Below are 71,886 nucleotides of genomic sequence, written 5' to 3' on the forward strand. Positions count from 1 at the left end.
AAAAATGTTAATAATATGGAATAGAATTATGCACTCTTGAACTCAATTTACCAACCTACAGGCACTGTCAGAGCAGAGCACAGATCCACTTAGAGGCCATCCTTGCTCAGATTAAGAATGATTTATTGGCTTGTACATTTTCTCTTTTGGTTGTTACTTCTTGCTAAAATTCTGAGACCAAAATCAAGAGAGAAATTTTCTTATTTATTATTTATGACAAAACAATAAATAATACCTTTTTGGTGTTAGCTCTTATTTGAAAGAATAGTAGAATTTTTCAGTGCATCCATCTAGTCCTGGATACACACACACACACACACACACACACACACACACACACACACACACGTAAATTTTTAATCTACTTCAATCCCATTGCTGCTGCTACCTCCTTCCTTCCTTCCTCCCTCCCTTCCTTTCTTCCTTCTTTCCTTTTCTTTCTGTCTTTCTTTCTTTTTCTTCCTTCTTGTTTTTTTCTTTTTATTTTAAGACAGGTTCTTTCTAACAGCCCTGGCTGTCCTGGAATCCATTCTGTAGACCAGGCTGGCCTCAAACTCATAGAGATCCCCCTGCCTCTGCCTCCCGAGTGCTGGGATGAAAAGTATGCGTTCCTGCCTGTCCAATCTCATTGCTTCTTATAGGTTTGTCTAGATGCTTTGTCTCTTCTTTGTTTAATTTTATTAGATTATAAAAATAGAAATGGCCGGGCGGTGGTGGCGCACGCCTTTAATCCCAGCACTCGGGAGGCAGAGCCAGGAGGATCTCTGTGAGTTCGAGGCCAGCCTGGGCTACCAAGTGAGTCCCAGGAAAGGCGCAAAGCTACACAGAGAAACCCTGTCTCGAAAAATCAAAAAAAAAAAAAATAGAAATGCCTCCATTTTGCTTTTCCAATTTGGCGGAACATAGTTTTTTTTAATATAATATTTTTACTGTTTGAGAATTTCATGCATGTATACAATGAATTTTGGTCATATTCATCTCTACTCAGTACCTCCTTCAACTCCCCATAGACCTCCCTACATATCTTCCTCACCAACTCCTGTCTTCATTTTGCTTTATAACCCACTGAACCTAATCAGTACTTCCTGTATGTGCATTGGTGTGAGGCCATCTAGTGGAGCCCAAGCAATTTACCAGGAGTTGCCCAGAGAAAACCGCCTAGCCCTCCCCTAGTAGCTGTCAACTTTCAATAGCTTCTCAGCTAGGAATGGGGCCTCATAGGCCCCTCCCTCGCCCATGCTGGACTCGCCAATGGCTTGATCTTGTGCACCTTTACTATGAGTACACAAGTATGATAGTCGTGTCATACCCCGAAGACAGAATTACTGCAGTCCTGTCTGTCCTCGGGCTCTTACATCTGTTCTTCTGCTTCCTCTGGAGATGGTCCCTGAATCTTGGGGGAGAGAATTGGTGTAGAAGTCCCATATAGGGCTGAGAACTCACAGTCACTTATTCTTAAGAATGAAATCAACTGGATTGTGTAATATGATCTTAAGGTATGCTTGAATTTGGTTTGCAAGTACTTTATTGAGATTGCCCATGTCTGTGTTCATCAGGGAAATGTGGTCTAGAGTTTTCTTCTTTGTGTCGTATTCTTATAGTTTTGGTATCATGGTAATGCTGACTTCATAGGCAGAGTTTGGTAATGTTCCTTCCCCTTCTGTGTTATGGAACAGTTTAAGGAGGGAACATTGGTATTAGCCCCTTTTAAATAATTTTGCCTATTTTTTAAAATATACATTGGTGTGTTGCCATGAAACTGGAGTGACAGACGGTTGTGAGCTGCCATGTGGGTGCTGGGAATTGAAGAGCAGTCAGTGCTCTTAACCGCTAAGCCATCTCTCCAGTCCATATTAGCCCTTCTTTAAAGGTTTGATAGACTTCCTTCAGCCTTGAGATTTTATTTTTGGACACACACACACACACACACACACACACACATCTATCTATCTATCTATCTATCTATCTATCTATCTATCTATCTATCCATCCATCCATCTACCCATCTATCTATTTATATCTGTTTCACTCTTGTTGCTTGTTATGGTTTGGTATAATCTGTCAATAGCCCCTTAATTTCTATACATCATATGTGCCTTGCAATTTATCCATTTTCTAGATTTTCCAGTTGTTTCCAATGTGTATGTTTTTCTCTTCATTTTCATTAGTTTTAAAAATTATCATACAAGTCGAGTGACAGTGGCATATGCCTTTAATCCCAGCACTTAGGAGGCAGAGCCAGACAGATCTCTGTGAATTCAAGGCCAGCCTGGTCTGCAGAGCAAGATCCAGGGCAAGCACTAAAACTACACAGAAAAACTGTCTCGAAAAAACAAACAAACAAACAAAAATTAGCATACAAAGTCGGTTCATCACAGCATTTTCAGGAACCCTTTGCTCATTAGTCCCCTTCCCTTCCCACACCGGGCCCTTGCCCTGCCCTCCCCTCCCCTTCATTAGTTACCCTTCTTCTTTCATCTTACATGTATTCTATTACTCTCTTCCCTCCTCCCACCAATGGTGCCTTAAAATTTCCTCCTTTCACCGTCCTTTCTAGCTTTATGAGACACACACACACACACACACACACACACACACACACACACACACACAGGATCTGCATATGAAAGAAAACATGCAGTATTTCTCTTTCTACAGCTGAGATAATTTGTTATATAATTTCTAGCTCCATCCATTTTACTGCAGATATAATGATTTTATTTCCCTTCATGGCTGAGTAAAATCCCATTGTTAGTAGGCACCGCACTTTCCTTACCCACTCACCTGTTGGTGGACATCTAGGCTGGTCCCATTTCTTATCTACTGTGAGTTGTGCAGCATGAATGTGGATATGCAAGTATGGCCAAGGTATGTTGACTAAGAGTCCTTCACACGCTTACCTAGACAGAACTGGGCGGTATTCGGTTTTGTTGAGAAACCTCCACATTGATTTCTACTAGTTTACACTCTCACAAGCAGTGAATAACAATTCCTTTCTCTCCATATCCTTGTGAGCACATTTTTGTTTGTTTTCTTGATGGCAGTCATTCTGACTGGGGTGAAATGGAATCTCAAAGCAGTTTGAACTTGCATTTCCCTGATAGCTAAGGATACCAAACCCTTTGACAGAATTATTGGCTATTTGTGTTTCTTTTTTTAAAAATTTATTTATTATGTATATATACAGTGTTCTGCCTGCATGTATGCCTGCACACCAGAAGAGGGCACCACATATCATTATAGATGGTTGTGTGTCACTCTGTGGTTGCTGGGAATTGAGCAGTTCCTGGGAATTTGAACTCAGGATTTCTGGAAGAGCAGCCAGTGAGTGCTCTTAACCTCTGAGCCACCTCTCTAGCCTCTTGTATATCTTCTTTTGAGAGCTGTCTTCAGTTTATTGGCTCATTCATTGAGTGGAAGATTTGTTTCCTTACTATTTGGAATAAATGATCTTTAATGCTCACTGAGAAGCCTGTGGATGTCAGTGGACACAGTTATAACCTCCCTTTTATCTTGAATTTCATTCATTCGTCTTCTTTTTCATTTGGTTAGCTTGGGCTGGGGCTTGTCACTCTTAATCTTTTCCAAAGACCCACACCTCTCCATTCATTCATTCAGTCTCCATTTCATTTCTGTGCCGAGATTTACTTTGTATTTCTTCCCATTTACTGCTTTGGGATTTGGATTGCTTTTGTTTCTCTGGATGCATCATGGGATCTCATTTTTCCCCATTTGTTTTTTTACTTTTTCTTTGTTTTTGAGAATTTCATACTGTGTACCTGTCTACAACGAAATATGATCATATCTCCTCTCCAACTCCCTCCATGCCCCCCAGCATGCTCCCCTTTCAACTTCGTGTCTTTAAAATTTTTTTTTTGATAACTTACTATGTCCAGTTAGTATTGTCTATGTAAATGTGGGGAGCCCACCAATGGCCACTTCTTCAAAAAGGAATGGTTCTTCCTCTCCCAACAACTATCCATTGCCAATAGCTTCTCAGTAAGGGCAGGGCAATAGGGCAGCCATCTCCTTTATGCTAGAATCTTGGCTAGCTTGATCTTGTATTGGTCTCTCTTATTTTATTATTTTAATTTTTTTATACAGGTTTTCTTTGAGTAGGCCTGACTGTTTTGGAAATCACTTTGTACGCCAGACTGGCTTTGAACTCTTGTAGATCCGCCTACCTCTGCCTTCCACTCATGCTCGGACTAAAGGTATATGCTACCACGCCATGTCAGAGTTCTCTAGAGTCACAGAATTTATGGAATGAATCTCTCTCTGTGTCTCTCTCTGTCTCTGTCTCTCTCTCTCTCTCTTGGAATGTCTTACAGGCTGCCGTCTAACAACGGCTAGCCGTGAATGGAAAGTCCAAGAATCTAGTAGGTGCTCAGTCTATGCTGGGACCCTGAAGAAGTCGGCTCCAAAGCCAGTGAAGGAATGGATGTGCTGACAAGATGAGGGCAAGCAGGCGAATAATGAAGAATCCCTTCCTTTTTCTATTGTCCTTACATAGGTTTCCAGCAGAAGGTGTGACCCAGATTAAAGGTGTGCCTTCCAATCTCAAGATCTGGATTAAAGGTGTGTCATTCTGCCTCAAGATCCAGATCAAAAGCCTGTGTCAGCTGGGCGGTGGTGGCACACGCCTTTAATCCCAGCACTTGGGAGGCAGAGGCAGGCGGATCTCTGTGAGTTCGAGGCCAGCCTGGGCTACCAAGTGAGTTCCAGGAAAAAAAAAAAAAGTCTGTGTCTTCCAGCCTCAAGATCTGGATCAAAGGTATGTTGTCTTTCTGCCTCAAGGTCTGGAACACAGGTGTGCTCTCCACTTCTGGATTGTAGCTCATTCCAGATGTAGTCAAGTTGACAACTGAGAATAGCCATCACAGTAGATATAAACTTTATTCTTAGAGCATCCTTAGTTTCCTCTCAAAGGTTCTAGCGTGCTGTGCTTTTATTTTCATCGAGTCTAGGAAATTTTAACTTCCTAATTTCTTCAATGACCCACTCAATTCAAGAGTGTATTGTTTAGTCTCTAAGTATTTAGGAAGTTCCTGTAGTTTCTCTTGTTACTGATTTCTAGTTTATTCTACTGGAATCTAATAAGATATAAGGAAATATTTTTATTCTTTCATATTTGTTAAAGCTTACTGTGTGGACTAGAATGTTGTCTATTCAAGAGAGAGTTCCCTGTGATTGTTATCCATATCTGTTGACTGTGTCCAGTCTCCTGTAGTATATGCTAAGGCCGCTTGATCTACACTGTAGTTTAGTGGAAGTTTCTTGGCTTTTAGTGTTTAGATGAGAGCAGAGTATTGAAATCACCTACTGTTATATTAGGACCTGTCTGGTCTTTATTAATGTTGACATAAATTGGAAGCCCCAACAGTGTATATATGCTTATAATTATTACATCTTCTTCACGAATTCCTTTTTATTAATGCCAACAGCCTTCTTTCTCTCTCCTCACTAATTCTCTGGACGTGTACTTTACCAGGTCTCAGAGTAGCCATGCCAGGTGGTTTTCAGTTTCTCTTCATGTGACAGATTGCTTTTCCATTCTTTGACACTCTGTCTGTGGGTGCCCTGGAGAAAATAGCTAGATCTAGTTTTCTTAATCGAATCAGCTCTTTTTGGTGATGAGTTGAGGCTACTTAAGTGTAAGGTTGTTACTGAGGGATGCTTGCTGATTTCTAACATTTTGCTGGCGATTGGGTTGCTCTCTCTCTCCTCTGTTAGGCTCAGGAGCTTGCTGGTTCTGTAACATCGTGGATTTTTCCTGTTCTCCTTTGCTAATCGATTTCTCTCCAGAAAGTTACTCTTCCCTGTGCTCTTGTGATTGCGGCCATCCTTCTTCCTCCTGTGTGCAGTATCTATCCCTTCACGGTCTTCTGCAGCCCTGGCTCGGTGTTCCCAAACAGTTTGGGCTTGCCTCACAGTGCTCTTATTTCTCCAGTTTTGAAAGATGGCTTCATTGTAGATGGCAATTCTGGTTGGCAGGCACTTATTTCAAAGGCTTGACATACGTCATTCCATGCCTTCCTGGCCTTGCAGAAGAGACATCTAATGTTTGCTCCTTTGTAAGTTCCCATCCCCCCCCCCCATCCTGCAGCTTTTACTGTTGTTTCTTCGCTGTGCTTTGACATCTTGTCTTTAATATGCCAAGATAGTCTTTTTTGGTCATGTCTGTTGAGGATTCTTAATGTGAATGCCAATTTCTTTTTCTAATTTTAGAAACTTTTCTGTCATAATTTCATTGAATAGATTCTCTTTTCCTTTATTTTTTATTTATTTTTATTTTTTTTAATTTTATTTATTTATTTATTTTTGTATCCCAAGGATTCTTAGGTCTGATAATATCCCAGGGTTCTTGAATATTGCAGACGTGTTTGTTTTTCTTTTTCTTTCTTTCTTTCTGGATGTTAGAACGTAGTATTCCATCCGCTGTGCCCTGTTTTTACTTGAATCATCGAGTCCTTGGACATTGGAGACTGTCTGCGGGCTGCACTGGGGGAGGGCAGTTGAACTTGGGAACTCACTGCATTCCTATGGTTTATGACGCCGGTGAGTCTGTTTTGAACAAGGCGTCTGACGTGCACCGGAGCTGTCTCTCTTTACGTGTTTATTGTCAGACTTTGCGCGGGAGCCGGGAGCCTCTGCTAGACACATTTAGCGTTGTAGTCTGTGCTGGACAAGTTCTCTACAAGACTTCCCAGATGGTACTCACTCTTGTGGCTAATTCTTTAGTAGGGTTAGCAGTGGAGGAGGGACGTCTCTCAAGTATGGTCTGCTGTCTTCGTACTCCCCAGATCTCCTGAGTAGTAATCATCCTGGTGGGAGGAAGCTGCTGCAGCAATGTTAAGAAAACCTCTGTAGCGCCGGGCGGTGGTGGCGCACGCCTTTAATCCCAGCACTCGGGAGGCAGAGGCAGGAGGATCTCTGTGAGTTCAAGGCCTGCCTAGGCTACCAAGTGAAACCCTGTCTCGAAAAAACAAAAAACAAAAAAGAAAGAGAGAGAGAGAGAAAAGAAAAGAGAAGAGAAGAGAAGAAAAGAAAAGAAAAGAAAAAAAAAGAAAAGAAAAGAAAAGAAAAGAAGAAAAGAAAAGAAAAGAAAAGAAAAGAAGAAAAGAAAAGAAAAGAAAAGAAAAGAAAAGAAAAGAAAAGAAAAGAAAAGAGAAAAGAAAAGAAAACCACTGCAGCTTCCGGGTCTGAGTGTTCCTCAACAGAGAGTTGGCTCCGGAGGTTGATTCAGGCTTAGGGATACCAAACTCCTAAGTCATTCTCAGTTGATGAGGCCTGTTCCCCGTCATCAAAGATGGGGCTGCCGTTCCCTACACACTTTATAGCCTGGGCTGAACATCCTGCTGCCTGTACATCTTGGCTTTTTCAGAGTTGAAGCCAGCCTGATCCACAAAACTGGCTTTCAAGGTTGTTTCTCACGCTGGGGCTCAGGAAGTCAGGTTCAGGCTCCCTGACTGAGAGTTGTCCCTGTTCTCAGGTCCCCGCGTAGGTTAGTTTCAAACAACTAGGCGCCCTTTCAGAGCGGTAACTGGCCCCGGCCCTCTGAGTCGGACCGGTGACAAAATGGGATTCCTCTGCACGGCTAACCCGTCCCCCAGGGGATTCGCTGCCTCACCCAAACTTGAAACTGGACTTGAGACTTTCGAAGGCTGCAGGCTGGCGTTGTGAGGAAGGGCCTCTGGCTTACCTTCTAGATAAAGCTTCTCCTCCGTCAAGGAAGCCCTTCTGACCTCTGAGAGGCAGCAGGCGCTTTGACCTTTTCTCTGTAGCCTGTTAGCTCCCTGCTGGTTTTAAGCTTCCTAGTGCAGTCTGGTTTGGGAAAGGAGCTGTTCAATGCTGGTTTTCCTGTTTTTTGTTTTTTTTTTAACTAGTGTTTAGCTTCTTCTACTCGGTGACCTTAACGCATTGCATCTCTGCCAAACCCTGAGTTGGGATCAGCACAGCCATCTGCTTTTGCCAGTCTGCTCCTGGACTGCCAAGAAATTCCCCGCAGTATTTATAGTGTGGGCTCAGCTGGTTGGCTCACCTACCTGTATCTCACAGTGGCTATGTCAGAAATTCACTCCTAACCTCCTGTCAGTACCCCAATTCCCCAATCCATCTTTCCTTTCCCCTCATGATGGAGGTTTTGATTTTTTATTTGTTTGTTTGTTTTTTCGAGACAGGGTTTCTCTGTGTAGTTTTGCGCCTTTCCTGGAACTCACACTGTAGCCCAGGCTGGCCTCGAACTCACAGAGATCCACCTGACTCTGCCTCCTGAGTGCTGGGATTAAAGGCATATGCCGCTACCACTCAGATTGATTTTGTTTTTCCAGCCAAAGTTGATGTCTGAACTTGTTATTAAAGGCTTCCTATTTACCCTACATTGGCCATCTTTTCCTTCCATTTCAGAGTATGCCTGCCTTAGGTTTTCCAAAATCATTCCTTCCATCTACGGATTTGATATGGGATTTTGATATACACTGCTTCTCCTCTTCAAATTTCTCTTTACTTACTCTTCCTCTAAAAGTATGCTGACAGTTCTGAGCTGCCATGTGGGTGCCAGGAATTGAACTCAGGACCTCTAAAAGAGCAGCCAGTGCTCTTAACCACTGAGCCATCTCTCCAGCCTCACATCTTTTAAGTCTGAAAGTATGGCCTTCCTAAAGGCTACAGATACTTTTTTATTTCTGCCTTGGCGCACGCCTTTAATCCCAGCACTTGGGAGGCAGAGGCAGGCAGATCTCTGTGAGTTCGAGGCCAGCCTGGTCTACAGAGTGAGTTCCAGGAAAGGCTCAAAGCTACACAGAGAAACCCTGTCTCAGGGGGAAAAAAAAAAGGTTTATTTATACTTACAAAAATTTCAAGTTTCCACTTAATTGTGAAGATAACTTGTCTTCCATAATTCTAGGAGACTTAATATTCACAGTGACCTACTAAACAGCAATACAAGTGTCCTTGTTTTCCCTTTCTCCTTCCTCTTTACTCCCTTTCTCTCTGTCTTTTTTTTAATGCTAAACAGTGAACTCAGGCTTTCCACATGCAAAGCAAACGCTGGACTGCTGAGCTTTACCCTTACCAGGGCTTTATCTTATTTTAACTCTCCAGTGGATTGGATATTTTTGGTCATTCTCTTGATATTGTCTTTTAGCCTTTTCTTAAATATTAGTCTGCCATTTCCTTTTGCTTTCTTTGTTTTTGTTTTGTTTTGTTTTTGTTTTTTGTTTTTTGAGACAGGGTTTCTCTTTGTAGTCCTGGCTGTCTTGGAACTCACTTTGTAAACCAGGCTGGCCTTGAACTCACAGAGATCTGCCTGTGTCTGCCTCCAGAGTGCTGAGGTTAAAGGTGTGCATCACCATGCCTGGCGAGTCCTCCATTTTTAACTCACATCTTCTGTATGTTTGTTTTTTTTCTAGCCCCAACAGGAGAGTTTTGATGGAGACATCCCATTTTGGACTGAATGTTCCAAAGTTCACTCTCCGCACACTGTCCAGTTGTGAGTCACTATGGTATTCCCATCACTGCAAGAAGAAGCTTCTTTTATATGGATTGAGCAAGTTACTGACATAGGCTATGTCGTCAGGAGTCAGTTCACTGCCACATTTCTTTTTTATTTTCCTTTTACTTTCTTTCTTTTTTCTGTTTTTTTGTTTGTTTGTTTTGTTTTTCGAGATAGCGTTTCTCTGTGTAACAGTCCTGGCTGTTCTGGAACTCGCTCTGTAGACCAGGCTGGCCTGGAACTCACAGAGATCCACCTGCCTCTGCCTCTTGAGTGCTGGGATTAAAGACGTGCGCCACCACCGCCCGGCTTACTGCTACGTTTCTTTACAAGAACAGTAGTAGTAGTATTAGGTTTTCCCTGAGGCCCACCTATCTAGTCTCAGGTTCTTGGCCACTTTAGCAATGTCAGGTATGGTTTCTATCTCACGGAGTGGGCCATAAATCCCCTGGTTGGTTACTTCCAAAACACTTGTACCTCTATTACACCAATATATCTTAAAGGCAAGTCACTGTTGTAGTCACAGGGATTGTATCTTGGAGATATTGATGATTACTTCTCTTCTTCGGTAGCATACAGAGTATCTTCTAGTACTATGGACACTTACCAGCAGGCACAGAGCTTCTGGTCAGGCACCAGCTCAACTTCTCCCTGTTCCACGGCATATATAAGTATTGACTTCAGCAACAGGGCCTCACCATCAGGTTGTGGAGGGCAACCAGTAGCCTTGGAAATAGCCAGTGATGTTTGGGGGTTTCCAAGGGACCCCTTTGGACAATGACTCAACAAATTGTAACCCATTCCTGGCACTGGAGGTTTTACTGGGTGGCATAAGATGTCTAGTTGGGGCATTCCCTCCCCTGTCATTTGGTGACTCCATTTAGATTCCTTTCACATATGTGTAGATTTTAGGAAGCATCTACAGTAGTAGGTAGGCCATTTGAAAAAACCATATGGAAACATCCCCTCTATTTTTTAAGACAGGTCGCTTGTTGGCCTGGAGCTTGCTGAGTCATGAATCCCATAGATCCACCTGTCTCCAGTTCTCCAGAGCTCCAATTACAAGGGCACCACCATGTCAAGATTTTTTTTTTTTTAAAAATGTGGGTTCTGGAGATAGATTCAAGTCCTTAAACACCTTATAGACTGAGCTATCTCCCCATCTTCCTGAGTAGTAATTTAAACAATATCCTGAAATTATATTGAGATTAAAATTAGGCCCTGACTTCCAGTGGAGAAAAAAAAACAACTATCCAATGAAAAGGTAGTTGAGGGTACAAAGTTTAATAATGACTTCAAGACTACCAGACATTATTATTTCTTCTCATTGTCTTGGTCTTATTCTCCTCCTCTTCTCCTTTTTAAAGACACAGTCTCACTACATAGCCATGGCTTAGCTCGTCTGGAACTTACTAGGTAGACCAGATTATCCTCCAGCTCACAGAGGTCCACCTGCTTCTGCCTCCCAAGTGCTGAGATTAACAGGGAAGGCAGCACCACATTCAGCCTGGGTATTTCATCTTTTACTTATAAACAGAACTTTAAAACTTGCTACGACTTCTGCTGAAACCTGGGGGAAAAAAGTCAGGGTTTTTGTGTGTTTGTTTTTAAACAGGAGGAAGAAGAGAATGATCTCATTAACAGTGGATGAGGAAAGCTGAGGAGCTGGCTCTTGTTGTAGGTCTGGCTTACATGAGCACTGAACTCCCGGGAAAACAGAGTTATGAATCACCAAGAGGCTGTGGGCAATGTCTGCAGCTCCTTCTGTGGCTCAGCCTTAAAATCCAAACAAACATTTACAAGTTACAAGTTATTTTGATGAGTTACTCACATTCTAGCTGAATTAAATGAACACAAATTTTAACATTTTTTTTTTAGTTCACTTGATTAAAGTTCAACTAACTCCAAATATAAACGATTCAGTTTTCATAATTTCCCGATCGTGTAAAGACTGAAAGGGATCATATAACGTATCAAGTACAATTCCCTTCTTGTTAGGATGAATTCTAGAGACATCAAGTAGCATAGAGTTTATAGGAAAGCTAAGACTCCAGAGTTAGAGACCTCTTGACTCTTGGCTCAGGGGTGGCACCCCAAATTCAATCAGTTTTCACATCTGGATCTGGTAAGGGTGACTGGTAGGGAGAACTAACTGTTCGAATGTAGATTCTGGGCCTGGCAGGGTGGGAAAGTAGGTGAAAGTGTTTGCCATCAAGCCTGACCACCTGAGTTCGATCCCTGGAACCCCCATGGTGAGAAGAGAGAACGCCTCCTGCCAGCTGCCTTCTGACCTCTACCCACACATCATAGCACACACATATCCTGCTCCCACGTAAATAAATACAGGTAAAAACCAATTTTAAAAAGGAAGACTTTAGGAGCTGGCGAGATGGCTCAGTGGTAGAGAGCTTTTTTCCCAATGTGTGTGAAGCCATTGGTTTAATTCCCAGCACTCAGTGAAACAAACAAAAAATGAATTCCTCCCCACTCTCAGAGGTCTAGGGTGAGACGTGGGAATTTGAATTTAATGTGTTTTTGAAGAACTTCCGATTCAGGTAATCTTCAGGTCGTACTTCGACAGAATACTGGGCAGCTGTACAAATCATGAGTTCCCTTAGACTGGCCTGTTCTTTTCACGGTCAGGATCACAGTGACCGTAAACTAACCTTACTTGGGGAGTGGAGGAACCATACGTCCTATTGACTAGCATTTGAAACTTTTGGGGGTTAGGGCGGTGTTCTTAGAGACGGGCCCAGAGCCCTGCTTGTGCCAGGCAAACCCCCACCACTGAGCAGTATTCCCAGGCTCTGCCACTTTGTGATTTTTCCGGACAAGTTCTAAGTTATCCAGACTGCCCTGCACTTGCCATCCTCATGCCTCAGCCTTCCCGGTAGCTAGGATTTTAGATCCATGCCACGGCTCAGCTGGGGGCTTTACAGATAGAAAGGCCCACCGAGGAGACAAGCTCTCCTACCAAGCGAGGGCACGGTGTCTGGTGAGTCTTTTAAAGGGCAGCCCAGGCAGCAGGCTCACACAGAGCTTGAGCCTCTGAGAACGGTTAGCACGTGCTGTACAGTCGGTTCCCACACCCCTACCATCTAGATTCTACAGTTAGCTCTTGCTATATTTGCTTCAACTAGCTCGTACTCATCTTTCCATCCCCAGAACAAGATGATCTTGCTGGCTGGGGTTTCAATCCCCCTCCATCTCTACAGCGCCGTTTTTAACCTTTCTTTAGGCACAGCTAGTTGCTCTGTATTCCTTGCTAGCTGTTCTGGCATCCCTGTGTTATAACCTTCTTGAGACTAAATCTGTGCCTCCGGTTTTACAGCGCATCTTTTACACCCGTCAGAGCGGGCAGTCGGTGACGACGGGGTGACTACATTTTGTCTTAGTTTCATCTGTCATTTTATAATTAACACTGCTTCACATTTCTATGTGGGTAAATTTTCAGCCACCTCAAGACCCAATGGATTAAAATATGAATTCATCTTTCCAGTAACACATACATTAAATTTTAGAGTGATTTTAAATCCCTTTTATATAGTCTCAATACCAACCAGCTGCCCTGAAGTATATTTTTCTTTGAAACATCAGTCACTACCGATTGATACTTTGTACTATGCTTACAGAAAGCCACCAGCCATTGTAAGTGAGTGCTAATCTCCTTGTCCCCCCTACTCTAAAGAGCAGGTCTGTTTGCCACTAAATTCTCTTTTCCTGGAATCCTGTGTACTGCAACCTGGGTAATCCCTCACGCTTTAGATTTTATTCATTTAGTGTACACGTGTACATGCACTCCCCCACGCGGGCACACGTGGAGGCTAGTGATACCCAGAGAGGGCAACAGCAAGACGTTATCCGCAGTTGTCTCTCTACCTTATTTTAAATCAGCGTCTCCCACGGACCCTGCAGCTGGCCTTTGGCTTATCTGGCAGCCCAGCAAGCCTCACAGGTCCATTTATCTCTGTCCCACTAGGTGCTAAGGTTATGAATGCTGGAACTGCTGGGTTTTATACGGGTACTGGGGATCTGAACTCAGGTCCTCAGACTTTCACAGCAAGAACCTAACTCCGAGCCAGCCCCTGACACCATTTCTACTCCTGTCATTTTTCTTTCAAAGCCTTCAGTGGCATCTTACAACCCATCAGTCCAAAGCTGGAAAGTCCTTCTCCATCCCTAGTCCCGATAGAAGGCCTTTTCATTCTTCAAAGGTTGGCCAGACTGTCACGATTTAAAATTTTCTTATTAGTGTGTGTGTGTGTGTGTGTGTGTGTGTGTGTGTGTGTGTGTGTGTGTGTGCGTGCATTCATGCTATAGCACACATGTGGAGATCTGAGGACAACTTTTCCAAGTTGGTTCTCCTCTCCTTCTACCTTTATGTGGGTCCCAGGGATCAAACTCAGGTCACCAGGCTTGTGTAGTAAATGCCTTTCTTTACCAGCAGGGCCATCTTGCTGGCCTGTATACCCTTTTAACATAGATTTCCCACCTGAGTGAGGAGTGTTATTGTACATTCCACAGATAGGCTTGTCCAGATGTCCCAGACCACATACTACCCCGTGTGTCTGCGTCTAACCTGCCCCAGTGACAGAAAGTCCTGGGGTTAAGAATCATGTCTGAAACCATGTCACACAGCCCTCGGCTCCTTTGCCGACTGGCAGATCCAGAACTGTGACTTGTAAGTAGAAAGAAACTGTTCATGATGTATTAATATGCACAAGCTGGAAGAACGTTTTTCAACACCTTGGGTTACCAAAGGCAAACACGTGCAATTTCCAGTTATAAAAGCCCCGAGGACAGTTATCTGATTATAATTAGGCACTGAGGGAATTAAGCTTTGAAGATGATCATATTTTCTCACAAACAGGCTTACATTAGACTTCAAAGTATTTCAAAAGACTGCCAGAAATAGGAAATGAGCCTCGGTTTATCCACAGTCATACTAAGCTCAAATTAACAGTACCTCAAATCTGGGTCCAAGAATTACATTTTGTTAGTATGGTCAGACACAGCCTTTAAATGAAACTTCTCAAAACAAACAAACAAAAATCTCAAAAAAAAAAAAAAACCCTAAAAAACAAAAACCCAATAAACTTCACAATTACTTTCCCAACCCCAAATATAACAACAGGCATGATTCTCAAGTTTTGTTACATAGGATGCAATAAATAAATTCTTTTTGTTTTCAGGTAAAAGGCTAATAGGCCAAATTTTATTAAATTTCTTCAGGGTAAAATATTGGCTAACACAGTGCAAATAATTAATCCATATTGAAAAATCTAGTGAAGGGTAGATGGGTCCACAGCACCAGTACCGTGCCCATGACACCGGATTACTGGGACATTTGGGGGTCTACCTCAGCACACCCCTGGAACATAGACTCAAGCTATGAGAAGAGATGCACCCTGGGGAGGGAGAGTGTTCCTGATAGCAACGGAAGCCCGTGGCTGACAGGCAAGTTCAAGCTGGGCCTGGACCTTCCCAATCTGCCCTCCTGAACGGATGGGTCACATAAGGTCACCTAGAAGGATATCCTGATCTACGGCTAGCAAGCACAACCCATGTGGGGAGACAAAAAAAAAAAAAAAGATTTTGGGACACATTCGGAGAATCCCCGCTCTAGATGTCTCCAGTCATCTCGTCAGAGTGCGCTCCTTGGTTCCGGGGAAGCAGCCACGGTTTTTCAGTGGTATCACCTCTGTGGATTTTCTCACTTATCACATGGTTGACCTGTATTTAAGCCCACATAGCCCCCCCCCCCAACCTTTTTTCTTTGAGCCACCATCTCATTATGTAGTCCTGGTTTGCCTGGAACTCTGCAGACCAGGCAGACCTTGAACTCAGAGAGATCGGCACGCCTCTCCCTCCCAAGTGCTGAGACTAAAGACATGCACCACCATGACCTGCTCTAGGAGTCCATTCTGTGGTACCTGGGCGTTAGGGGACAGACTGACTTCCTATAGTCCTGTCGTCACTTTCTCCTTTTTCCGGTCCCCATCCTGACTCCAGTTACAGACCTCCCTTTTTTTTTTTTTTTTTTTTTTTTTGGTTTTTCGAGACAGGGTTTCTCTGTGTAGCTTTGCGCCTTTCCTGGGACTCGCTTTGTAGCCCAGGCTGGCCTTGAACTCACAGAGATCCGCCTGCCTCTGCCTCCCGAGTGCTGGGACTAAAGGCGTGCGCCACCACCGCCCGGCCTTTTCTTTTTCTTTTTTTTTTTTTTCTTTAAATCATTAAACCCCAGCCCACTCAGTCCCTCTGAAGCCAAGTGTCAGTCAGCACAACCCCTTTCTGACGCGACCGGTGTCCTGCACTAACACCCACCTGAAGATCGTGCCCGTTGGGTCTGTGCTACTTTCAAGAGCCCAGCTGGGACCCTCCCCATGGGGCTCAGCCTCTCACATAGACCTCAGATGCCTGGTGCTCTCCCAGCTGAGATCCCTGCCCACCCCGTCCCACCCTTATAAAGCCTGAACTGCACATGCTCTGGTTATTGCACTCACCAGCTTTTAGTGCTACCTTAAAGGACTACCTGGAGATTCCAGGTCATAGGCACTCACAGCAGCAGCCACAGGAGGCTGTGGCTCAGGGGCCTTTTGGGATCTTCGGGACCTTTGGGACCTCTTCTACGACAGTGTTACTGAGGCTTGTCATGCACATGTCAGGGGTGAGGCCCGCGCTAAGGCTCCTCAGAAGGGAGCCAGTATCCTCTCCACCTTCTAGATGTGTGGCTAGGTTAGATCTGGCAATCTCCAGGCTCCTGCATGGTTGGTCTTTGATGCCCTCAAGGTGTCTTGTCCTGGCTTGCTGCTCAGCTGGGATGGGGACCTCTTCCTTGGGGAATCCTTTCTCTCCCTGAGCCCAGGGATAAAACAAATTTATCCATGCTTCCATAACTTAAAATAAAATACAACCGTTAAAAGTAGGACTGTGTGGTTGTGGTGATGCACGTCTTTATTAATCACTTGAGAGACAGGGGCAGGAGTATATCTGTGAGTTCATGGGCAGCTTGATCTACAAAGTGAGCTCGAGGACAGCCAGGGCTGTCCAGTGAGACCCTGTCTAAAACAAAAAGAAGGATGATATTTATCTCAGCATCTGCTGTTTGTGTTGCACATCACAGAACTGCTTTATTCTGAGATCAGATGGGGAGTTGTCAATAAAGCTTGTTGCATCAAAATCCATATTTGTAAACACAATTCATACACTTTTGTTTCATAATTTTAAAGACTCAAATGTGTTTCCTTACATGGTATTTAACTTCTGTATTTTAAGGATATTTGCGTTTTGAACACTGCTGTGGATATCACTCTATATAAATAAAACACTGATGGCCAGTGACCAGGCAGGAAATATAGGCGGGACAAAGAGAGAGGATAATTGGGGAAACAGGAAGAAGGAGGAGAGACACTGCAGCCACCGCCAGGACAAGCAGCATGTAAAGACTCTGGTAAGCCACCAGCCACGTGGCAAGGTATAGATTTATAAAAATGGGCTAATTCAAGATAAAAGAACAGTTAGCAAGAAGCCTGCCATGGCCATACAGTTTATAAGTGATATAAGCGTCTGAGTGATTATTTTATACGTGGGTTGTGGGACTGCGGGGCTTGGGGAACCTGGAGAGAAGCCCTCCAACAACAGAACACTGCTTTATAGACAACACTTTTATACAAATACAGCTGGACTGTAGTAGAAAAAGACGCTACAGAGTGAACCTTGAGGCAACACACAGATCCTTTGCTCTTGTGGGATGGCGCTCTTCTGGTGCCATCTATTACAGGAAAGCAAGGTGCAGCTATTTTAAACTTGCTTCTTGTGGCTCCAACCTTTATAACTAAGAAATCCACTGTGAATTAACAATGTAATTAGCTCAAAATCAAGAGCATTCTGGCCACTGGCACATCTCCACCAATACCGCTGACAAAGCTCACTGAAAACAACCCACTGTGGTAACAGACAGACACAGCACTGTGGCAAAGCTGTAGGGGATAAAATATTTAGACTGTATGCTGTCTGCCCAGTATTACTCTGTCTCTCCATGTTGCTATACTCTTGTAGTCTAGAATAAAAAAAGCACAATCTCCTAACACGTCACAGGTTTCAGGAATGGTCCAGGTGTAAGATGAGGAATGACGGCAACAGGAATTACTGTGGGGCGGGAAGAGATGGCCTGAAGCTACAGAGCAAACGACGACGGATTTAAAGGGAAAAGTGGGCAGTGAGGTAAGGGTGTGACCTGAAAAATGAAGCTAGATTCATCATACTAAGGAAGCTCTGAGGTCAGTTGTGGAAGGAAAGTTTTGAAAGGTGAGCTGGAGCCAAGTTACAAAAGACCAGGGCAGGTGAGGCAGTTCAATGGGTAAAGGCACTCGCTTCCAGGCCCTAAGTTCAATGCCAGGACCCACATGATGGAAGGAAAGAACCAATTCCTGCAAGATGTCCTTTGACATCCACACTGACTTTGTGGCATGCATCCCCTCACTATAAATAACTGTGAAAAATCAAACAAACCACCTTGATACCTTAGAAGTATGGACTTGGTTCTGAGGGATGTGTCTGGGATTCTGGTGTATATAAGAATCACTTGGCAGGAAGACAGGCGACTAGACAGATTCTGACTCCTAAAATGATTTAGATCTGCATTTCAAGAGATTCCCTCAGTGAGTCCGGCACAAGCTGAGATGTTATCTTGTACAGAAATAAGAATCCCTACTGTTGCCAAGACTCTGTGATGGTTTGAATGCTTGATCCCCAGTTGGTGGAATTGTTTGGGAAGGATTAGGAGGTGTAGCCTTGTTGGTGGAGATAAGTACTAAGGGTGGCTTTGAGGTTTCAAAAGCCTATACATTCTAGTTCTCTCTCTCTCTCTCTCTCTCTCTCTCTCTCTCTCTCTCTCTCTCTCTCTCTCTCTCTCTCTCAATATGTGAGTCTCAGCTATTGCTCCAGCATGCTTGCCTGCTTGCTACCACTGCACCATCATGGTTAGGGAATAACCTCTGAAGCTGTAACAAAGCCCTCAATAAACTTTATTTTCTAAGTTCCCTTGGTGTCTCTTCACAGCAATAGAAAAGTAACTAAGACAGATTTCAATTGTCCTATAAGCTCTGAAAACTTTATTTTTTTTTAAGTTTTTTGAGACAGGGTTTCTGTGTGTAGCTCTAGCTGTCCTGGAACTCACTCTGTAGACCAGGCTGGCCCCAAACTCATAGAGATCCGCTTGCCTCTGCCTCTGGAGAGCTGGAATTAAAGGCATGCGCCACCACTGCCAATTCTGAAAACTTTTTAACTTTTAGGTTCACAGGTCTCTCCTCTGACTTTGTTATTTTTTATTTATTTATTTTTTTAGTATTTTCAATTGCTTTTCATATTTTATTTATTGACTGATTTCGTGTATGGATGCACAAGTGTCACAATGTGTGTGTGGAGACCAGGGGACAACTCGTGGGACTTGGTTCTCTCCTGCCACATGGGTCCCAGGAATTGAACTCAGATCATTAAGCTTGGTAGCAGGTACCTTTACTCCTGAACCATCTTGCTGGCCTCTTGTTTATTTATTGAAAAGTACCTTTGCTCAATGGTGTTTGTCTCTCAACCTCTTGACTGTCTTTAGGGCTATCTTTAGAGTTTCTGGCCCCTTGGACTTTGCTCTTTCTTTGCAAGTTATTACCCAAGGTTCTGGCTTAGGAATAGTGAATACATTAATGATCCGTTGGCTCCATGCTGACAGAATGAAAGTTACCAAATAGCATTATCAAATACTGCAGCATTCTTTGCCACTTGTCTTGGAGAATAACAACCACACTGTTACCACAAAAGAATGTCATGTTAATTTTTACTCTTGGTAATCAGAACTCACTACAGTTGATTGACTGTATCGGGAACCTTGATTCCAACCTCTGAGAGTGTGAACTTTGTCCTGCAGATAAAGTCATAACAGCTTCTAAGCCGCACAGTACCGTAAAGACGTAAAGACGTGTTCTAGAAACACTGCTGTGGGCGCCATGGGCCCTGGCCCCCGACTGGGAGTGGCTGCGGCCTTGCTTGCTTGACCTTGATCAGATGTCCTCCCTATTCAGATTCCCTATCGGTATCCACCCTTCTGAATGCTTAAGGGAAGTTCCTTGTGTCCTCCCTATTCAGATTCCCTGCCGGTATCCACCCTTCTGAATGCTTAAGGGAAGTTCCTTGTTGTGTATCCTGCATTTTGGGTGTTAACTACTTAGATGCTAGAATATAGAACATTGAGTCTGGAATGTAGACCATTGACAGCGAACTTCTGCCCTCCGGGGGTTCCTCCATTTGTGCTGTAAGCCTGTACGTATTTAAGGTTTCTTCCCTCTTTCAATAAATGGCATTCGACATCCAATCGTACGGATGACCCGCTGTCTTTTGTCTCTATTTTTTAATCCGCAGCCCTTCGCTTGGACATGGTGAACGGTTATTGGTAATGCGGGCGTTACCGCTACACACTGCCAAGAAGGTGGATGAGCTGTCAAAATGAACACTATTCAAAATCGGTCTCAAGGTGGGCGTTCAAAACGAAAAGGAAACTTTTCCAGTCTCCTCCTCTTCAGAAACTTTTTTTTTTTTTTTTTTCTCGAGACAGGGTTTCTCTGTGTAGCTTTGGAGCCTGTCTTGGACTAGCTCTGTAGACCAGGCTGGCCTCGAACTCAGAGATCCGCCTGGCTCTGCCTCCCGAGTGCTGGGATTAAAGGTGTGTGCCACCACCGCCCGGCCAGAAACTACTCTTATTTGTAGTTGTTTTTTATACTCTTTGTAGGCACCCTGCTCCCAAATAAATACCTGGAAACTTATTCTTACTTATGAATGCCCAGCCTTAGCTTGGCTTGTTTCTAGCCAGCTTTTCTTAAATTATCCCATCTACCTTTTGCCTCTGGGCTTTTACTTTTCTTGATTCTATATACCCTTTTCCCTTCTTATTCCGTGGCTGGCTGTGTGGTTGGGTGGTTGGCCCCTGGAGTTCTTCTCTCCTTTTTTCTCACTCCTCCCTCTTTTTGTTCTTCTATTTATTCTCTCTGCCTGCCAGCCCCACTTACTTCTCTCTCCTGCCTCGCTATTGGCTGTTTAGACAAATCAGATTTTTTTTTCTCCAGAGCTGAGAACCAAACCCAGGGCCTTGCACTTGCTAGGCAAGTGCTCTACCACTGAGCTAAATCTCCAACCCCAAAAGTAGGTAGTATCTTTTTTTTTGGGGGGGGGGTTGAGACTGGGTTTCTCTGTGTAGCTTTGGATCCTGTCCTGGATCTCACTCTGTACCCCAGGCTGGCCGCGAACTCACAGATATCTGCCTGGCTTTGCCTCCTGAGTGCTGGGATTAAAGGCGTGTGCCGCCGCCGCCGCCGCCGCCGCCGCCGCCGCGCCGCCGCGCCGCCGCCACCGCCGCCACCACCACTCTAATCAGGTGTTTTAGATAAGCAAAGTAACACAGCTTTACAGAGTTAAACAAATGCAACACATCTTTTTATCATTAAACAAATATTACACAGCATAAATGAATGTAACACATCTTAAAATGATACTTCAAAACATTTCAATCAACTAATAAGTTGTGGGGCTGCAGAGACGGCTCAGGGGTTAAGAGCACTGGCTGCTCTTCTAAAGGACCTAGGTTCATTTCCCAGCACCCACGTGGTGGCTGACAGCCAGGTAATAATCATCTGTAACTCTAATTCTCGAGGATCTGATGCTGTTTTATGGCCTGTACAGGTACTGCATGTGTGCCTCTGCCCTTCTTTTAAAAATCTGAAGTAATGATAAAGGTGTGCTTCATTTTGCTTTTGTTTTTTAAATGATGTGCGTGTGCGTGTGCGTGTGCATACATGCACTTGAGTGCAGGGCAGAGTCCTGGAGCTGGAGTTACAGGATGCTGTGCATTGCCCTGACATGGGTGCTGGGAGCTGAACTCTGGTCTTTGGAGAGTACATGTTCTTGATCACTAAGCCACCTCTCCAGTTCCCTCATTTTACTTTATATGCATGTGTCATAGACATTAACCACATCTGTTGCACCTTACATATCATATTTTCTACAAGTGGGTCCCAGATTCTAAACTGAAAGGTTAAAAACCCCTTAGGGGGTGCTTGGAGAGATGGCTCAGGAGTTAAGAGCATGCATTGCTCATCTTAGCACCCACATCGGGCACAGCCACCTGTAACTCCAGCTCCAGGGGAGCATCTAATCCCCAAGGGCCCCTGCACGCATGTGGACATACCTATAGACAGACAGACAGACACACATGCTTGAGATAACAAAAAATAAAACCAACTTTTGAAAAATATTTAGGAAGTATATTGTTTGAAACATTGTAAAATCTTAGAAAACTGAGCCATAAGGCATCTACATAAAGGACAATTCTACTTGTGCCTAGTTTAGTAAATAAACCAATGAACTGGCAACAAGTCCCACTCTAAAAGTTAGAGGATAGAGATGACTCTTCTGTATTGGATGACCACAGTGCTATCTTCATTATAGACATGAAAATAAAATGTGTATATCGATGGGCTTTTGAAACCCCTTGGACAAAAAAAGCTATCAAAAGCTAAGGCAAAGTCATTTCCAAGTTTATTATTTTTCCGGGTTTCCCCATCTGCCATCCTTTCTAATTAACAACCTTCCATGAACTTGGAGTACCTTTCTCCACAAGCATCTCAGGCAGTTTTTGTATGGAGAATTGCTTGAACTCCATCTAGGGCTATGAGTCAGCATTTTACCTGGGCATAAAGTCAAAATGATTTAAAGTAAATAATGTAATCTTTTTGAAAGACATGCACATGTCCTTGGAGAAAATTTAGGGAAAAGTGGGGTTTCTAAGCTTATGAATAGTTTATTACATTTCAACAACTGTATTGTGAATCAATAAAACAAAAGTTAAAGATAATGAGCTCAAGTTATTGATTCTTAAGTTCCAAAATAGAACAGTACAGGAAAGCCATAAAAAAGGGATTTTTGGGGTGTGTGTGCAATAGGAATTTAAAGTATCAGAACAGACCAAGGAAAGTCTGAGATGCCAGGAAGGTTCCAGCAGCTGCCTTAGACTTCTAATTCTGGTAATTAGAAATATTCATTTTTCACTTTACAAATACCTTGAAGTTTTTAATATTTATTTTTATTAATTTTATATGCTATGTGCATGTGGGAGCTCTCCAATCCCCTAGATCTCTAGGTACAGACTGTTAGGAGCTATCCATGCTGGGCACTGAATCCACCTCCTCTGGAAGGGCAGCAAGAACTCACTAGTCACCGCTACACCCTAGTTTTCACTCTTAAAAATGTATTTTAAAGTCAAGTAGAGGAGTTTGCAAAAACCAGTGTTGCCTTTGACAAGTTACTCACTTATGTTCCCAATTTCTTTCTTTTTTTGAGACAGGGTCTCTTGACAACCCTGGCTGTCCTTGAGCTCGCTTTGTAGAGCAGGCTGGCCTCAAGTGACAGAGATCTGCCTGTCTCTGCCTCCTGGGCACTGGGATGAAAGGAATGTGCCACTATACGCAGCTTGGATGCAGGGTTTTCTTGCGTAAACATGTTACAGATCTGTGTCTTCAAGATGAAGGGGAGAAAACCTAAGTAGAGTCCAGGCCCTTTATACGGGGCAGCAGCTGTGGAAACGGACCTTTCAGAACTCAATTAGGTGCGTGTACGGTCCATTGGTGTCCAGCTTCAACACCTGCCTGTTCCCGTAGGTGCCGTGCGCCACTACAACCCCGGCTTCGGCGCACTTGCTGTTGGCAGCTAGCGCTTTTTCACACAGACCCACGAACTGGGAGTACAGCTCTAGGCCTTCCTCCTTCCCGGAGTTGGAGTGGTACTGCATGCTTCTTCCTTTCACTCTGCCCCCGAGGGTGGCTTGAGGGATGATGAGAACGTCACCAGGCAGGTCCAGGATGGAGACGTGCTTGCCGGTTTCTATTTCACTTAACTTCACATTTAATATCGTATTCACTAGCAGGGAAGAAAGGGAACACGTTCTGAAGTGAAAACAAAGAAAACCACCAACCTTTTCACTGGTTATCAAGTTTCATATTTAAAACCCAGTCTCTTGATGTTAAAGGGGGGGGGGGCTTCACTAAATGACACAGCCCAAACACACACACACACACACACACACACACACACACACACACACACACCCCTGAGAAAATTCTGAATTTCATACAGAAAATCCAAGGTGCTTTGAATCTGATCCAACAATTAGGCTCTCCTATACGAAGTTCATCCAGAAAGGCCTAACATCCAAAGAATTAACTGTACATTAGAACCTCAAATATCATTGCCTCTGGGAACACATGGAGGTTTGTCTCTCTGCTCCTTTTACTTCATAAGCAAATACTCACTGGTTCAATTCCACTATAAACGATGATTTTGTAGTTTCACAATTTAAGGCAATATTAACATGGACTAACGTTTTATAAATCAGGCCTATTGGGGAAATGCAAAGGTGAAATTCATTATTACAAATGGAAAAGTAAACAAAAGATACAGAGCTACTGGCAGCATAAATGTCTATGTGTATGTATACACATATATGTATACGGTGGAGCCTGGAGAGAAGACTCGGTTGCTAAAAGTACTGGCTGCTCTCCCAGAGGACTGAGATTTGGTTCCCAGCATCCGCATGACAGCTAACAACTGTCTCTCACTCCTGTACCAGAGGCTCCAATGCGCTCTTCTGGCCCCTGCAGGCAAAGCATGCACATGGCACACAGACACATGTGCAGGCAAAAGAGCCATACACACAAAATAAAAACAAAACCTCAAAAACAAACAAGCAAAAAGCCAGCCCTCAAACAAAACACCCAGTGATGTTTTCATAGCATCGAGACTCTTTACCCAACCACCATGAACATCCATGTGTATTCAGAAACCTCAACTCAGAATTTCCCAACATTAACCACTTCGAAGTAATAAAAATGTGTATGTCTAGACTTAGGTTCTCTCTCCCTTTACAAAGGTAAACATGATTTCTTCTTATCAAGAACAGAACAAGTAGTAAAGAAAGTCTCTAAACCTTATGCTCCTATCCTCCAACCACGCTTTGAAAGGCATACTTCCACCACCAGACACGGTACAGCATGCCTTTCACCCCGGGCAGAGAGATCTCTGAGTTCCAGCCCAGGCTGGGATATACAGAGTCTTTTTTTTTTAAAAGACATGCTTTCTGGTCTGGTTGATTTCAATTACTACCCATTCTGTAGTAAACGTCAGTAAGGGCTTGGTCACTATCCTGCTCTACAAAACATGCACTCATCACGGTAACAATCAGTCGATTCCTAGCCTAGGCTGCAAGCCTCATCACCTTTCACTGAACTCACATCTCTCTTGAAACGCCTTTGTAATTCTCTGTTGTGAACAGGTCTCTGCCTGACAGCCAGCAGCCTACTGACTACATCTCAGGAAACAGGACTCTCCTGAACACTTCATTGCAATCAAAATCATTATTTAGCAAGCCAGGCCTCAGGCTTGGGACAGACTAAGTTAGCAATCTGGATTACGAGGCAATGAGCAGTAATAGCATTTTTATTATACTTCCACACACCTCCCTCTACTGGCTGTAACTGAGAACTCATGTGTCTGTACGTAGAAGTGGATACAGCACAAAGAGAAACAGAGGCAAGTTGAATTGAAATTAGACGATAATAGCATGTTAGAAACTTAAAGAATATAAGACAGGTTATTAAACACCAGTGACCCAGACAGGAAATCTAGCTTTGACAGATCCCTGATCTCGGTACTATTACATTGGAGATGAACTGAGGAAGATCTTATACATTTCTATGTTAGCTATGGTATTTCAGACTTCATGGACATAACTGGTTATAAAAGGCTTGGTTGGAAAGGTCTGATCCATGAGTAAGTAGGAGACGGGCTTTAAGAGAACCTCCTCATACTGGCTCACTCATGGAATAGAGAGGGAAGTACAAACTCATCTCTCAATCAACATTTGTTTGTTAAACTATACATTAAAAGACTCAAGGAAGGTGTCCTCTGTGTTTTCAATAGTCTTACCCATGTATTTAGAGTGAACTCATAAAGACAAAGACAGAAACATATAGATTCAGTCGCTATAAAGCAAACCGCAGCTTGGGCTTGGTGGGCTTATTTTACCTCGCTATGATTAAGACATCATAAGACAACTTTGCAAAGTCAATCTTTTTTGCTTTTGTTTGTTTTTTGTGGTTTTGTATTTTCAAGATAGGGTTTCTCTGTGTAGCCTTGGCTGTCCTGGAACTCACTCTGTAGACCAGGCTGGCCTCGAACCCAGAGATTTACCAGCCTCTGCCTTTCAAGTGCTGGGATTAAAGGTGTGCTCACAAATACCTCTAGAACAGAAGGAGCTTCACCTCACTTTCTTAGGCCTTCAAAGGCTCCTTATTCTCTAGATTCAAATTCCAAACTATTAGTTACTAGCTTTCCACCCTCCCCTGTCACAGGCCTCTCTCATGGAGTTTCCATGCCTTGACAAAGTTGTCAAGCAAGTTTGATATATTGGTGTAAAATTTCCTAAGTTTTGACTTTTGGGCTAAGGTGCTGTCAATGGGCTATCTGCCATGAGCTTCCTTTCCACTCATCGTGTCTAGGTTAACTTCTGTAAGCTTTAACTATCTGTATTGTTTTTTCTCTGGTGACAAGGCCAGCTCTCTTGTCCAGGCTGGCCTCCAACCCCAAAATCGAGGGACCCTCCTGCCTCAGCCCCCCCCCAGTAGCTATAACTATAGACACACACTACTGTGCTCAGCTTAAATCACTTATTACTCTCTATATTTCACCAATGCAGAGCATATAAACTTCCCCTAATTTAGGAATAGTTCCATTATTTCAGGTCTTTTTCTGAGCATAATTTTTGAACCAAATACTGCCTTGTACCAGTGTCACTCGATTCAGTACATCTGAGCCCACGGAATTATCTATCACAAGGGATGCGCAGGGCCATGGACTGTATAGGATACTGGAAAGCTGTTGCAGGTAAGTTTTTGTTTTGTGATCCCTGAACATTTACTCTGTTTTCTATATCCTCAGAGCAAGTGCGGCTGTGATAACACTAAGTTTGGTTCAAGAACCAGGAGAATTATATTTGCACATTTATAAAAAACCTACATAAATGGTTGCTATAAATTCCCCTCTATCAATGATAGAAGGCTGAGCTGTTTAGATTTGATTGGACACACATGCTGTACATACGCTGTCATCTACTGCCCTATTAGGGATGCTCTTATCTGATGGGGAGAGGGACGGGACCATGGAGAATGAGAGGGGACAAGAGAGGGTAATGGGAAATAAATAAGGTCAAAGTACGTGACATACTTCTATAAAACCTGTCATTTTGTAAAATGAATATTAACACACACACACACACACACATACACACACACACACACGCACGCACGCACGCATGCACGCATGCGCACGCACATGCACAAGCACACACACACACACACATAGAGTTGCGGGGCGTAGTAAAGAAAGCCAGGCAGCATCTGCTTGGACTCCGTGGCCCCCTTCTCTCACAACCTTCCATTCTCCAGGCAGAAGAAGGGCGTTATGTACATGGGCTTATGGGTCTATCTCCAAAATCAGTCTACAAACCACCTGCAATACGGCGACATTTTAAATGGTGCCATATTACATTCCTTAAATTTTACAATAAGCAATATAATTAATACACCAGAACAATTCAGGATCATGCTTCTTGGGGCTGCAGAGATGGCTCAGCAATTAAGAGCACCTGATGCTCTTCCAGGGAACTTGGGTTCTAGTCCCAGCAGCACATGCAGCTCACAAGCTCCTGTAACTTGGGTTCCAGGGGATCTGATGCCCTCTTCTGACCTCTGAGGGCACAGGGCATGCATGCAGGCAAAACACCAATACATATTTAAAAAAAAGGAGGAAGAACCAACCAACCAACTATCCTGTGTTCCTGCAGCTGGGCATGCCAGCCTAGCTACTCAACAGGCTGTAGTGAAAAGACTGCACACTCAAGTCCCCCCTGGGATGCAGAAGGAATTGAAGGTCAGCTGGGTAAATTGTCAAGACCTTGATTTAAGAGTTTTAGGCGGAAAATACCAGTTTACAAAGATTACATTAGGTCTCATTATGGCATTTTTTTTTTCATTCAAAATGTTTTTGTTTGGATGTTAATTGCTAAAAAGGGCTTAGGATATAGTGTAGTGGTGGAGCACTTCCTTAACATGCTCTAGGCCCGGGCTTCAATTCCCAGCACTACAGTGAAATCAAACAAAGTAAAAATAAGATAAATTATGCTTCTCAGAGGAGGTTACAGGTCAGTGGCAGAGCACTTGCTTAATACAAGGCCTAGGTTTAACCCCAAGCCCATCAAAAACAAAACAAAATCCACCAACACCAGCACAGTGGTGCTTGCACTGTTTGTTCATTTGCTCACTCGTGGTCCCATCTTTGCACCTTTACACTCCTACATCACAAGGAATCTCAACATGACGTCCCCATGCCCCTCTCCCTGTGAGAAGACAGAAAACACATACCCATTTTGGGAAGAAGTTCTTTGTCCGCTCCCTTGAAGAAGCACACATAGATCACTAATCCTCTCTGGATCTGTGAGAAATCACCACAGGAGTCTAGATTAGGAAGGAGTCTACAGAGAAACAGCTCAGTTCACAATGTTTTCAAGAACGGAGTTAAAAGCCAAGAGACAGAAACAAGAATAATTTTGAATTCTAAGTAAATTATGAGAAACCAAAATCTTCCGCAAGTCTTAATCACCATGATTATTTATTTCAAAACTTAAGATGACATTCAAGTCAAGAGCAGTGAAAATTGCACATCACACCTTCACTTATTTCTCCTAAGTCACAGAACTTTCTAGCAGCCTCACCCCACCAGGCAAGGCTGGCAGACTTAGAAACAGTCTGCTTGCAGGCTGATTTATCCCACACCAAATGAATTCCTGTTGGAGCACACAGGACTGTTGAATAAGCAACGGTGTCCCGGATGTCTTCTGATGCTCCTCTTTATTTTCCCCTCAGTCATTTATTTGAAGAGAGTAGTATTTCCTATTTCTACAAGCTCCAGGGAACTCTTCAGTTGCTTTTTCTGTTAGTGTGGCCAATGCTTTAAGTAAACCCAGTGATTAGGCTTTGAAAATCACATTTGTGCCAATAATTTAATATGAAAAGGTTGGCTGTTATCAGGAATATAGATTTATTCATCCTATATAATGACTTGGATTTTTTTTTTTTAACTAGTTCCTGTAAGACAGACCACAAGAAAACACACACGAGATAAATGACTACAAAGCTACTGTTGAAGGAATCCTTTGAGCTGTGAGTCTATGCTAATCTGTTTGACGCCAGGAGCCTCACTTGACTCAGGAGCAACCACAAATATGAAAGGCGTTAATAACTGCAAACTACTTAAAACAGTGCTGGGTTCACAGTAAGGACGACACAGGTGTTTATCAAATGCTATATAAATAAATTTAAAGGCTGAGGCATTGTGTATTTCACATTTTAGCTGCCAAGCAATTTTGCATGCTTTATACATGATTGGGACTCAATTTAACAGTTAGTGGCATTAACATTTAACTATATCTTTCTGGCTCTGTTTACCTAAATGGTATAAATATAGCTCTGCACTCATATTTGGATTACCTAAAAAAAACATTTAATTATGTGTATGTGTTTTCGTGTGTGCGTGCGTGCATGCATGTGTGTATGTACAATGGCAGGAGCCTATCAAGCCCGTGGATAGGGGGCCATCAGATCCCGTGGAGCTGGAGTTAAAGGTGGTTGTGAGTCAACGTGCTTGCTGAGAACTGAACTTTGGTCCTCTCTAGGAGCAGCACTTGCTCTTAACTGATGAGCCATTTCTACAGCCCAGTAGTCTTTTTTTTTTTCCCCTAAGGGCAATTGTACTTCTGTAGCCATAAACAAGAACCTCACATCTATGGTTGCAGGGCTGGCCAGTGAATCACAGATATCTATATTACTATAAGAAGAAGTCTCTCCACCAACAGAATTGTGAACTGCAGCCCAAATCTTCTACAGTCACATTTGGTACCTGGAGGCCAGAATTAAGTACCTAATTATTACCAGAAACACCCAACTTCCCAATCACAGCATTACTACCTACATATATTATTTTCTTTTAATTTCAATAATAGATCTTAACTTGTGACCTAAAAAATCCCTCTCTTCAAGTTAAAAAAATCATTTTTCTTAAAGCTTCTTTGGTATACATTACCAATACAAGGTAATTCTTACTGTAGCTTTGAAATGTTCAATTCTCAGGAAGGAAAATATTCCTTTGGGACAGCAAAGTCTACATGAACAAAACTAAGAAGCAAGGTAATTTTCAAACAAAACACTGTTTCATTAAAAAAATCAGCTTTGATAATAGAACAGAGTAAAGGATGACTAATTACTCGTCAGCTCTTTAAATGTGTGGGAGGAAAGGAGAAGCCTTCGAAACAGCTTTTAAATTTTATAAACACAAGGGGACAGTTTGGAAGGCTGCAATAAAATGTGCGATTCTGCATCAGGAAATATGGTGGGAAAAACAGAAATGACAAAGGGTGGATTCTAAATGATTAAGTTTGGAATTTATCCTACCAGACGGCAATTAAAATAGGTAATTTTTAAAGACATAAACAAAATTTCAAAACCTCAAGGAAAAGCCCTAACACAAATATGAAAGCAAGAAAAAATAATTTTGAGAAAAGAGATATAGTGAGGATACTGGAAGATTGACTGATGATTATGTATTTAAAGGAGGGTTTTCTCCACATAGCCCTGGCTGGCCTGAAACTCAGTACGTATATCTAGATGGCCTTGAACTGCTTCTGCCTCCCTAGCGCTGGGATTAAAGGCACCACATCTGGTGATATTAGAGCTTTTAATGCTTGGTTTAAGATCACCCACATACATGGTTGGTTCATGAGTGATCTTTACTATGACCACAAGGCTATATTCAGGACTGCTGGATATGACATCTTAATACAGTGGAGGTGAATGAAATTCTCTAAAAATTCTGAGTACAGTTCGGCGGGGTGGCTTAGGCTGTTACCCCAACACTTTAGGCAGAAGGACCGCCCGCAGGCTGAGGCTACCGACAGCCAGTGGGACACAGGCCACCAGAAGCCAAGTCCAAAGCGATCACTAGGCCGCCCACTAGGGTGAGCAGACGGAAAGGGACACGCTCTTCCTCCCACGAGAGACGAGAGAAAGACCAGCACGGCCGTGGGAGAAGAGCCGGGCATTACCTCCACCCACTGCGCCGCGGCGTCCCCGTCGGCCGGGCGCACTTGCAGGTGAGCGTGCAAACATTGCTGCAGGAGCGCGCGGGCCTGCACCGCGTTGCTACCGTCCGCCATGACTCGGGTCCGCGCTGCGCATGCTCAGCTTAGGCTCCGCCCATTCCCCCAGTGGGCCCGCCCACCACCCATGGCTCCGCCCTTAGAGGGCGGGGCCTCTGCCTGGCTCTCTGAGTCCCAGCTGCGCAGTTGATCCGGCAAAGGGTTTGTGTTTAGAGAGAAATTTTCTACTTAATCTGATCCTTGGATACTTTTTTGTTTTTGTTTTTGTTTTTGGAGGTAGGGTCTCATGGAACCGAGGTTGGTAAAGGTAGTCATATAGCTGAGGCTGACCTTGAACTCCTGCCTCCTCCTCCCAAAGGCAGGGATAGCAGGTGAGCATCACCCTCCACACCTCCCTCCGGCTCTGCTTCACATCTTATGAAGAAACGTTTTTCACTTCAGAAAGCTTAGGTTTCTAGATGTTGAAAAAAATGTAAGTCAGAGTTAAATCCATTCTACGCTCATTGTAAAGACAAGTAACTGGAATGAAATCAGTTGCTCTCGAAGCAGGCAGAGATGGAACTAAAACCGTGGGTCGAACGACCTTTTCAAAGGGGCCACCTAAGACTACCAGAAAACAGATATTTACATTATGGTTCATAGCAGCAAAAAAAATTACAGTTATGGCCGGGCGGTGGTGGCGCACGCCTTTAATCCCAGCACTCCGGAGGCAGAGCCAAGTGGATCTCTGTGAGTTCAAGGCCAGCCTGGGCTACCAAGTGAGTTCCAGGAAAGGCACAAAGCTACACAGAGAAACCCTGTCTTGAAAAAACAAAAACCGAACCAAACCAAAACAAAATTATAGTTATGAAGTAGCAATGAAAATAATTTTATGGTTGGGGTCACCACAACATGAGGACTTGTATTGAAGGGTTGCATCATTAGGAGGGTTGAGAATCACTGAACTAAAAGATAGAAATCTTCAATAATATTTTTTGCCTACTCAATAAAGCAATGCTGTCTCCTGTATCAGAAATGCTATAATTCTGGTTCCGTAGTTGCAGAAGTTGTTAATAAACTATGTGAAAGCACTTTTGGAGACCAATTCTTTACTATTACTTTCTAAATTTTCATATTTTTTTTTTTTTTTTTGGTTTTTCGAGACAGGGTTTCTCTGTGTAGTTTTGTGCCTTTCATATGTTTTAATTAAAATATAATTACATCACTTTCCTCTCCTTAGCCTCTCCCAAGTCCCTTCCCTCCAACTTCTTCCATACCCCCCACTTACACTAATAACCTCTTTTTCTTCAATTATTATAGTTACATATATATATGCACAATATATAAATACAGCCTGCTCTTCTGTGTTTGTTTTGTGTATATGGTTTCAGAGCTGATCCCTTTGTATTGGGTGATCAATTAGGGGGCTCATTCCTAGGAGAGGTTAATTCTCTCTCTGTATTCACTAACTCCCTGTAGTTCTTTGCCTAGGGGTGAGATCTGATAAGATGTCCATTGTCTTTGTCCAGGCTTCATTTATGCAGCCATTTCTATGAGAGAATGTCTGACAGCAGACATCCTGGTATTCTGACTCTTATAATCTTTCTGCTCCCTCTTCTGAGAAGTTCCTTGAGCTATAGATGCAGGAGCATCTCTGATACAGATGTGATGTGATATAGATGTAGCCACTGGGGCTGGGCTTCCCACAATCCTTTGAGCTCTGCATTGTGTCCACTTTTGGTTTTCTGTGATGATTCTCATTTTCTGTAGAGGATTCTATGATGAATGGTAATAGTTATACATACCTGTAAGTACAAGGTTAAGATTTAGAATATGATTAGGAATTATGTTGCTCTAGCAAAGTGGTATGTGTTAGATTCTCTTCTAAGACTCATGACCTCACTACTCCCTGGAAAGCTGGCTAAGTTCTAGTACCAGGAATGATTTCTGTCTTGTTGAGTGGGTCCTAAGTCAAATTAGACAGTTTTTGGTTACCACAGACTTGGGAGTGCCACTTATTGTACCTTTATGGATATCTTACCATGCTGGTCATTGTTGTGGTTCACAGGTGTCACTGCTGGATTGGACTGTTAATTGCTTCCCCCACCCCCTTTGGTAGCTTGCCTAGCATTTTCTGGTAGCATGGCAGCTAGATCACAGAAAGGCTTTCAAGTTAGCTGCAGCTTGAATAATCTGAGTCTTGTATCCTAAGTGTATGGCGTCTTCAGCAATAGGGACTTACCTTCGGCCTTTGTATCCACGGTCACAAGAGTTTATGTTGTTTCGAAATTCCTTAGACTACCCTGATCTTATTATTTTACATCTGCCTAAAATTATGCACAATACATATAAGTGTATATACATATATATTATATATATGTTTATATATCTTAAAGGAAGTTATACCATTTGGGCTGACAGTGTTCCCCAGGAGAACTACAGACTCACAAAACCCTCAGTACCAGGCACGAGGAATCTCCTTTTGAATGGAGGAGAGCAATTCTTTAGAAAATATCCTTGGTAAGAATATTCTTCTCTCTGAGGTGATTGCTCATACGTGATACTTATACAATCCTACAACGCATTCTGATGCACCATTCTGTCGGTACACAATGACATCAAATTCTGTGATCCATTTTCTTTAAGCACTTATTAGAATGTAAATAAAAGTAAACAGGGCTTGGTTTTCTTTCCCACGAAATCTATTCCTTGAGTGTGCATAGGATTAGCATTTGTTATTCACAGACGTGGAGGGTTTACCAGGGAAATAATGGTGTTACCCTGATTGCATTACTCAGGTCATTGATTTGGGCTCAGTTGGCACAATATATTCATGTCTGTTGTTTCAGAAGGTGACATCACTGACAGTACCGCTGTCCATACAAAGTAGTGTGACCAGAGAAAATAATCCATGCATAATCAGTAGTCTTTTGTACGTGAACTGAAGCTGCTGGTTGGCTGGTTATCTTGCAGCCTCCCTTACACTTTTAGTAAAAAGAAAATGAAAAAAAACCTCACATTTTCTCCGATGGCTGCGTCAAAGGGGCTCCCACGTTGTTGCCATGTGTCTGCAGAGCGTTCACAAGTTGAAGTGCTTACACCCTGCCCCTGTACGTCACGGTACCTATCGTGTCTGTATTCTGTCATTCAGAGCCCAATTTTTCCAAATTGAGAGGAACATCGCTATACCGACCTAAGCCGTGATCCGGGGTAAGGGAAGACTTTGATGTCCATTCGTGTGAGTGTAGGAGATATGGAGAGCTCTTGCCCATAGAATGCATGGTTCCCAGGAGTCTTTGCATAACAGGGAACAATAGGAAGCCTTTTCTGTGATTAGATAGTGTTTGGGTGTTAATGGGTGGTGTCTCAAAAAATCACCGATTACTTCCCATTGAGTGAGACTCTGGGGCTGGAATGTTAGTAGGAATCTATCCATGTAGTCTTTCCTCCTGCCTGCAGAGGGCAGTAAAGAGTAGACATTAAAGAAAAGCATCTTCTTTCTGTTTTATTTTATGAAAACTGTTCTCACAAAAAACTTGTGAAAGTAGGACATGCATGCAATAGGATAGTGAGATGTGAGTAAAGTTAAAAAGTAAGAGTAAAGAAAATTAAATTGCACCAGTAAATCACTAGTAGAGTACATTTGGTAATTTTTGATTGGAATTCTGATGCCGCATGTTAACACCATTTTAATTTTTTGGAGACAAGGTCTCACATCTCAAGCTGACCTCAGACTCACTATGTACTCGAGGATAGCCCTGAACTCTTGATCTTATTCCTGAATCTCTGGTCTCCACCTCCTGAGTGTTGAGATCACAGGTATGCACGGCCACACCTAGCTTATATGGTTCTGGGGACTGAATGCCCTGTGCATGCTAGACAAGCACTCTATTCACTGAGCTACAGCCCAGTTCTGTATTTTAGTTTCCAAAAGTCAAACAGTCGTGTACATCACATGTGGTGTCAAGGTGATTCAGGGATAAAGGGAAAATACAGCATTAGGCCCGCTTTAGAGGAAGGCTGTGGCATGCTGGCTTGTAGGCAGCCTTGCATTATGAGTATATAAGAAATGACTTTTGGGTGCTTGACAGACGTCTCGGTGGTTAAGAGCACTTGCTGCTCTTGGAGAGAACCCAGATTGTTTCTCAGCATCTACATGGTGGCTCACAACTGTCTGTAACAACAGTTCCTGGGAATCTAATGCCCTCTTTTGGCCTCCAGAGACACTGCACACATTTAGTGCACTCTATACATACATACATTTATGCAAACACAGGCATTGAATTTTTAAAAAATAAATACTTTTTTAAATAGGGAAGAAATTACTTCTGGGACACGAATGATTTTCCAACAGTTACAATCATAAAAGAGGCCATTAATTAACTTAATAACAGAGGTTAATTGTGTGTGAATTCTATAGCCCCTGTGATGGTGTGGTATTTGATTGAGACTTGTTTTTAGTTGCTTAATTCATTCAGTTTGGTTGTCCCATGTTCTACCATTCAAAAGCAGTTCACAACCATGAGAAGTCTGGGAAACCCTTCTACAAGATCTTGCGCAGGTGACTGACTAAGTTCCCTGATAAAGAAGGAAAGATGTGGACAGGAAACAGAATCTGCATCTGCTTCGTCCTTCCTGGGCTAGTGGAGGTTTTCCAGCGACTTGATTCCACAGTGAGACTCTTAGCTGAGACTTTAGAGAGGCCTGTGTTATAAGAATTGCGGTAAGAGGTAGACTTTCACCTCACAGAAAGCGGATGGAATCCCCGCCCCGCCCCCCACTTGAAAACCTAGAGACTTTTTCTTTCTTTCTCAGTGCTTATTAGGAAGGTGATCCGGTTATGAGAAATTGGTTCACATGAGCTAAAATAGAGAGAACAGTGGAGTCCAATCAGAATTCTAATTTAGTCGGTTATGAGAGAGACTGCTACAACATGGAGTGGGAAATCTCACATTGGCACATCTCGCCTCCCGAACACAGGATATTTGTAACTGTGTTAGCTTGCTGTGGGAAGCACTCAAAGGTCTGCGTCATGACGCATTCTTCCCACGCGGACAGAGTACACAGAAGCCACAAGGTTGCTTGCTGAAGGAAGAGTCAGGACAAAGGAAGGAGAAAAACCATATTTCTGTGGTGGATACATAAATACAACTCTAAGTACTAACAACGAGAAACAACAAGAAATCCACTGATCAGGGTCCTTACAGAAAATGTGGTATCCGATTGTTCAGGGGAACTTCTTAAATTGTCCCTCGATAAAACAAGAATGTCTCAATTCAACCCCAAAATGAAAACGAGTCCTCAGAGATAATATAGTTCCAAAATACTCACTGGACATTTGTACTCTGTTGAAGATTAGTGTGTGACCTTGGCACGCTTCACCTGAGCCTAATAAACTCTCTTACCTGGGCTTTGGAGAAGTGCGGATTGACAGGATAACTCCAGGGCTGGTCTCTGTCAAGGGATGTAGAGTAGGGTATTTTTTTTTTTTTTCCTGGAGCTGAGGACTGAACCCAGGGCCTTGTTCTTGCTAGGCAAGCACTCTACCACTGAGCTAAATCCCCAACCCCGAGTAGGGTATTCTATAGTATTAACCAAAGACGCTAATATTTAGAGATCAAAAGAGAAGAAAATAGTGAGGCCACTCTCTTCTTTCTTCTTCTTCTTCTTCTTCTTCTTCTTCTTCTTCTTCTTCTTCTTCTTCTTCTTCTTCTTCTTCTTCTTCTTCTTCTCCTTCTTCTCCTTCTTCTTGTTTTTGTTGTTCTTTAAAAAATGTGTATGAATATTTTGTCTGCCTGGGCACTGTGTGCATGCCTGACTCCTATGGAGGTCGGAAGAAGGTGCTAGATCCTTGGGCACTAGGAGTTGCAGACAGTTGTGAGTCACCCTGTGGGTGATGGGACTTGAACCAGGGTCCTCTGGACGAGCAGCCAGTGCTTTGTTAAATCACTGGGCCACCTCGGCAGCACCCAAGGTTATCTTCCCTTATGGAAAAGTGGAGGGCTAAATCAGGACTCTGCTTGGTTGAGTAGGAAGGTTCTACCACACGTGCAGGTGGCTCTAAGGACTTTGGAAGCAGCAGTTCCGTGTTCACTGTAAGCTATAAATGTAAAACCAGATTCCTAAAATGCTACTCAATGGCAGAAGAAATCTTGGCTTGGAAAAAAAAAAAATCTCAGAGCAGCTGTGTTGACAGAGACAGACGGCGCAGTTTAGAGGTGTGGCCGAAGAGGGGTGAAGGATGGAACTGGAAAGTTCTTAAGTGAGAGGTTAACTCAAAGCAGTGGGGAATGATGAGGGAGCCCTGCCGGCAACAGGAGGAAGCAGTCGCCGATGTGAAGGGATCAGAGGAAGGAACAATTTTCTCCAAGGCCCTGCAAGAGCTGTAGCTGGAGGAGAGACATTTGACAGGACCTGTGACCTTCCACATCAATGGACAGTCCCCTTCCCCTCTCCTTCTTTTTTTTTTTTTCCCCTATCATTTCTCCTGCTGACTGAACCCAGCTTGGAAGGCATTAAGATTTAATAGACCTGGTTTACAGAAAACTATGCAGCAAGAAGCAAGTGGGTCTGAAAGGGCAAATGGAGGAGATCCAGAGAGACAGCTGCCCCTGGCATATTTATTTCCACAGCATTTACCTTACATATTGCAAAATATACCCCTCCCTCCTAGATACCCAGATCTCTAATTACAAAACGGCTGTTTTGTAAAACAGTTTGGCTGGTACCTAAAAAGAGAAATCATTTTAATTTAGGAATACAGAACAATCATCCACTGAGGCCAATCAGATAACGCTAACAAAACTGTTACTTATAAAAGTGACAATTGCGTCCAGGCCTGGGCTGCTGCGGAGGGGCCATGTCTGGGTCCGTGGCCCCACTGCAACCAAGGTTCGAATGGATGGCCATGGCTCAGGTTACCACCGAAGGCAGTGCAGATTCCCCGGGGTCTGGGCCAACACCTGAGGTCATGTTGGTGCCCGAGGATCATGCTGCCATTGGGGCCACGCAGATAGGGGTGGCCTGCGCAGACATCTGGGGTCATGATGAAGTCTGGCTTGAGTTGTGGCCTGGGGCCATGTCTGGGTCCGTGGCGCTACCTACTGCAGCCAGGGTCTATGGCTCCTGTTGCCATTAGGGACCACAGAACTGCTCGGGGTCTACTGCCCCTGGGGACCATGTTGGAGAGTCCAGGGACCATGCTGCTGCTGGGCCCATGATGATCTGAGAGGCATATGCTGCCACCCAGGTCCATGGTGACACCTGGGCCCAAGCTGCTATTGATGGCCATGTCTGGGTCCATGGTCCTGCCGCAGCTGGGGTCTGTGTTGATGTCCGTTGACCCTGTTACCACAGGGCGGGGGGGGGGCATGCATACCATGTGTTGAACCATGTATTGAACCGTGAGTTGAAGTAGAGGGCTTCGCTGAGCTGGCCCTGCCCTTCACTGGACTGAGGAGAGCTGCCTTTCCCCTCCCTCAACCGGAGAGCCGATCCTGTCCCTTGCTGGCCCTGGAATAAGAGACCCCGATGACCCCAGCGTCATAGAGCTGGCCCCACCGCTGATAGGAGAGCTAGCCCTACACACTTGGGAACAATGACCTCACCCTTCACCTGAGGGGAGCCAACCAGGAAGGAGCCCAGACTGACCAACTCAGCAACCACCCAACCACACATCCAGGACTTTGAGCTGGCATACCCCAACATGTCCCATCTATGACCTGCTGGAGTGCATGAAGGGACTGGTCCTGCAGAGCTAAAGCCACATGGTCTACATGACTTGAGGCAACAGCGGGATGTTGGCGGAGTTTCTGAGGGGGTCCAGTGTTGATGGTGTACCGGAGGCCAGAGGCCTTGCACCTGACCAACAACACCCTACACAATGAACAGTTGCAAGGAAAGCTGGACAGAAGGGTCTACTGCATGATACACAGCAGCTCCCAGTGCCGCAAGGACGAATGAAGAGGCGATGGAGAGGCAAAGACAGAGGAGTGAAGTGCTTGCATTTTTTGTTTGTTTGCTTGTTTTTTTTTAATTAAAATTGATTTTCTTATTTGTATATTTTTTATTATTTTTTTATTTTTTAATCTTTACTTTATTTTTTATTACTTCTTTGTTAATTTTCCTTCTGTGGGGGTTACTAAAAGAATGAGGGGTAGATCTGGAGGGACTGGGGGATGGGTGGGATTGGGGTGCATGATGTGAAATTCCCAAAGTATTAATAAAAAAATGAAAGTGGCAATTGAAAGTTTCTGTCAATTATATATCACATCAGAGATGCTTTATAGAGCCTGATTTGGCCCACGCAAATGTCACCTCGGGAGATTCTTACTGAGGCATTGGTTGAAAGCAACCTGTGAAGGGCCTATGTGAATTCTGACCGCTAGACATTTGCCGTCCACACGAGGACTCCGAGGTAGAGGAAACAGATTTTTATTTGTTTGTATTTTCATTGCCAGGGATCCAACCCAGGCTTGGCCCTGGCTAAGCACGTCGGCACTGAGCCCCGCCCCCACCGGGCCACGCCCCGCACGGAGCCACGCCCCCATCTTGGAACAGAGTCATCGGTTTGTAAGCTAAGTCCAAGGGCAGCAGTCTGATCACAGCCGTCTATTTTGCCACAGGGCCACTTCGTACTCTAGGCAGAGACAGAGGCCTGGGGTGTCCAGTTAAAGCCCCTCCGCGTGGCAAGACGAGGTCTAGGAAAATGGCAGCTCCGACTTAAGAGCTGCAAGATTTTGTAAAACCAGGTAGGGCATGGATTTTAGTTTAGAGCTTGATGTTGATGATTTTGGGTTGTTGTTTAACTTCTGTTTTAAACTCCCATTTTATTACTGCATTTTAAAAAAAATAAAATAAATTTGCTATTGTGTTGCCTAGGAAGCATAATACAGCAAATGGTTTTAACTTTAAGGCAATGATGCATGTTTCTGGCAATCTGTAGGGGTCTCCCAAGGTGGACTGATAAATTATTACCTGTTTTTGGATTTTCAGTTTATAGTGTGACAACTTAGTGATACATGCCAGGATCTTTAGAGCATTTGGATGTGTCTGTTAGCCTTTTCCAAAATCAGGCTAGCCTGTTTTATAATCTTGAAGTCTGCATCTCTTTCAGAAATAAAATTATGATAGACTGTGAACTGGGCCAAAGAGATTTCTGGCTATGTTTCCAGTGGGTGCGGGAGCTCTCTCTGAGTAGTTCTTGATCTTACAAGGCTGTGTAGAATTTGTCTGTCACCAGAATACCTTCCAATTTGGTAGAGATAGCTAACGTCTATCTTAAAATTATTCCTATCTGCAAGAATCTAAAACTGTCTTTAATGCTACCCTGTGGATAGTGACTGGTATTTTCTTGTTTGTCTTTACTTCTGTTGGTTTTAGTCTATTTATAAACTAATTTCACCATTCTTTTCCTGACTACAGACGTGAAATAGTTCGTTTCTGTCTCTAATAATTTTTTAAAGGAATAGATTCAGATTTCAAAAGAAGTTGCAAAAATAGTACAAAGGCATTCCATGCGCCCCTTACTCAGTTTCTCAGTTGTGGACAAAATTTAGTATCTCAAATTACTACATTTGTCACAACTTAAGATTCAGTTCTTTGTGATTTCACTCTATAATTTATTGAGGTTTCTATGAGTGATGGAACCATCTTTTACTGGCATATCATCCAGCAGTCCACTTCACAGTCATTAGATTTCTCTAGGCGGTGGCAATTTCAGACCTTCTTTTAATTTTTTTTAAAACTATTTTCCATGTATGAGTGTTTTGTACCCTGTGCATACCTGGTCCCTGAGGAGGCCAGAAGATTGTGTCAGATTCCCTGGAACTGGAGTTACAGATGTCTGTGAGCTGTCAAAATGTGCCATGTGGATGCAGAGTATCGAACACAGGTCCTCTGGAAGAGCAGCAAGTGCTCTTAGCTACTGAACCATCTCTCTCTACCCCTAGACCTTCTTTTTAAATGCATGTTTGCATGTGTGGGTGAACATGTGTGTGGAGGTTTGCAGGTACATGGAGGCTGAAGGACTACTTCAGATATTCTCAGAAACACCACTCAACTTCTTTGAGACAAGGAGCTTGTCAATTGGGATAGACTGCTTTAACAGTGAGCTACCGGGACCCTTCTGTCTCTATGCTGGTTGTTTTTTGTCAAGTTGACACAAGCTTGGGTCATCTGAGAAGAGGGAACCTCAACTGAGAAAACGCCTCCATCCGTTGGCCTGTTGGCAAGTGTCTTCCCTGTTCTGAGTCAGTCTGGTCCCTGGTTCTATAACAGGAGAAAAGGAACAGCAAATGTTAGGAATATTAAAAACATTGCTCTTAAGAACAGAAGAGGCAAACAATTTCCAACAGAGGTTACCATGGTTTATCCCGTAGACAAAAATTGCCACACCAACTCCAGTGTCGTCCGTGTGACATGAACAATTATGTCAATAATACGAGGAGATACGTGTCCACGGGACTAAGCTCCCTGGAGGTCCCTGGCAGATACCCGTGTTATGTCTCGTTCTCGAAGGAGACGTGCTTCAGAGATCATGAGCTCCTGGCTATGGTTTGTATAACTGCTTTCTGATAATGTTCTAATTAATCTATAAAACACAGCCAAAATTAATGAATGCTTGGGTTGTGAACTGTGGAGGAAAGGGGAAGCTAGACATGGACCTTATTTAGATATAACAAAATGAACTATTCCTTAAAGACCTCAAGCCTCAAGCCGCTAGATAATAGAAAGTATAATACTTCAGGCACTTCTAGGGAATGAACACTCACTCACTAGGAATCCCAACTAAAGTGATTTATGGAAGAAAACATTATCTCATAGGAGGCAGATAGTGGGCCCCTCTGTTGAGGAAGTTCAGCATGGAAAACTTAAGGACTAGAACAGAACCCTTCCCCCTTACAGGTGTAAAAGTACAAATGTCCATATTCCAGCGGTAAAAAGACTTTATATTAGAAGAGATATATGGTAAAGAACTGAAGAAAGACTTAGGGAGGATCTGCAGCATCCAAATTGGCTAAATGGGTCATGAGAACCAGAAAAGTAGAAGTTCATAATAAACTAAAGAGCGGCTGAGATAAAGATGAAGGACACAGCCGCAACCGCAAAGAAGCCTTCACAAGTCTAGGGACTGTACTAAGTTTAAAAAAACACAGACTGCTCTTTGAGTCATAAAGTTCTTATGAGTGAAAGGATATGTCTAGCGCCGATTAATAACTGTGTGCTTGATGTTTTTAAAGATGATGTATTGAATTATTGCAAGCTCTTGTTGTTCCTGTATGACTTGATAGTTTTCTTTTCTGTATATAAACTACTGATTTGCAGAAGTAAAATTGCAGCAGACTCAAACACTTTTGAGTATGTTTTTTCTGTCTGTCAGTACCGAATCCTTGCCTCCTGACTACCCAAGGCCTGATTCTCCTACGGTCATGGTACTCCCGGTGGGCCAGTCCGTGGCAAAAATGTCTACAGGGGCTGGAGAGGTAGCTCAGAAGTTAAGAGCGCTTGCTGTTCTTGCAGAGGACCTGGGTTCACTTCCCAGCACCCACATGGTGGCTTGCAACCTTCCATGGCTTCAGTTCCGGGGGACCCAATGCCCTCTTGTGGCCTCTACAGGCACCAGGGGCACCCCGTGGTACACAAACAGACATGTAGGTAAGCATTCATATATAAAACAAAAGTAAGTCTTTTTTAAAAAGTGCCTGCAGCGAGAAGGTTTGATGATGTTGTTCGTATGCAGGAACGTGGCCTGTTATTTGTTCTTTTACTTTTGCTTGCTCTCTCGATCAGGCTACCTGAGTCCCTTCTGCAGGATGGTGTTGTAAGCGCCCAATCTGATGGTTTTCTCTCTCTATGTTTTTTATTTCTTAACCTTTGCTTTTGACATACTTAACAAACGCACACGTGCTTGAAACCCAAGGTATGGATACCACAGGTCATTCTCCATGTGGAACGCCCTTTCCCCCACTAGTCCCCCCCTGCTTTCCTTTTCTGATCTTTATGAACCACCGAGTATAATTAGGGCTCCTTTTACAACCACGAATGTAGGGATGTTTACTGGAGCATAGGCAATCTACCAGTGGCTACCTGTGGTGTAATTTACCAATTACACCAGCGAAGGACTCCTGTTCCCCAACAGGCATTTACTGTTAATAGTTTTACAGATATTAACTGTCTTGTGATTTTAGAATTAAACAGGAATCCAGACCAAAAATGTTCCAGAATGCCCTGCTCCGCCACATGGGCAAGTTATATTATAGCCAGAGGGCAGCCATAGCTCACACTTTTTCCTACTTGAACGTGGTTGGCACAGTCGGTCACTTGTCTACATCTTACAAGAGTGGTTTACAGCCTGTTTATACATCAAGCCGGATACACTTTGTTATGTACTAAGAAAAGTTTAAATCCAGACTTAAAGTATGTATAAAGGAAGATTAAACCAAACTTAAGGGACCATTCAGGGCATCCTCAATAATCAAATAATGTACTTTGTATTTACCACTCTGAGAAAGTTTATTCACAAAATATTTAATAGGAAATTCTTTTCAAATTGATGACTACCGTGTGTGTGTGTGTGTGTGTGTGTGTGTGTGTGTGTGTGTGTGTGTTTGTGCACCTGCCACAACACGCACATGGAGGTCAGAGAACAACTTCACAGAGTTGGTTCTCTTTCTGAGTTCATGTGAGTTTATATGGGTTCAGGTTGCCTGGCTTCCACCGCAAACACCCTTACCTACCCAGTTATGCTGCTATCCTCCGAGGATTATTTTTCAAGGTGACTGCCGAGGGGAGCTGCAGAGGGAGGCGTTGTATCCCCGAGCATGCTAGTAGCTGAGGTTGTTACACTTGCCTTAGCGTGATGGGACAACGTGAGGGAATCTGAAATCCAGAGGCGGACACTTGCATAGACCTTTCAGCACAAGCGTTGACGTTTCAGGGATAGACCTGACTGGGGCAGTGAGGGAAAAAAGAAAAGACAGACATACAGACACTCAGAAAAGCTTAGATTAAGTGGACTAGGCTTTCGGCTGGAGAAACTGCTGCACCCTGGAAGTTCAGTGTGTTTATTGTGCAGGGTTGAGCAGAGAGGAGGGGCTATACAGCTGGACAAGGAGGCGGGGTTACCGCTTACAGACAAACACGGAGGCGGGGTTACCGCTTACAGACAAACAAGGAGGCGGGACTATTGCATACAGCTGGACAAGGAGGTGGGATTATTGTTTACAGACAAACAAGAAGGCAAGGTTTATGGTGTACAGCTGAACAGATAGGCAGGTTTAGCTAATCTTGGGAGGAGCAACCTATGTCTTCAGGCTGTACATATCTGCTGCAGGGGAGGACGCTGTGGTGAACATTTTCTTCACACACTATCAGCGTGCACACTTGGACCAGAAGAAGGGTTTGCCATGCCTCTGAGCCTCACCCCTGGGCAGGGGTGTTGAATGGAAGGCTTTTCATTTTCCCTTAGATCTGCAGCTGTGGTCCTTGCAGTGGCTGTACCCATTCACTCAGAACTTCATTCTTCCAGGGTTTCCTCTGTTCCCCACAAAGCAAAGACAGCTCCAGATGACCCCTCTAGGAGACAGCAAAGGAAATACGTATTTGACTTATTCTGCGTCTTCCCTTCGTTTCCTGTCAGAGCCCTTCTTAGAAAAGCCTACAGAACGTAGAAACCATGGGGACTCCAAGAGGAGCCATAAGAGGTCAGTCTGTGAGGTGATGGATGCTTGTGTGACAATGTGGAAGACGGTTAAAATACGTCTGGTACACTGACTTTCATGGTCTTAAAGGCCACAATGGGCATTTTTGTTTGTTTGCTTTGTTATGTTTTTCAAGCCATGGTTTCTCTGTGTAGCCCTGGCTGTCCTGGAACTCACTCTGGAGACCAGTCTGTCCTCAAACTCACAGAGATCCACCTATCTCTGCATCCTGAGTGCTGGGATTAAAGGTGTGTGCTACCACCCACTGGCCACAATGCACATTTTTGATTTGTTAGTTTGGGAAGACAGAGATAACTGCTGTTAACACTTGCTTAGTTTCTCCAAGAGTTCAGGGAATTGAGGTTTGACTTAGTGAGTTGTCATGGTCAGATGAGTCAAAATTTGACTTTTCTTCTTGCTTCCTTCATTTTCCAACCACGGGGCTTACGGCAAGACATTCAAGGAGAATGGCTGCTGGAATCTGAGCCTATGGTTCGAGTCCCCTACACGGCCCAGTGAGCCATGACATGAACTGGTGGAGACTGCTGTCTTCAATAGATCATGAAGCCTTGAAGAGTCATCTTTTTTTTTTTTTTTTTTGAGACAGGGTTTCTCTGTGTAGCTTTGCACCTTTTCCTGGAACTCACTTGGTAGCCCAGGCTGGCCTCGAACTCACAGAGATCCGCCTGGCTCTGCCTCTCGAGTGCTGGGATTAAAGGCGTGCGCCACCACCGCCTGGCTTTGAAGAGTCGTCTTAGCAGGGTCCACTGAGAACCCCGAGCTTCAGGGATCTCCTGAATCCTCTGGATTGGGGGAGGGGACAGAGTTTAGAATTACATTTGATTTGACATGTAGAAAAAAATAAAATGGGCAATTCAAAAAATATATTTATTTATTTTATGTGTCTATGTGTGTGTGCCTGAGTGTGTGCGCACCACACACATGCAGGAGCCTGCAGAGATCAGAAGAGGGACGGGGGTCCCCACTGGAGTTACCAATGGTTGCGATCTACCATGTGGTCCCGGGATCTGAACCTGGATCCTTGCAAGAGCAGCCAGAGTGCTCTTAACCACCAAGCCATCTCTCCAGCCTCTAAAGAACAGTTGTTATCTTTGAGTCTTATAGTACACTTGTGACTTACTGAGTAAGAGAGATTGCAGTAGGGACTTGTTCACCCACGCCTAAATCACAGTGGCATTTGCCTGAGATGGAGCTTGAGAGCAGTCTCATCAGACGCCCTGCTTGTTTGGTCCCGTTTGGAAACGAAGCCAGAGGCTGACGGTAGGAATTTAATGTCACGATCAGGCCGCGTCCTGCTCTAAGTGGCGAATATGTCGTCGTGTAAACAGCGATTTTCCAGTGTACGCCTTGCCCTGAACGACTCTGTTCTATAAGCAGCTTTGACTCTGTTTTGAAGGTCAATGATTGCATTACCCGAGTAGGGACGTGAACTTGCACCACTCACGTAGCACAGATTGATAAGTGACTTATTCCCGGGAGTTGAAAGGGAGCCACTCTACATTGATTGGCATGAATTGGGACTGTAGAGGCACACCGGCATATTTAAAGTTATATCAGCAAAACTAGGGTGAAGAACCTGTAAGAAACAAAAGGCCAGGCAAAGTTTGAAACTCTCTCCCTCGGACTCCATGAAGGTGGACCCCTAATACTGCCATGGCACTGCCCTCCCCCCAATCTGTCATCTGACCACTTCGTGTATGGATCAAGGGACAGACAGGCAGAGAGCACCGACCGTCCCCGGGGTCTGACAGGGCCTACTCTAATACCCATCTGCTCACCCTGCTGTTTCTTCTTCTGGACCTGTTGTCCATCTGTACTATCATGTGTCTGTCTGTCCTTGCCCTGTCCTTGGAGTCCTGAAGCTGGCCTCAGCTCCAGCTCCTGTGTGACCCTGCAGCCCAGAACAGCAGCACTTGGGTCGGTGACCTCACGCCCCCTCCAGCTGACCCCTCCGCATTGTTCCCAGCTTCCACCTCTCCAGCTTCCTTGCCTTTTCAGCCATTTACAGCTATTCTGTCTCCCTGTCTCTGTCTCTCACTGTGACGTATGATATATGATATATGATTTGAGAGTAAAAATCAAAAATTCAAACTTTAATAAGGCAACTTCTACCAAACTATTTTTTTTAGGCCACCAACCAGCTTCCAAATCAAGACATGGAGACTTCTTATTAGTTTTTATTTTTAGCTTTTATTTCTTGCTAGCTCTTATAACTTAAATTATCCTGTTTCTCTTCATCTTCATTTTGCCTCGGGGCTTTTTACCTTTCTTTCCTTCTGTATATCTGATTTTCACTGCTTCGCCTGTCGTCTGTCTGTCTGTCTGGCAGCTGCCTGGCTTCTGGCCTTGGATCTGTCCTTCTCTCCCTCGCTCTCTTCCTATTCATTCTCTCTGCCACCAGCCCCCTATCCCCCTCCTGCCTAACTATTGACCCTTCAACTTTGTATTAGACCAATCAGGTGCCTTAGGCTGTTAAGGTGAAGCAATTGCAACACATCTGTACACAATTAAACAAATGCAGCATAAACAAATGTAACAATCCTTACATTGTTAAACAAAGGCAGCATAAATAAATGTAACACACCTTCACATGGTTAAAATAATATTCCGCAGCAAAAACAACTATGACCATCTTTGCCTCGTCAAAGTAATAGTCCACAACAGGAACCTGTGTGTACCTAACGGGAAACTGGAATACCTGGCCACAGCACCTGGTGACTTGAGTGTCACTCAGGACATCCCGACACTCTGGGAAGACACAGATCTGTCCATCTGTGTTTCTGACATAGCACACTCATTGGACTGAACATGCTTAAATAAGGGCACTCTCATGATCCCACACGCACAAAAATGCCACCCCCAGAGTTAGTTAAGAACTGCCTTTATGTGTTTCTCCAATCGCTAGCAAACATTCGTGTCACATGCCGAGCCAGGCGTGGAGACGTTTGAGGAGGGGTCTGCTCTGTTTTTATGAAGCTCAGAATTTCGTGAGGCTCATTGGAAAAACTCATCTCTTTCCAAACTGTCATACTCTTGTCCCTCTGCCTCCCAGTGAGGGGAAGGAGAAGCCATTATGGGGGAACCATTGCTTGGAAAGCTGGGGCTAAACTTGACTGGGATACTGTCCCCTAATTTAGGGAGGAAAGACAAGGTGTGCAGCACCCCAAATTTGTCACAGGATGACTTCTCAGGGTCCTGTCTCCTCTGGGTAAAATTCTTTCCTAATCGCAGTGAGTTTTTCTTCCAAACACCCCCTCCTATCTCTCCTTCACAGCTCCCTTTCGGATGGTCTGTTGCCTTTGGGGCCTTCCAACTAGAGTTGTGGCTTCTTTTTATTTTAGGCCCCAATAAAAATGTCTAATATTTTAAATACTGTGTTGAGCCACATTCTGCCGGGTGTGAAGCTGATTAAAGAAACTCCCAGCAGCCTGTGAGTGAAACTCACCCTTTTAAAAAGGTGTATTTGCATTTTAATGGCAACCCTTTAGCTCAAATTAATTTCTAATTGGCAGAATGTGTAAATGAGTTTTCGTGAGAGGAGGAGAGGAGTGATTTCCCAATTTTCTGTGTTTAGGAGTTGCTACTCTGAGAGTGTGGTAGTCTCACCTCCCAGTCAGTCCTCAGCACAGCGCCATTTACCTTCTCTCCCTGAAGTGATCATGTTGAAAGGCTTTTGAGGTTAAATTCCATGAACATGTTTCAAGCATCTCCTTTAGCCTGTCTCTACATTCTACATGGTGGCTCGCAACTATCTGTAACTCCAGTTCCTGGGGATCTGACACGTTCTCCTGGCTTCCACAGACTCCTGCATGGGTGTGATGGACATACGTGCATGCAGTAAAACATGCTTACACATAAAATGCAAATAAATAAATAAATAAATAAATAAGTAAGTAAGTAAATAAAAGATTAAGAATCACATGTGGGCTAAGTCAACCTGGGATGACGATAATTTTAGAAGAAATCACTATGTGGTAATGAAGTTGTATAGAAACAAACTTCTCTACAGTTTTTTTTGGGAAGGGAATATGGTATAAATTGTAAATGGTTCCTAAAGAAATTAGTCGTGGGACTCCTCATGGGAGACCTTGCCTTGGAGAAGGTGGGAATAGGGGGTAGGTTGGGGAGGAAGGCTGGGGAGCAGGAGGAGGGAGGAGAGGGGAATCTGTGGTTGGTATGTAAAATGAATAGAAAATTTCTTAATGATAAAAATTTAAAAAGTAGAAAAAAAATTAGACATAGAATTACCACTGGAGCCTGTAATTCTTTTCTTAAGGTTTGTACCTACAATCAATGAAAACAAAGGCTCAGATACTCATAAATATTTGTAAGTAGCATTTGTTTACAATAGTCAAAAAGATGAGCACAGATTTTTAAAATGTGCATCTATACACAATGGAAAACACTTCAGACACAGAAGAGAAGGAAGTCTTGAAATGCTTGATAACATAGATGAGCCTTGGAGACACTATGCTGAGGGAAAGGATCCAGATCCGAAAGGACAAACATGAGTTGGCTTAGGTGGATTATCTATCTGCCTGAAGTGGGGGGAAAAAAGAAAGAAAGAAAACTCACAGGGACAGGAAGCTGCCTGGAGGGGGCGGGGCGGGGCCTGTAGAAGGGAGGGAGATAGGTTAAGTATGGAATATAGAATTTCTCTTTGGAAAGACAAAAAAAAATTGGCAATAGACGGTGGTAACGGTTTCACAATGTTGTAAATATAATGCCAATGAAATACAAAGTAATTAGTGGAAATGCCAAATTTTATGCTTCATATCTTTTTACCACAAATAAAAAATAATTCAAAATAAAACAAGAAACAAAAACCACACTTCCATTATGGCCAGTTGCTTATTTCCCTGGGACTGCTTTATTTATTTTTTTTTAATTAAAATTTTAAGTTACATTTTGGTGTGTGCATGTGAGTGTGAGCGTGTGTATGTGCGTGCGTGCGTGCGTGTGTGCGTGCGTGCGTGCGTGTGTGTGTGTGTGTGTGTGTGTGTGTGTGTGTGTGTGTGTGAAGGTCAGAAGACAATTTGCAGGAGTCGGTTCTCTTCTACCACGTGGGTCCCAGGAATCAAACAGATTTTTAGACTTGGCAGTAAGTCTTTTTACCCGCAGGGTCTCCTTGCCAGTCCACTGGCACTGTTTTAATTTTTACAGATCTAATTAGAACAAACTAGAAGACATTTAACTATAGGATATATAGAATAAGAAAATCAATGGATATAACTCTAGTGGTATAATTGACAGAGCCCATGTTTACTTAAGGATCCAGAATTTATTTTTAAATTTTAAATTTTATTATTTCTGTGCATGGGTGTGTGTCTGTGCATGTGGGTGCCCGTGGAGGCCAGAAGAGGATGATAGATCCCCAGGAGCTGGGGTTTATAGGCAGATGTGAGTGTTGGGAACTGAATTCTAATAGAAGAGCAACCAGGATTCTTAACCACTACCATCTCTCCAGCCCAAAGGATCCAGAACTTAAATTTCAGTTCCTGAGTTTAGGTTTTGTGCCCTTTCTGTAGAAGAATCATCACTGAATATTGACTTAAACAGAGCAAGAGTAGATTTCTTGAAAACCTTGAAATTCTCCCCGGTGAATAGATAGAGGATAGGAGAAAACACGGAATTGAAAAAGATGGTCACCATGGTAAGTACCAGAGTCAACGGTAAAAGTAGTGACTGGTTCATGGTGAGGACCAAGCCGCTGTATACATGGTAAGGCATCCAACACACAAAGAAAGAAATGACAGCGGTCGTCATGACCTTGAAGGGCTTGCTGGATTTAAAGAGTCCCTTCTCTTTCATCTTGGTGGCCACTCTTTTGTAGCAAAAGATGATGACCAGGAAGGGCAGGAGGAAGCCCAGCAGGAAGCGGCCGATGAAACAGGCTGTGTGAATGCCTTGCCGTAACGCTTGTTTCTCTTGGTTCTCCCAGTTCGTAGACACAAGGTAGTTATTTTCACACAGCATTCTGCCTTTATGGTCGTCATGTGTCTCCCTGAAAACCAAATAGGGCATGCTGAGGATAGTGGCAGAAATCCAGATTCCCAAGACTATTTGGGAAGCCCAGCGTGGGGTTCGGTGCTGCTGGGCCCACACTGGGTGAAGGGTGAGGAGGTACCGATCCACACTGATGGCGGAGAGGAAGAAAACGGAGGCAAACATGCTCACAGACAAAGTGCTGTTGAGGACTTTGCACAAGACGGTTCCAAAGGCCCAGTGGTTGTCCTGAAGGTAGGAGATGGCCATAAATGGCAGAATCAATGTTGAGATAAAATAGGAGAGAATGAGATGGAAAAATAAGACAGTATTGACAGTCCTTTGCATCTTGAATTTCAGCATCCATAGGTAGAGGCCGTTGCTGGTGGTACCGATTATAAACGACATGAACAAAGAAACAGCAATGATTATTTTGGGGGCAGGAGTTGGAACACCGGTGCTGTTTCTTACTAAAGTAGAGGCATTGATCACATAGCCAGAGGAGTTGATCTGATCCATAATTACCTATGAAGGGAGGAACAGAGAAAAAAGATGAAGAACAGCAACAAGGATTAAGTGAAGAAATTAAAGTAATAACTTTGGTATAACAATGGTCCGTCTGAAGGGTGATATTTGAGTAGTGCAGTATTTCTATATAATGCCTATCAATTATTTTCTAATGCCTATTCTTTTTTCATTATCAGAAATTAAGATCAGATCACTCTTATTTTAAAAATAGAAAAACTTCAGATGACATGCATTAAGTAAACATGAATAGCTCTCCTCCCAGAAACAATTGTATTTTTCTAAGCACAAGATGCTACAGTTAGATTTGCCTCAAAGCCTAGTTAGATGGTATTATCTAGTATCTTAATAGTTAGTGTACAACAGTAAGGACTGACCTTCACAGAGGCGCCACAAGATTCTCCAATGCCTGCTGAACTCTAGATAAAAGAAGGAAATGTGTTTTAGGATACAGGAAGTAATTTCTTTTTTAGGGAAGGGAAAAAAGGCAAAGAAGAAATACAATTCACATTTATCCAATATTTGTGAAAGCCAGAACCTCCCTATAAAATAATTTCTTTGATTTTTCCAGAAAGCCCATGAGGCAAATCTTCTTTGTTGTTGCTGCTTGCTTCTGTTTTGTTGAGACAGGCCCCTACACAGCCCCATCTGGCCTCGGACTTTCCATGTAGCCAAGGCTGACCTTGAGCATAGGATCCTCCTGATACCACATCCAGGGTGTTAGGATTACAGATATGGGCTTCCACTTTCAACATGGAGGCAAAGCTCGAAGCAAGGAGAAAGTAGGGCTTAAAATGGTTAAATGTCTTCTGTTCATCGTCTTCCACCGTGCCTCCACGATGGCGTGTGGGGAAACCCACCACTCTGTCACGCTCTTTCCTCTGAAAGCTGATGATTCATGGGAAGTGTCTTAGATTATGTTTCTCGAATCAGTGTATTTAAATATCAAAGTATTTAAGAATATTCAGTTTCTGGAATAATGGTTCCTGTCATGTCAAAAATGTACATCTGAGAATGATTTAGAAAATAGCTGTTATTATAAAGTCATATCAACAAATTGGTTTTTGACAAATGGGATAAAGGAATAGAAATTACTAATGATGTATTTTTTTTTTAACCACCAAACAAAAACATTCTAAGAAAGTAAAGAGAAATAAAATAATTACTGTTTAAAAACACAATTGGACTGCGAAGGTGACTCAGTCAGTAAAGTGCTCGCCTTGTAAGGATCTGAATTCAGTCCCCAGAACTCACGTGCAAACGTCAGGTGCTGGGCAGTGATGGTGCATGACTTTAATCCCAGCACTTAGGAGGCAGAGGCAGGAGGATGTCTGTGAGTTCAAGGCCAGCCTGCTCTACATAGTGTATTCCAAGACAGTCAGGGATATGTAGAGAGAGAGAGACCCTGTCTCAAAAAACAAAAACAAAACCCCCCAAAAAGTGATGTGTGGGGCCAGAGAGATGGCCCAGTGATTAAGAGCTCCTGCTGCTCTCGAAGAGGAGCCTGATTTGGTTCCCAGAACCCACCTGGCAGCTCAGGATCATCTGCTGAGGCAGAGGCAGGAGGATCTTAGCAGCTTGAGGACTGACCAGTATAGACTAATTGCTGAACCGCAAGCCAGTGAGAGGCATCACCTCAAAGGAGGTGGACTGTCTTCTAAAATGACACCAAATGTTGTCCTTTGACCTCCAAATGTACACACACTGAAAAGGAGGAAAAAAAAGAACCAAAAATCACAATTTTCTAAAATTAAATAGGCCTTCTAGCCAGGCTCGGTGGTGGCGCACACCTTTAATCCCAGCACTCAGGAGGCAGAGGCAGGTGGATCTCTGTGAGTTTAAGGTCAGCCTGGTCTACAGAGAGAGTTCCAGGATAGTTGGGACTATGTAGAGAGACCTTGTCTCAACACCCCCTAAAAGCCTTCTAAGTTCTGTAAAAGAGAAAATGGTTCTCTTTTTTATAGAAAAATGCCTTTGTAGTCTGGTTTGAGAATGAACAGTGAAGTTATGGAACGTGTAAACAATGGTGAGGGAAAAGGCAACCCTCAAGAAAGACGTTGTGGGAAGGTCCTGGGGCCTTGAGAAGAGGTAGAGGCGGGGGAGAGGAGGGAAGGTAACCTTAGGTACAGGAAAAGGCCAGGAGGCATGCTGAAGTCCTGGAGAGAGGGAAGGATGCCTGCAGAGATTAGCTCCGAGGATGTCAGCATAGGGATTTTCTAATACCCAGTTTTAACTCACTTGCTGTGTTTTGTGTGAAAAGTGCTCCTTCTCCCTGTTACCCTACAATTACCAGGTGTTGGGGACTCCACTGGGGAGCAAATGGGTTCCCGGTTTGGAATGAAGGGAGATGGAGAGAAAAGAAGAGCTGCTGGAGCTGAGATGTACAGGACATGATGTCCATGGTGGAAAGTGCATAGAGGCGGTGTGTGTGTGTGTGTGTTGTGTGTGTGTGTGTGTGTGTGTCTGTGTGTAGGATGCCTGTGATCTGTGTGTCTGTGGTGCATGTGTGTGTATGTAGGTGCATATACAGTCTATACGTCACTATGGGGTGTATTTTTATCCATGGCTTAGATATATGAGGTCCTGTGTGTGCATATGTGAGCATCTGTGAGCTGTGTGTGTCATCTGTGGTGTATTAGTGGGGTGTGTGTATGTGTGTGTACACTGTGTGTTGACTGTGTGTGTCTGTCCTTACTGTGTGCTCCTCTCTGCGAATGGATGTGTGGTGTTGGTGTGCCTGGGTTGCGCATGCATGTTGATCTCTTCCTGCGTATGCACATGGGAAGTTGAATTTTTGGATGCTTTATTTGTTGAAGGGAGATGGCTTGAGGCACTTGAGTATTAATCAATGGGGCAGCAGAACTTGGGCTCTGGAAAATCACAGCTCTGAGTGTTGAGTCTTCTCTACCTACCTTCTTGACTCTTCAGGCCGTTTCCTCCTTAACCCCTCAGAGTTTTTATGAAGACTAAATGGGACATTGGACTTAGATTACTTACCTCCCGATATGGCTGAGGGCAAATATTCATTTTTTAAACATGTCATTTTGCTCAATTTGTTGTAGTAAAGCCACTAAGAGCCTCATTTAGCATTTTTAAAGTTGCAAACTCCGTTTTCTTCATGAAGTGCCCGTACTGAACTCTGGGAACCTCTGCGATTTCTACAGAATTGAAAGTCTAGCTCCTCAGGCTGAGCTCTCAGATTTTCTTGTCTTGACACTTCGGTGACTAAGAAGCCCTCCACTTGGGGACACTGAGCTGCTTTTTGTGGGGGAAGGCCTCAGGAACTTTAGACTAGCTGATCTTTAGGAATCCCAGAGGTCTATTAATTCAGATGACAGTGCCAGAGGAAGCCTACTGGGCCCGGGGATCTTACCTCAGAGCTGTGTCTTTGTGCCAGGTGCCCAAGATACCACAGCGGCCGGCCGACAGCTGCAGTCTTCTCTCTAGAGAAGGGCGCCTGATCGGTGACCCTGCCTCCCCTCTGCTGCTCCTTGATCTGACTGTTGATAGACCCACCTTATCTTTCATCTCTGGTTCTTCTTTCTGTAGAATGTACAGCGGCGGCGGAGGTGGAGTCAGAGGACCACTTCTCCAAATCATTTCTCCATTTCAAAATGAGAGTCAAAAAGCTCTGTGAGCAGTCATTTCAGTTAAGGTTCGTAGGATAATCCCAGGTGTTAAACCACTGCTTTAAATGGCATCCTTCAGTTCGCTCATCCCACCCGACTCTGGTTTGGCGCTGGGGATGGCGTTGGCATGTGGACCATCAGCGTTAGATACAGGGCAAGATGGTGAGGCACAGGTGACATAGAATCCGGAAGTCATCTGATCTTGCCGGGGAGAAAATTGTTCAAGAGAAAAACTTAAACTCTGATTTTCACATTAAGACAGAACTAATGTGAGAGGCCCAGGAGTGACGTCACTCAGTTTGGAAAGAGGAAACGTGGCAGGCAGAACGGTTGCATCCGGACATTTGCTGGGAATGGCAGGACTTACCGAGCTGGTCCCTTAACCTAAGCAGAGAGGTGCCTGTGAGCCATTGCTGGCTTACTCCTCTCTCCAACCCATCCCTCTCTCTTTTCAGATCCGCCTTTGTGCCGACCTCCATCTCCTCATTTCTCCCCCTCCCCCTTCACTGCAGTGTAGAAAATATATCAAAAGCACAGTGTGGATTCAGTGGTGAAGAGCTTGGGAATAAGAACCATTATCTGCTCTGCTAGACTCAGGATTTTAACACTTGGACTGCTAGACTCTATAGACTTGTTTGAAAAGGCTTAAATTTTTAGTTCTTAATTCATTCCTGGCAGTGACCTTCAACCTAAGTACAGATCTCCTTGGCAGGTTAAGGGCAAGTTTCAAACTAACTACTATATTTCAGAAAGCATTTCTTCTGGGTTTTTATTTGGGTTCATGTACAGATCCAGATATAATGAGGAATTATTTGGTCCAAACCTGCTCATCCTGAAGATTAGTAGACAGAGTCTTGGAGAGGTTAAGCAAATCACAATAGGTTTTTCACCAAACCCCATTCTACAGGTGAAGGAGTCGAGACCCTTGACACAATTTGAGATCTCATCCGAGATTCTTTGAACAGTTAATGAAGAAGTTGAGGCAAAAATAGTGTGTGCTAGGAATTCTGATGCCTGTGTGTGTGGGATGATAGCGACTACTCGGAGGGGCTGCTCCCTCTACATAGAAACCCCCACGCTGCCTCTACCTCTATTATAGATCTATCTGCATCTCTCTCTACATAACTAGAGTCTCAGTTTCTTCGTTTGTTAACATAAAAATAAACAACAGGAATGCATATTTGAATCATCCTTGTAGGGAGTTACTGAAATCCTCTCTAAAGGCTCAGCATGGTGACTGGCACAGGGCAAGTGTTAAATGACTGATGGCTGATAGTGACATTCTGTAAGTTGTAGCAGAAAGAATGCCTGCTAGTCCGGTGCACTGGAGCAAATGTATCTGAATGCTAAAGAACTAAGCCAGGTGGTGGCGGCGGCGGCGGCGGCGCGGCGCAGCAGCAGCAGCAGCGGCGCACGCCTTTAACCCCAGCACCCCGAGGCAGAGCCAGGATGGATCTCTGTGAGTTCAAGGTCTACAGAGTGAGATCCAGGACAGGCACCAAAACAACACAGAGAAACCCTGTCTCAAAAATAAAAAAACAAAAACAAAAAACAAAACCCCTATAAACCATTCAAAGCAATTGCCCTTAATGTCTGCAGTTATTAAAGACAATATCTGAACTGAGTAGCTGAGGGATGTTGGAGAGATGTTCTAGACCTTAGCAACAACATGCTTACAGACTCTTCAGCAGCACCATGGGCTTCTTCTTTTCTTAATTTTTTAAAAATTATTTTTTGTGTGTGTGGGGGGTGTTTTGTATGCCTGTGTACCACACGTGTGCCTGGTGTCCTCAGAGGCCAGAAGAGGGTGTGAGGTTCCCTGGAACCGGTGTTACGGATGGTTGTGAGCCACCGCGTGGGTGCTGGGAACTGAACCGGTGTCCTCTGCAGAGCAGCCAGGGCTCTCAACTATGAAGCCCCTGCCTTTTTATTTCTATCTAGTTTGTACTGTGGTTGTATCCAACAATACAAATCCGGTTCCGAGGTGTTCCTGACTTGAAATCACCTGACCTAATTAAAAGCGAAAGGGAACGGAATAGAGTCACATCCCCAATGAAGCCACAGAGGGGAAGCTATTTCTTCGAGCGGGCAGTGTACTTCCTTACAGACCTGAATTCAGTGCCAGGAACCTCCAGGAAAAGCTGGAGGTAGCGGCACACATAAGTGTGTGTCGTCCCCCCCCCCAACTGTTCCTGCAGTAAGATGGGAGGCAGAGATGGGAGAATCGTCCCAAAGCTCTTGGGCCAACTAGCCTGGCACCACGGAGTGTCAGAAAAGAGAGACTGCCTCACCAAGGTGAAAGCTGGAGCTCCCCCAGACTTGTTCTCTGACCACCCCACCCCCCACGGCACATAGGCATGTGGGAGTGGGTGCACAACAACACACTGGACTGGTTAGGTTTTGTCAATTTGACACAAATTAGAGGAACCTGGGCAGAAGGAACCTCAGCTGAGGAATTGCCTCCATCAGACTGGCCTGCAGGCAAGTGTGGGGGGCATTAATGGTTGATGTGAGAGAGCCCAGTTCACCGTGGGCAGTGCCACGCCTGGGCACGGAGTCCTGAGTTGTACAAGAAAGGTAGTTGAGCAAGCCATGGGAAGTGAGCCTGTTAGCAGCTTTCCTCATGGTTCTGCTTCACCCCAGAGCCTGCGTAAGCTCCTGCCTTGACTTCGCTCAGTGTTGAACTGTTGTGTGGAAGTGCAAGCCAAACAAACCCCTTTCCCTACAGTTGGTTTGGTCAGTGTTTTATTACAGCAACAGAAAGCAAACCAATACACACACAGACACACACACTCAGACACACACACACACACACTCAGACACATAGAGACAGACACAGACACACAGACAGACACACACAGACACACATACATACATACACAGACACATACGCAGACATACAGACACACAGACACACACACACACTCAGACACATACAGACAGACACAGACACACACACAGACACAGACACATACAGACAGACACAGACACACACACAGACACAGACACACATACATACACACAGACACATACACACAGACATACAGACACACATACACAGACACACACAGACACACACACTCAGACACATACAGACAGACACAGACACACACACAGACACACACACAGACACACACACAGACACACAGACACACAGACACAGACACACACACACAGACACACACACACAGACACACACACAGACACACACACACAGACACACACACACACAGACAGACAGACACACACACAGACACACAGACACACACACACAGACACACACACACACAGACAGACACACACACAGACACAGACACACATACATACATACACAGACACACACAGACACACAGACACACACACACGGTGAATGGCTTAGTGACTTTAGATGAGCTGGTCTGGAAAAGCCTCTTCTGAGATGTCATTTGATGGAATTGGGATGACAAAGGAACTGTGTGACGATCCAGGGAACAAATAAATAAATAAATAAACTGTGTTACTCAACCTGAGGTAGAAAAACCTGGAGAATAGTTCATCAGTGCCTATTACCTCCTGTCAGCGGAGAGATGCTCCTGGGGAGGTTTAGCTTCTTGGGCCTCTCTTTGCCTTTCCTCCCCTCCCCTCCCCTCCTCTCTCCTCCTCTCCCCTCTTCTCCCCCCCTTCTCCTCCCCTCCCCTCCCCTCCCCTCCTCTCTCCTCTCCTCTCTCTGTCCCTCCCTCCCCCTCCCTTTCTTTGCTTTGTTTTGTGTGTGTGCGCGTGTACATGCGTGTGAAGGCCAGAAGTCAGTGTCAATGTCTTTCACTATCACTCTGTACATAATTTTTTGAGGCAGGATCTCTCAGTGAACGGGAGGCCACCAATTTGTCTAGACTGACTGGCCAGCAAACCTCAGGGACCCTCTTGTCTCTGCCTCCAACACTGGGGTTACAGGCTGGCGCCACCGCATCCGGCTTTGATGTGGGCACTGGGCACCAAACTCAGGTCCTTCTTGGGTAGCAAGCATTTACTGGCTGAACCACTTCCCAGCCCCAGTTCTCTGGTGTTTTCTCTGCCACATTCGTAAGCAGAGTATGATCTTGAGACCAGAGGCACTCTGGGGTGTGAGAAATTGTTTCCAGCAGAAGAATAAGCCAGCAAGAGGGTAAAGACAGAGTCACAATGGGCGTCGCAGTAATCCTTGGCATCTGTTAAATACTATTGTAACATGGTTGTTCTTGGAATGTGCTTTTCGTGGCCTCCCAGGTGTAGTAAATGGGAGTTTGGTTTACTGTAGACCACTATTATTCAGAATGATGTTTCTTTGTTAGCCAGCTGATCGTGCAGGCAGTTTCCAGCTTCTTCAAAGGAAGAACTCCTTACAGCAGGACCAGATATCCCGAGTCTCTGACATCACCATAGTCCCCGGGAAGCAGGCAGCTAAGCATCTGAAAAGACGATGGAGGAAAGATTCTCAGTCATGGTAGGACGCAGAATATTGAAACCCGTCAGTGAAACACAAGGCATACTATCTAGATCCAAGACCTGGGACACCAGGCAATCCCAAAGGAAAGAAAAACTGAAGAGATGATGTAGGGGGCACAGAGGTTCTCATACTCGCAGATAAGCATCAGGGAAACCGGGGATGTTAAAGACACGGGCTGTCTCTCCAAAGGGAGAGATCAGTGTCCAACCTTTTCCACCCAGAAGGCTGGGAATGGAGGCGGTTAATGACCTGGGAGTTTCTGTTCGAATTGTATGGCCAGGCCACACCTGGCTCTCCAGGACTCTTACGTTTATCTCACTCATCCTCTCTTACCTTGAGCATTGTTTCTCAGCCAGTAGAATCCATCTTTATGGGAGACGTCACATGTACATTACAAACGGGAGCGCAGGTGGTTAATAGCCTGCTGACATTTGTGCTGTGACCGAGACCACGACAGATCCTCCCCGAGACCCTTAAGATGTCACATGCGGTCAGTCTATAGAACCCATCTTTATGTAAGAGTCCAACGTACTTTACAGATGTCTTAAACTTTTCTGTACACGGGGGACTGAGTTAATCATTACCAGGGAACTTTTTTCCAAATGGCATTGTGCTTAAATATGCTCAAAATAAGCTGCCCAGGGTCAGATTCTCAATGTTTGAGCAAACTCCAGCCCCTGAGTCATACTGAATCAGACTCCCTTTTTGCCTCACACGGAACAGCGCTCTGCTGGCCTGCGTGGTCGCAGAGACCTCCCACAAGATGGCTTTTCCCGGCAGAAAGTTACCTTTCATCTCTGCTGTGTCTTTTATTTCTAGCACCTTGGAGGTGTTTGTGCCCTCCCTCCTGGAACAAAACCCAGCTAATGACTTCCCACTTTACTGAGATTCTGAGAAGCTGAGACGCACCCCAGCTGGCTGTTCGCAAATGTGCGCTCCTCCCACTGGTTCCCGTTTTAAAACAGTGCCTCCAACCTTCCAAGGACAGCTGTTAATAAACGATCTCGGCTGTGATTCAGAACATCGCAGCAGCAGCGTTTGTTAGGCTAGCTCTTAGACCCCCTCGAAGCACCACGGTGTACCAGCAGCGCTCGCAGAAGGCTTGGGAGGCGGATGATTCCCAAGTCACCTGGGGGAGGGCGTAGGAGAAGAAAAGTGGGTCCGCATGTGTCACCGAACAGAGAGCCTGCTGGGAAAGAAGGCTGCGCATTTGGCATCCTAGGCTCTAGTCCCGCCGCTTCTCCCATGAGTCCACTGGTGTCCCAATTCCTCCACAGAGGTAGCTGCTGGTACTCAAAGAAGCAAATCCGTCTTACAGTTAAGCGGCAGATCCGGAAAGCCTGGTGTTGGCCAGGCTCTGTGCTGGCACTATGGATAGAGACAGAAACCAAAGGGGAATGGTTCCCCCACTTTGGAGCTCCCGAATTAGTGTTTGTCTTAGTCACTCTCCTGTGGCTGTGCCGAAACACCATGATCAGGCAACTTTATAGAAGAAAGCGTAAGAAACACACCTCCTCCCACAAGGCCGTACCTGCTGTTCCTCACCCAAAGTTCCTACCACCTGGGAACCAGACATTCAGATGTCCGAGCCTATGGGGGAGCCATCCGTTCCTATGCAAACCACCGAAGTGGTAAGCCCATCCACTAGGACGCAGACGACAGCCGTGCTGACCGATATCAAGGGAACATTGACCTGGAGCAGGGAGTCATGGAGTTTTTCTCAAGGAAGGGACATTTGAGCTGACACTCACTGAGCGTGGCACACTGCACTGCCAGCCAACAACTCCTGCGAGAAGGCCCCAGGCGCCGGAGAGATGTTCAGCACAGGGAGGGGGCAGCGTTGGTGAGAGCGAAGAGGCACAAAGATGCACAGCTCACAGGGCCAGTCAGCCAGGGCTTTGGAGCCATGCTCATTCTATTTCATTTTACCTTTAGAAACTGCATTCCTAATTGTGTGTGTGTGTGTGTGTGTGTGTGTGTGTGTGTGTGTGTGTAAGGTGTGCAAATATGTATTTGCCCCTGCTTCTGCACGGTTGTGCTTGAGGGCCAGTCAGGGAACGTCAGGTTTCCAGCTCTTATTTTCTACCTTATTCCTTTGAGGCAGGGTCTCTCCCAGCGTTTCAGCTAGGCTGGTAGACAACAACCCCAATCATCCCCCTGTCCCACCTCTACCTCCTATAGTACTTATGTTACAAGTGTGGGCAACACCATGGCCAGCTTGTTATTGTGTGGGTGCTGGGATCTGAATTCTGGGCCTCACGCTTGCTCAGCAAGTGCTCTTAACCCCTGAGCCAGCTCTCTAGTCCTGATTCTATTGCATTTGGTTCTCAGGGTGACTGGAAGGGAGAAACTACCATATGTATCTACTTTCTGGCTCTGCCATATCAAAACGCCACAGGTGACTAAATAATAGGAACTGATTTTTCTTAGAGTTCCGGAAGGCTCAGATCAAGTGCGCATGTTTGCTTTCCTTGAAGGCTTCTCTGTTTAGTTTGCAAATGGCTTACCTTTGCTGCCTTTTAAGATAACTGGTTATTCGTTTTCTTTCTTTCTTCCTTTTTCTTGGTGTGTGTGTGTGTGTGTGTGTGTGTGTGTGTGTGTGTGTGTGTGTGTGATATGTACCACACACACATGTGGAGTTCAGCGGACAGCTTGTGGGACAACTCACAGTCAGGCCTCTCCTTCCACCCTGTGGGCTCTGGGGGTGGACTCAATTGCCAGGCTTGGCAACCAGTGCCTTTATCTCCTGAGCATCTCACCGCCCCTTGCTGTCCTTTCACGGGGCATGTTCCTCGAGAGTCCTCCTGGCTCTCCGTAAGCCTGAATGCCCTTTTCAAATTTTAAAAATGTATTTATAAGGACACCAGTCCGATTGACTGAAGTCTCACCTTAGTGGCTGCGTTTTAACTTAGAGGCTTCTTGAATGGCCCTGTCTCTTAGTGGTACCGTATTCTGAGATACAGTGGGTAGAATTCAACTCCTTTGAATTTTGGGGGACATGATTTAGCCCATAACATCATGTACGTGGGTGCAGTGCAGAGACTGTACCGAGGGGACAACTGTGGGGATCTGAAGATCTACAAGGTAACCTGGCAGCCCAGGAAAACAGCAGGAGACAGAGGACAATGGGCTCGAGAAGCCTTTTCCTGGAGGACGACTATGGGGCTGAGGGACGGGGGTGGGGTGTCAGGAGACTCCTCGGATTTGGACTTCTGCATCTGGCTGCGGTGCAGTGTATTTAAAGAGCAGTGAGGGGAAGAATCGAGGGTTTGTGGGGGAAGCTGAGGGTGTGGGTTCTGCCGCTGTGGAATTTGAGGTGCCTTTCGGACATCAGGTGGGTGGTGAGTCTGCTGTTTTACTGTAAGCCAGCTCCCGTGACACTCAGAGCTGGTGTTGGGGACTCCATGCTCCCTAGTGAGCCAAGTTGCTTGGCATATGGCCCTTATGATTTACTTTGGATAGGGCTGTTGCTCTTTTCAAAAACATGCTCTGACATGCTTAGAAATTCAATCTCTCCTAAACTAGGGTTCAATAGCACCTTGTTAACTTTGCAGAATATTTCTTTAGTAGTTTTTCACAGTCAGCTTGACCTGTGAGTATTGGAAGGTGCCCAGAGAAATTACCTAGCGTCATTACCCTCTTTTTGAGGATAAAGTGGCTCTTTTCATTTTCTTCCTAAATGTCTAGTAAGAAAGGAAGCCTGAAACTGTCAAAGTCTGATTAAAAAAAATGGTAAAAGGAGGTCTTTCAACACAAAGCCCCAGGAGGGAGAGCTGTGGACTTCATGAACTCTCTGTGAGAGGAAAGGGCGTGGCTGACAGATGGGGAACAGAGAAAGTGTAGGAGGCACAATGTCTGCTGGTAACTAGTTCACAGTCACTATGATGCTTGGGATGAAGGCTGTGCCCTGGGCCATCCACGGCATAGGGGCTGGGTCAAAAGTGAGTCAGGAAAGAGCTGGGTCAGTTTTGGTGAGAGATGGAGAATTTCCACGAGTGTCCCACTTTGTGTGACCTATGTGTCAAGGGTGACTAGTTGTCTTGGTTTTCCTGGGGCTGGTGGTTCCTAAATATCTTAATTTCAGTCTTAAAACTTGCAAGATTCCAGGGAAACAGAGACAGTTTTGTCACCCTATAGAAAGAATTTGAAGAATATAAGGTCTTCAGTATTTCAGAGGTCCCTAAACAAACTTTAACCTACAGTAAGTAAATGCTGTGGAATAATCTTTTTTGTACACTGGAAATATGTATTACTCTCATTGGTTAATAAAGAGCTGACTGGCTGATGGCTAGGCAATATTTTTGGGCAGAGAGAATGCTGGGAAGAAGAAGGGTGGGGTCTGAGGAGTCTCCAGCCAGTTGCAAAGGAAGCAAGCCGTGAACATGCCATGCTGAAAAAAAGGTACCTCCATGTGACAGATCACAAATAAAAAATATGGGTTAATTTAAGTTGGAAGAGCTAGTTAGTAACAAGCCTAAGCTATCAGTCGAACATTTGTAGTTAATAACAAGTCTCTGTATGGTTATTTGGGAGCCAGCTGGTGGGACAGAGCTGACTGGTGGTCCTGATAAAAAAAACCCACCTACCAGCAAATGTGCCTGTGTGATTTGCCATAACCTCCTTAATAAAAGAACTACTGTCATTTGCTTTCTTTCTTAACAAAGCACATAAATTATTATCTTAATACTCAGAGATTATTAAAATGATCACATTACAAATTGCCTGGGAGAGTCCCAGTTTATGCCCATCACCTCATGGTGTTAATGGTGCCCTCTTTGTTCTTAGAAGGGTCCTAATTTGGATGATGAATTGGAAGATCACTGTCCTGGTATTTTGTGTGTGTGTGTGTGTGTGTGTGTGTGTGTGTGTGTGTGTGTGTTTTAATACTAGCTTAATACAAGCTAGAAAAGGGGAACAACAATTGAGAATATGCCTGTATAAGCTTGCCCATTGGACATTTTCTTGACTAATGATTTCTGTGGGTGGACCCAGTCCACAGTGGGGTGTGGAGGTGTGCCACCCTGGGCCCAAGGTCCTGGTGATGTAAGAAAGCAGGCTGAGCAAGCCATGGAGAACAGGCCAGTAAGGGCATTCCTCTATGGTTTCTGCTTCAGTTCCTGCCTCCAGGTTTCTGCCCAGAGTTCCCTCAGCAATGGAGTGTGGCTTGGGAATTGTATGATGAAATAGACCCTTTCTCCCCCAGGTTGCTTTTGGTCATGGTGTCCTATAACAGCAATAGAAAGCAGACTAAGACCCTTTTCTCTGTCTTTGATAAGATGATCTTTCTAATTCTTTTTTTTTTTTTCAACATAATTCTTTTATTGATTCTTTGGGAATTTCACGTCATGCACCCCAATCACACTCATTTCTCATTCCTTCCATGCTGGCCCCCCAAAATGAAAATTAAAATATAAAAATAGAAATATGAAAAACAACAACAACTTATGTTGTTTATGTATTTATGTTATTTATGTATTCACTGGAGCATGGTCAGACTCTCAGTGGCCTACCCCTTTTTTTTTTTTTTTTTTTTTTTTTTGGTTTTTCGAGACAGGGTTTCTCTGTGTAGCTTTGCGCCTTTCCTGGAACTCACTTGGTAGCCCAGGCTGGCCTCGAACTCACAGAGATCCGCCTGGCTCTGCCTCCCGAGTGCTGGGATTAAAGGCGTGCGCCACCACCGCCCGGCTAGTGGCCTACCCCTTAAACAGAAGCCGGCCCTTCCCCTCCCACACCTTTAAAAGAAGAATCAGTTGTGGAGGGCGACATTTCAGCAAACTTGTCACATGTTTTAAGAGTTTTCTTCCATGGTTTCCTTTTCAGACTTTTTCATATTTGGGGGGAGGGTGCAGAAGAAGGGTTGGGGAGGCGGCTGTCACAGAGGCCTTCCATGTCCCTCTTTCTCAACTGTGTGTCTGCAGCCATCCATATCACCGGAAAAGTAGCTTCCTTGCTCTTTTTGGACATCAACACAGACTCCGGCTGCTGTAGGACCTCAGCCCCACACATGGCTCTCAGGAGCAGCGTGGCCCCAGACATCACTAGGGCCTTAGGTGGTGGGCTGCAAATATCAACACAGTAAGACATCAGCTGCAGTAAGGCCGCGGACCCAGACGTGGCATAGATCACCCTTGTCCACATGGATCTAGGCGTTCATCACGGCCTGGGGCAGCAGCATGGACCACAGACACCACCATGGCCTCTGGTAGCATCAAGGACCACGGTGGTCCTTCGAGGAGAACCAATCCAGAAAGTGAACCCCTCCGCATCTCAGGCCTCCATCGTTGCTCAGAGCCCTGGTGAGCCCCAGCCAGGTCCAGCCCCAGGCCTGAGGCTCCTTCGGGTGCTGAGTCAGCATCTGTGTAAGCTCCAGGCTGCTGCACGCCATCCCGCTGGCCCTGCTGGGCGGTGACAACACGTCAGCCTCAGCCCTCTCTCATACCGGTCACCTCTGTCGTCTCCAGTTCTGCTTCTCTCTGTCGTTTTCCTATCTTTCCCATTTCTCTGTCATGTATTTATTTATCATAGTGGTGCTTGCCGCCTCTGCCTCAGGGTGGGGTGGCCTCAATCTTCCTTTCTTTCTTTCTTTCTTTCTTTCTTTCTTTCTTTCTTTCTTTCTTTCTTTCTTTCTTTCTTTCTTTCTTTCTTTCTTTCTTTCTTTCTTTCTTTCTTTTCTCTTTCTTTCTTTTTTGAGGACAGGGTTTCTCTATGTAGTTTTAGAGCCTGTCCTGGAACTCACTCTGTAGATCAGGCTGGCCTCCAACTCACAGAGATTCACCTGCCTCTGCCTCCGGAGTGCTGGGATTAAAGGCGTGCGCCACCACCACCTGGCTCTAATTCTTGAACCAAAGTACTGTTTGGTGATCTTGGCAAAGCATGCCCATCTTTGGTTCCTAAGTTTCATGGTGTCCTTTTTTTTTTTTTGAGATGACTCTCTAGTTACCACGTTTAACAAATAAAAACTAAAACCATCTTCTATTCAGAAGTACTTGATCACCGTTCCACGTAGGCAACCAGAATTTCTCATGTAACCACAGAGCTCCCTCTGCATCTCTTCATGCCTGACCATCTCACTATCTGATGGACTGTCACGGAGTTTTAAATTTTGCTTCTAGAAGTTTAAATAGATTTTCCTAAGTCTTAATAAGTAATCCAATTAGAAGCTGAAAGAGGAATATTATATACGAGCCAAGAGTCAATATCAATTAAGTGGTAGATGAAGGGAGATTTAAGAATTATCCAGTAAAGGAAGGATTTTCATTTTCTTTCTGACAGAGTCTCACGTAGACATGAAAGCAGCATTACATTTTATAATGTGTGCATCTCACTTTGTGTGTGTGAGTGTTTGCCTCCACGTGTGTATGTGTACCACATGTGTGCCTGGTGCCCTTGGAGGTCAGAAGAGGGTATCAGATCACCTGGAACTAAAGTTAGGGATGGTTTTGAGTCACCATGTGGCTGCTGGGAATTGGACCTGGGTTCTCTGTGAGAGTGAAAAGTGCTCTAAACTGCTGAGTCATCTCTGCAGCCCCCGAAGCAACACTTTTCAGAGCATGGTGTTAATGACACAGCATAAACCTAAGAAATTACTACTATAACAACGGAGAGGATCGGTCAGGAGAGCATGCATGATATCTAAAGAAACCGTCCCAAATAAGTCACTTTTCAGATTATGAGACATAACTTCAGACATGGTCCACATTTATTCACAATGAAACCCAATGTTTGTCCTCAGATGTCATTCCACGTTGATAGCACTTGTACATGCTTTTTTTCCATTTTAATGAAAGTTACCGACCACTAGAGGGAGAAACAAGAAAAGCTTTGCAAAATTTCATAAATTCAACAGGTGATTTAAACGCTAGCAATGAAATGTACTGACTGTGGAATATAGACCCAAGGGTGGCGTTAACACACAATGCTGGTTGGCATCGGTGAGATCCTGCAGAAATAAAATATTAGAATGCGACTTCTCTAAAAAAGAGAAGAACAACATGTTGCGTGGCTGATGGGCTAAATTATAGTTTGGCTTACCCTGTGCCTTCGCCTAAAGAGTAAGTACAAAAACGTGACCTGTGCAACTGGGTGAGTGAAGAAAGAATTAAATCCTCCAGACTTCAACGGTGGGGTCCGTGGCAGCACTTGAAAATGAACACAGTCAGAACAATCTCTCTACACTTGGCAGTAAGTGCATTTGATGATTAATACTTAATATTATAAATATATAGATGTGCTGAAAGTGAAGGTAAGTCTGCTTGAAAGGTTGTTTAATCTTAAACTACTCAATATGTGAACTTATGGAGATAAATTACTTGAACGCTTATCTTTGTTTAGTTAGAAAGTGTCTTTGGACCTTTTTCAGAAGTGGTTTATTTTGGCTTACAATTCAAGGACTTGACCCATCACTACAGGGGCGTCATGGTGGCAGGGACATGAAGCATTTGGTCACTTTGCCTCCACTGTCAGGAAGCAGAGAGCATTACTGATGCTCAGCTCCTTTTCTCCTTTTTATTCTGTCTGGGACCCTACTTGACATGGAATGGTGCCATCCATATTCAGGGTAAGTCTTCCATGAGCTCAATCTGGAAACTCGCTCACAGTCATACTAAGAGGTCTGTTTCCATGGTGACTCTCCATCCCATCAAGTTGACGATCAAGACGAACCATCATGATATCACAATTAATCATCCCTTGCCAATTTGACACTCAAACACTCACTTTCAATGATAACATCCCACCTCTGCCTCCTACAGTCTCATTTTCATCTAATGATTCAAAATACATGCCGAGCATCTCTGGGACTCCCCCACAGTCTTTAACAGCCCCACATGGCTTCAAAGTTCCCTGAACTACTTTTTATTCAAGGAAACACTGACTCCTTTAGTTGTAATAAAAACACAAAACACATTATTTTAACAAATAAATGTTGAAAATCTTCTCCATACAAGGAACTCAGGAGATGCTAGACTGATTTGGACATAACTGTTTTCATAAGAAGGAATTGGTTAGTTTAGTGAGATGGCTCAGGTGGTGTCTTAGTTAGGGTTTCTATTGCTGTGAACAGACACCATGACCAGGGCAAATCTTATACAGGAAAACATTTAATGGGGTGGCCTACAGTTTCAGAGATTTAGTTCATTATCATGGTGGGACATGGTGACATATGGTGGCATGCAGGCAGACATGGTGCTGGAGAAGGAGCTGAGAGTTCCACATCTGGATCTGCAGGCAACAGGAAGTGAACTGTGTACAACACTGAGCATTGCAGCAAAGGAGTCCTCAAAGCCCACCCTTGCAGTGACACACTTCCTCCAACAAGGCCACACCTCCTAACAGTGCCATTCCCTATGAGCTTATGGGGGCCAATTACATTCAAACCACCACAGGCCGTAACATTTCTTGTTGAAAGCCTGGCACCCTGAGTTTGAGCTCTGGAACCCACAAGAAGGAGGAAGGTGTTGGCACTCTAGCCTGCCCCTTGGAGACCTGCCCTGCATCCTGACATAAAGCCTTCTTTAAGGAAAAACCCTCCCTTCTTCCTCTTCCCCCTTCCTCCCTTTCTCGCCATGATGTGTGCATGTCTCTGCTTTCCCTCTTTCTCTCCCCCTCCCTCCCTCCCTCCCTCCCCCCTCTCTCTCTCTCTCTCTCTCTCTCTCTCTTAAAATAAACTCTCCATGTGGATGCCATGCCTGGGGTGTGAGTAACTTTCCACCATGCCACACTGCAGGCCGCATGCTGCATGCTGCACACCTGCATGGTATGTTTCCCTCACCCATGGCCCAACCTGCCCAGGCCTCTTCTGTGCTGTATCATAACAGAAGGAGAGAACCAATGCCACAGATGTGTCCTCTCACTTCTACATATGCACTATGGAACACATCCCTCTCCATCCCACATCATGAGCATGTGTATCTTTAAGCCAACATTATCTTTTCATGATTCCACATCAGCCTGATGGCCTTAAAACGTTAACTATGACATCAACTCTGCAGGTTCTCAGTTCGACTGCCTCCCTAGTCCTGGAAAGCAGTTCCTTCTGTCTGTGCACCTATTCATCCGTTTATGTATCCTATGAAGTTCTGGACAACCCTGATATTGGTAGTACTAATTTAATACTAACTGTGGTAGTTTGAATTGCCCCCCATAAGCTCATAGGGAGTGGCATTATTAAGGGGTGTGGCTTTGTTGGAGTGGATGTGGCCTTGTTGGAGAAAATGTGTCACTGTGCAGGGCCGGCTTTGAGGTCTCTTTTGTTGAAGCATTGCTCAGTGTGATACACAGTCTACTTCTTGTTGCCTTTGGATCAAGATGTAGCCAGCACGATGTCTGCCTGCATGCCGCCATGCTTCTCACTGTGATAATGAACTGAACCTCTGAACTGTAAGCAATCACCATAATTAAATGTTTTCCTTTACATGAGTTGCCATGGTCATGGTGTCTCTTCATAACAATAGAAACCCTAACTAAGACAGAAATTGGTACCAGGGACTGGTGTATTGCTGTGAAAGTCCTGACCATGTTTTTGTTTGGAGGAATTTGGACTTTGGTACTTTGAGTTATAAAAGCAATGGAATGCTTTAAGCACTGCTTAATGGGCCATACTTGTAGGAGCATGGAAGACAATGATGCTGATTATAATTTGAACTATTGGACACTGGTCAAGAGGTTTCTGCTGTGGATATCATTCTATATAAATAAAACACTGATGGCCAGTGACCAGACAGGAAGTATAGGCAGGACAAGGAGAGAGGAGAATTGGGGAAACAGGAAGAAGAGGGAGAGACACTGCAGCCCCCGCCAGGACAAGCAGCATGTAAAGACGCCAGTAAGCCACCAGCCATGTGGCAAGGTATAGATCTATAAAAATGGGTTAATTTAAGATATAAGAACAGTTAGCAAGAAGCCTGCCACGGCCATACAGTTTATAAGTATTATAAGTGTCTGAGTGATTATTTTATATGTGGATTGTGGGACTGCGGGGTTTGGTGGAACCTGGAGAGAAGCCCTCCAGCAACAGGTTTCAGAGGAGGAGAATTTTTGTATGTAGCCTAGACACCAGTCTTGTGATATTTTGATGAATAATGTGGCTGCTTTTTGCCTTTGTCTTTGCCTGAGTCTAAAGTGAAGAGTTTTGGATTAATTCCCTTGGCAGAGGAAATCTCAAAACAGCCTAGTATAGACTCCGTCGTGTGGTTACTAGTGTTAACTCTAATGAAGATATATAATGAAGAGGAGTGCACTGAGCAAGGAAAAATATTTGAGGAGAAAAGGAGAATCAGAAAGTGGAATGGAGCTAAATTCTGTCTTCAAGGAGATAAACAGATTAAGAAATGGCAGGAAGGGAGTGGTGACCTCAGGGCGAGATCCCACCCAACTGAGTTTCCAAATTGTGAAAAGGAACTAAAGAAAAGCTTAGAGCTGGGTGTGGTGGTGCATGCCTTTAATGCCAGCACTCTGAAGGCAGAGGCTGGTGGATCTCTGAGTTTGAGGCCAGCCTGGTCTACAGAGCGAGTTCTAGGGCAGCCAAGCTTAGGCAGTGAAGGTAACCATCAAAAACAGACAGCTGGTGCAGATGTACGAGGGAGCCATGTTCCAGCCTCAGCAAGCACCAGAACTTGGCAGCTTCAGCTACATGGTTCTGGCTTCAGAATTAAGGATAGAAAAAAGGGGTTATGGAATTTGCTTCTGTGCCTAAGGAAAGCTGCTGAGGCCAGGCATATGTCAGGGGTGTCCCTGAATGGCGGCCTAGAGAGGCCATTTCATAAAGCTGTGAAGTTGAAGCCTGGATTGCCTTAGAGACCCCAAGATGTTAGAGATGCCAGAGTTGTGGGATACCTGCCAAGGAAAACTGCTAAGAGGGAGTGGAACCAGTCCAAGAGAAAGAAGTGTGGTGCAGTCAACGAAGTTGAGAGGAATTGGAGAGCTGAAGAGCATTTTGAGATCAGACATGGAGATTTGGAGTTTGGAGTTTCACCCTCTTTCTCTTTGTATCGTCTTTACTTTCCTCTTTGAGTTGACCTCTGCTCTCCCATACTCTAGACATGAGCCCGGGCAAGTTGATCCCGAAGGAACTCTAGGCTTATGTTGGCTCAGTGTCAGGGGAAATATAGATGTAAATCATACATATTATATATAAAATACACACATTATATAACATATATTACATTATTATGCATATACTATATATGTTTATATACAAATAATTTATATATATATATATCAGTCCAGGGATGGTTGACCAGACTGGAGTTATGTGCTCATCCAATGGAGGACAGAAGGACAATGGTGGTTATTAGCCCGCCAATGTCACTGGGATTGCGAAGGGCAGGTCCTGGTCTATATAAGCATAGCCTACAGGTCTTAAACAATGAGAACAGAGCAATGGTGCTAGGCATGAGTTTAATCAGTAGGTATAACTCAATCACAGATTTATTATGGAGTAGTAATAAAGACTTAGACTTCTCCTTCTGGAAGCTAATTGAATTGATTTTAATATATTAGTCCATGAGAAAGCTTCCTTAGCTATTACACTAGTAAACTGGTATTATGGGTTGTTCCAAAGCTTCTGAATTATTCAAAATATGGTTTAAAAGCACATTCAGGATTTAGATTTTAGATTAAGGCTTAGACTTGGAAGTAAAGTTAAAAAAATAGCCTGGAGGCTCTTTTGGAAAACAACATAAATATTTTATTACTTTTTTATTTACTAAATATTAATTCAGTTCGTGTTTATAGCTATCATTTTATATGTTGTTACGGTCCACCTGGGATCTTAGGATTTGGAAGAATGC

The 71,886-nt window shown here is 44.2% G+C and overlaps 2 protein-coding genes across 2 annotated transcripts; both read right to left on the reverse strand.

The window, feature by feature from the left end:
* Window positions 1-22,053: 22,053 nt before the first annotated feature.
* Dtd2 (D-aminoacyl-tRNA deacylase 2) lies at window positions 22,054-30,882 on the reverse strand. Its single transcript, XM_028869684.2, has 3 exons — window positions 30,744-30,882; window positions 28,009-28,078; window positions 22,054-23,452 (listed from the first exon to the last, which is right to left on the reverse strand). Exons 1-3 carry the CDS (start codon window positions 30,852-30,854, stop codon window positions 23,127-23,129), a joined length of 507 nt encoding a protein of 168 aa, XP_028725517.1. The 5' UTR covers window positions 30,855-30,882; the 3' UTR covers window positions 22,054-23,126.
* Window positions 30,883-49,763: 18,881 nt separating this feature from the next.
* Gpr33 (G protein-coupled receptor 33) lies at window positions 49,764-54,502 on the reverse strand. Its single transcript, XM_028869769.2, has 3 exons — window positions 54,381-54,502; window positions 51,385-51,426; window positions 49,764-51,007 (listed from the first exon to the last, which is right to left on the reverse strand). The coding sequence occupies exon 3, from the start codon at window positions 50,999-51,001 to the stop codon at window positions 49,982-49,984; it is 1,020 nt and encodes a 339-aa protein (XP_028725602.1). The 5' UTR covers window positions 51,002-51,007; window positions 51,385-51,426; window positions 54,381-54,502; the 3' UTR covers window positions 49,764-49,981.
* Between the last annotated feature and the right edge of the window lie 17,384 nt (window positions 54,503-71,886).

The sequence above is a fragment of the Peromyscus leucopus genome, chromosome 14 (genome assembly GCF_004664715.2).
Source record: "Peromyscus leucopus breed LL Stock chromosome 14, UCI_PerLeu_2.1, whole genome shotgun sequence".
Classification (NCBI taxonomy): domain Eukaryota; kingdom Metazoa; phylum Chordata; class Mammalia; order Rodentia; family Cricetidae; genus Peromyscus; species Peromyscus leucopus.

Excerpts from the sequence above, each read along its gene's own strand:
- Gpr33 (XM_028869769.2), bottom strand. The coding sequence starts at position 51,001 with ATGGATCAGATCAACTCCTCTGGCTATGTGATCAATGCCTCTACTTTA.
- Dtd2 (XM_028869684.2), bottom strand. The coding sequence starts at position 30,854 with ATGGCGGACGGTAGCAACGCGGTGCAGGCCCGCGCGCTCCTGCAGCAA. Across the intron at positions 28,079-30,743 it reads CCGCGGCGCAGTGGGTGGAG|ATCCAGAGAGGATTAGTGAT; the intron begins GTAATGCCCGGC and ends GATTTCTCACAG. Across the intron at positions 23,453-28,008 it reads AGAACTTCTTCCCAAAATGG|TGAATACGATATTAAATGTG; the intron begins GTATGTGTTTTC and ends CTTCCCTGCTAG.